This window comes from Gossypium arboreum, chromosome 13 (assembly GCF_025698485.1).
Source record: "Gossypium arboreum isolate Shixiya-1 chromosome 13, ASM2569848v2, whole genome shotgun sequence".
Lineage (NCBI taxonomy): Eukaryota > Viridiplantae > Streptophyta > Magnoliopsida > Malvales > Malvaceae > Gossypium > Gossypium arboreum.
In genome coordinates, this window is record NC_069082.1 from 112,579,045 (window position 1) to 112,651,133 (window position 72,089).

Here is a 72,089-nt window from a genome sequence, read left to right on the forward strand (position 1 = left end):
GTATAACCGTTTCGTTGAAGAGAGGTTCTCTTTTGGATGCAAGTTTTAAAAAGTTAAGGCACTATGTTCGTGAAAATTAGACTTGGATTAGTTTTGATTTGGTAGTGTACAAGTCGAAGGCTAGAAGTCTTCCAGTTTCTAAGCACAAATTCAACTCAGTTAACTCCCTGCATAGTTCAAGATAGGCTATGGCGGGCTTTGGAAAAGATGGCATTGTGGAAATATTAGTCAAGGTAGAGATTTGTTAAATATGACTCCTATTTTTAGTCAAATTTGAGAAATAATCTTTCAGTTAAACTCTGTTTATTTGTTTCAATCAAACACTGATTAGTTTAGATTATTTTTTTATTATTTGACCTATGAATTTAGCCTATAAATAGGCTCTTTTACAACCTTAGAAAATACACCCATTAGATATTAGAACTCATAACACATTTAGTCAAATTTGTGTTTACATTTTGAGGGTTCTTTGTTTTCGAGTTTTCGAGGTTTAGTTTTTATCTCCATCTTTTGTAATCTTCTTTCTTTTACGATTATAGTAAAATTACCTTTGCCCGTGGTTTTTTATCCTCCTTGGAGGGGTTTTTCCACGTTAAATTTGTGTGTTCAATTTCTCAATTTATTCCACTATTTTTTTTACTTGTTGCTTAATCGGGTCGATCCTAACAATAACAAAATAATAATGCACATTCATTCATATACACATCCTTAAAGATGCTAATAGTGACAAGAATGCTTCATCTTATCAAAAATTAATCACACATGAAAAAGAGAGAAGATTCTGGTATCAGTTTATGCTATAAACATAGCACAACCTAAACCTGGCTTTGATATCAATTGTTGGAAAAAATTCAGTTTGAAAATGGTTTTCTTGCATAATAGAAAAATAAAATTATAAAAATCGAGCCAATTTATGATATTTATATACTTTTTCCTGAAATCACATTTGTGTTTTGGGCTAGATGGATCCTTGTCGTTCCTGACTTTCAATTAAATGACATTCCTCGCTATTCTCATACCACGAACTGCTTTGAGTGTAGGCTCGAACACATTTGAATCAAACACAAAACCTAAAAATATTTTCTTTACTTTTAGTGGGAAAATAAAACTTTCTCTCTTATAGAAACCAGTAGAATTGGTATTATCAGAAAATAAAATTTATACTTTGAAATAAATTCTTACTATTTTCAAGCAAAATAGAAACATTTCAAAGTTGTAGATAACTTGTTGTATTTTTAACCCTGCCGATGCCATCTATTTAGAGGGAGAGGGAGTGAAACCCTAGTTGAATTAGTAGAATGCATTTAATGCCTAGTTGTGTAACAACCTGAAGTTTATGGGTATCAAAAAAGTTTATTTTCGGGTATCCATTTTCATAAAACAGCTTCGTAAATATTTATTAAAAATATTTACAAAGTTAGTAGAGTGGTTAATTAGATTTGGTTAAGTGAATTAGTTAGAACTGAGTTTAATTTGGTGCAAGGACTAGATTGAATATAGGGTAGAATTTGAATTATATAATCAAGAAAAGTTGAAGGACTAAATTAGCAAATAAACCATAAAGGATTTAAGTGACAAATGTATGAAAAATATTGTTCCATGTGTTGTATAATATACATATATTTATACTTAATACTTAAGTATATAGTATAATAATATATTAATATAATAATATAATAATATAATATAATAATACATAAAGTAAATAAAAGAAATAAAAGAAACAAAAGATAGAAAAGAAACAGAATTTGAAACGAAAAACAGAGGAAAGAAAGAAGAAAAGAAAGGGAGAAATTAGGTTTTTGAGATTTTAAGTTCAATTGGTAAGTTAATTTAGTCCCTTTTTTTTTATAATTTTGATGTTTTTGGAATTCTAGAACAAAATACTACTTGATTTATGTTGAAATTTTGAAAATTAGTAGATTTTTAGATGTTGTTTATGTTGAGCAGTTTGAAAAATTAGGGGTTAAATTGATAGATTTCAAGTTAGAATTGAGAAAAGATTGAATTGTAAAATACATCATAAGTTTTATGTAATAGGGACTAAATTGAAATAAATTTGAAATTAAGATTTTATGATGAAATTAGAGAATTGAAATTAGTTTTAAGTGATAGTTGAATGAAAAATAAAGAATAAAATTATGAAGAAAATAAAGTTAGATTTGAATAAGGATTGAACTGGAATTTAGGAAAAAGTTGTGTATAAATTGAAATGTTTAATATGAAATTGTAGTGTATTGATAAATTTTAATTGTTTTAATTCCGTAGCTAACGTTGAGCCAGAGGCCTCGATTAGGAAAGGAAAAGAGAAAGTCAACGAGGAGTAATTTGAGAAATTACGGTTTGTATTTCTATAATCCGAACTTAATAATTATTTATTGTATTTATTAATGATATGTATGGCAAGTGAAAATTGAGGTAAGTGTTGATATTGTGATATTTGAATTGGAATTGTGAATATGTATGGATTATTGAATTGAAATGTATATTGATTGAAATTTTAAAGTAAATTGAAGACCCTATTAACAATGTCGGGCTAAGCCGGATATAGTTGGTATGCCATAGGATTGGAAGAGTTCAGGGATACTTTGACTTCGAATTGATGAGGTACTATGTGTCGTATTATTATTGCTGAGTACCGTATTGTTTTACTTCGGCATGGCCGATGAGGCACTGGGTGCCGTACTGGTGTGTTTTAGTTGGATCCACGTATCTGTTTGAGATTGAGTCGTGTTAATAGGGATATATGAATGAATTGACTGGATGATTGATATTGAATGATATTGAAAAAGAAATGAATATTAAAATTTAAATTGAAATTGAGAAATTTATTGTGAACTGCTATTGAATGGCAATTGTGAGATTGAAATAGAAGATAAGATTATTGAAAATGATATGGATGATGAGTTTATGAAATTGATTATTTATTGAATGATTTTTGTTATGTATGATTATGTATATAAACATTATAATTTTTTGCTTAATAAATATTTGGATTATAGAAATACCACTGAATTTATACTTAGCATACGATTTGTTTCCGTGCGCAGGTTAGGAAAGTCAGATCGTTGAATCAGCATCCAAAGCCGATCCCGAACTTAAACACGTGGTGAAGTATTTTCTCTTTTGAAAATGGCATGTACCTAGGTTGTCTTTTGATGTCATTTTGATATGTGAATATTGATAATGTATAAGATGATATTGGTTGATCTATATATACAAATATATGACTTATAATATGGTCATTTACATGGTTTTAATTTAAATTGGTTGAATAGTATTTAAATGAATTGTATAGATAATTTATGTTAGATACCTATGAATATATATGAGTTAGATCATTATATTGATAATTTTGACCTGTTTTAAATGTATTTAATTTATGTTAGATAATTTATGTTAGATACCTATGAATATATATGAGTTAGATCATTATATTGATAATTTTGACTGTTTTAAATGTATTTAATTGTGTTTTGGACTGGTTGAAAGATTGGATATTGAGTTGTTTATTGTACAAAGTTTGCAAGGTTGGTAAACTTGTTGTATAAGGTTCATTTTGAATCCACACGACCTAGCACACGGGCGTGTGACCAGACCGTGTGAGATACATGACTTACACATGGGTGTGTGGTTAGGCTGTGTGTCCCTTGCAACTTAAAATTTTAGAAACGAATGCTCAGGTATTGCCACACGGGCATGTGTCTCAATAGTGTGAGGTACACGGCCTAGCATACGGGCGTGTGGCTTGGTCGTGTGAGGTAAGTCAGAGAGTTACACGGGGTAGGACACTGCCTGAAGCACGGGATTATTTTAGGGTCACACGGGCGTGTCCTTAAACCACACAGGCGTGTGAGCCCTGTACATAGGAAAAATTTTGAAATTTCGCAAAAAAAAATCTCTGAGTTTCCGATTAAGTCCCAATTCATTTTAAATACTCATATTGGGCCTTGAGAGCCCATAAAAGGGATAATATGATTATTTTATGATGTGTTTGCTATTTAACTTGTTTATTGTTCATAATAGATCTGAATAGTCTGGTAATGCCCTATAACCTTGTTCCGGTAATGGATAAGGGTTAAGGGGTGTTACAAGTTGATAGAAAAATAATCCCCTAGTTGAATTAAGAGAGAGAAATGCGACAACCCTAGTTTAAAATACTAGGGTTTGTTGTACCATTATATTCAATATGAGGGACTTTGGGCCTCTCTTATATCGGGTCCAATTATAAGTGCTTCCTAAACTTTTAATTCAGCACTTTATAATTAAATCCAACCCAGTACATGTTTTTCTATTTTTTAAAATAAACATTATAAATTAATTTAAATTAATTAATTTTTCAATTAAATAATTTTCTCAACTCAATTCTGATTTCGTTAGAATCATGATAACTTTAACGTTAAAAAATCTATGAGAAAATATATTTAAGTTTTCTACATTCAACGGATTCACAATGACCAATTCATTTAATTCCATTTTCAAACTTCATTTCCAAATGTTATTCATTTCTTTAACTTTATCGTTTTTACCATCTTTCTTCATTTAATTCAACATGCAATTCATTTCTAGTTTCAACGAGCTAGCAGAGGGATCAATTGAACATATGTGATTAGGGCTCAAATGATTTATAATTAAGTTACAACTTTCCACCTATTAATTATAAACTCATTTATTCACAAAGTCATTCTACTATAGTATCGTAGCAAAGCTCTCCCAAATGACATACCATTACGAAAGCTACTTGATCAGTGTTCTCCTAATGAACTTGTCATAAGTGTGTTATCCTTATAGGATATCTTTAATCTCTTTGGGATAAATTTTTTCTCCCAATATGATCTCATTTTATCTCATGGTAACCGTTACATCTTCCTTCATGAAAAGTCAACTGCTATCAAATAGTAATTAAGTCATTCATCACAAAGACAAACAACCCGTGGTCATGTTTTCTTTTCATCTATCATGTAATGCCAATGAGAGGATATCATTTACCCATGTCTTAGACTATAAATTTCATTGTTGTGAATGATGCTACATACTGCAGAAATCGTATACCCAACGTACCAACTTTCGGTTACTTATCTATTCAAACTCAGACTTTTACTTACATCAAAGTATACGAGTCACACATACATAACTCATCATCCACTTAGGATTAAGTTATGTCACACTATGAACATTACAGATGAATAAATTTAAAAACGGGTTCAAAATTTATTCTGCTTGAGTCCAATCCGATGTACTGTTAATCTAGTTAGTCATGTCTATATCTCTATCTTTTGGGAGTCATTCGATGAACTTAATAGATGATATATTAGTCTTTTAATTAGTTTGCTCATTTTCAATTAGACTAAGGACATGTTTAGGTTCGTCTACTATTATAAATTGTCTTTCTGTATTACAATCCAACCATGTAATATTGTTTAGTATTAGTTAAATATTATACAACCAATGAGCTAATATTTGCTTCTATTTTGCTTTACATGCTAAAACTACATTAGACATTATACAAATAATATTAATGTAATTCATGAATAATTTTATTAACCAATTTGCTTGAAAAAACTACAAGTGTACAAACGAATATACTACACTTAGGGCACCATACCCAATAGACTTTTCTCTTGTGTTTGAAGCTTAGATATCTCTCTCTCGAGTCTTAAAGTATTCTTGAATAGTATTTATACCAAGGAACAAGTTTGTGGATGTTTATGGTCATTGGGGATGAAAACTAGCCATTGGAAGCATTAATTTTGGGCTAAAAAAGTGTCACTGCAGTCTAGGTTTCAAGACTTGACAAAATGTCTCGAGACATGGTTGAAAAATAGTCATTATATAACTGTTGACAAGTTATGTCTCGAGACATATATTCAAATATCTTTAAAACTACTAGCCAATGTCTCTAGACATGCAACCCCTAAATTAGAATTTTGCTTCGAAGTTTCACGTATTGAGACATATAGTCGTATGTCTTGAGACTTGCATGCCAAAGTCCCTTAAAAACATTTTAAACACTTATATTAACCCAAAAACATTTAGATAAATTAAAATACATCTAAAAGATGATTTTGTGCATATTGCAAGTCTTTGAAGATGCTTTGAAAATGTTTGATAAAATTTTTAATCATATTTTTACCAAATGACTTAGGAAATATAATACATATAAAATTTATCTTAAATTCTGTTATATCAAAAGCTTGGGACATTAAAGGTAGCACTTTACTTGTAGTAAAATTAACTTCTAGGGTAAAGTACAAAAGTAGTCACTAAATTATGTCTTTAGTTCTATTTTGGTCACCCAACAATTAATTTTTCAATTTAGTCACTCAACTTTTCAAAATCAAATATTTTAATCACTCTCTCATTAGTTGTCGTTAGATGAGTGACAAAAAGCTGATATGGGCCTTTTTTGCTTAATAACCAATTTAGCCATTTAATGTTTATAAAATTTTATTAATTTACTTCTAATTCTAAAAATTTAAAAATCATTTTATGATAAAAAATATAAAATGGTTTAAAAATCTAAAATTATAAAAATAAAAAACATATGTATTGAATTTTTTTTTAAATGTATCAAATGGTTCAAAAAAAAAAGAGTACGAAATAGATTGATGAGTATTAGAGAGAGACGACATAAAACATCCCTATGGGACATGGAATTGACAAATTTGTCTCCTTTGGTTGGTGACCACATTGAAAGTTTTAAAAGTTGGTTGACTCTTGCAGGAGAATTTACCCTTCTTAATATTTTGTCAAAAAAAAATCCAATTAAATTCAGTCAATCGTGCTGGTGAATGCCCATCAATCCAATTAAGCCGTTAACATCAATCAGTTTAACTTACAACTCCACAAAACCGTTTAAAACACGAAACATCATCTTAAATATCTCCTTCTCTCTGTTTGGTTCCCGAGAAAATAAAACCCTCAGCAATTTCAAAATCACCCCCCAAAGTTCTCTCCGCCGCCAAACACAGTCTGTTCTGTTTAAGATGACTTTAGTTCTAAACCATAGCGTCACCTCTTCCTTCTCTAATTTCTTCAAAATCTCAAGCCTTAAAAATCACCCACGAACCTACTATGGTAAGTTACAGATTAATTACTAGTTTAATTTGTTGAAATTATCGAATTTTAAGCTCTATAACTTATTTAGTTTTGTTTTTCAGGTAAATATACTATGGCAATTAATAAACCAACAGGAAGTAAGGATCTTTGCAATGAAATTGAGTCTTTGAAATTTACTTCTCTTGTAAATACTATAGCAGGTAAATCACTGTCTTCTTCCATTAGAAGAAATGCTAATCCTATATTATGATTTTTTTCTAATATTTTATTAAGCTATAAGTTACTTTGAGTTCTGGGTTTTTTTTTTTTCATCTTTTTAGTTTTCATTTCTTTGTTCTTTAGTGGCAAATTTGGTTGCAATTGACTCTGCAAAGGCTTTAAGTGAAGATAATATTTTGGTGAGTTCAATGATTACGTCTATTTGTTATCTTGTCAAGTTCAATTTTCTTCAATCTAGTGTCTTGAAACTTTGTTTATTTTGGATTCTGGTATGTGCCATCATAAATATGTTCAATTTTTTAAATGTATTTTCCAAAGAGACCTTAGAGAGTCATATCCTCGTATTTATCCGTAGGATATTATTTTAAAAAAAATGAGGAATTGAATTAATATGTATCCTTTGATTTTGAGCATGTATCTCAAAGTTATATGTTCGGATAATGTAAGGAACTTGAGTTATTTGCCTTGGAAGTAGGAAGGAGCTGCTTCACTTTACACTTTGGCTGATGGAAGTTCTGGAGATTGGTTTGGAGGTCTACTATATTCAGCTGGCCAACAAGCTAATGAAGCCGTTCAGGGCCAATTATCAGCTCTCAGTTTTACTAGGTTCTTCTCCGTGTTTTTCCCTTTGAATCTGTAGCTCTTTTGTGGTTGATGTTCGGTAACGTGTCATTTTCTTTTTCCCTGGCTTTTGCAGTTTGGCTGTTATTTTTGGGGCTGGTCTTGTAACAAGCCTTTCACCATGTACACTAAGTGTTCTGCCATTAACACTTGGATACATTGGTAAGTAATATGCATACTTTGCCTTAATCTCAATGCATGGTTTAAAATGAATTGATGCGGTTACTTTCTTGTATGTCCCTCTCGATTTTATGCTCTTCTGAGTCTGCTTCAAACCTTCCAGGTGCATTTGGTTCAGGCAAGGGCAGAACTGAGGTGATACTTGCTATGTGATTCATCTTCTTTGCTGCATGCATCTGCTAGATTTCTAGATAGAACCTTTTGTTTTTCATTGAAGCATTGGCAGTTGCAATGAATATTTTTGTAAGTCAATTGTAATTGCAAGCTCCTATCATTAGAAAACAGGGTAAAGCTGTCAATAAAATTTTAGCTTGCAGATGACCTAAAATTTAAAACCAAAAGTTACACATCTTGATCAAAGTTGAGTTTTCAGCAGTACTGATGCAGCCTGTTCCATATTTTCTTTACATTTATTTTCTATGTTGCTCCAACTCTTAATTTTTTTTTTGAAGTGTTCAAATCAGACATTCATGTTTGGAATATATTGAGACATGGTATGGTGATATAACCCTCCAAAAGAGCTAAGAAAAATTTTAAAAATACCCGTGTCGGGGACATACCATGTCTATGCAGCTAAGTCCTATGTTGCTTCGACCCTTCATTTCTCTTGAAACTCCCATGTCCAATACATTATCCAAACACATGGAAAATTTTAAAGAAATGGAAAACAGATACCCGTATCCAACACTCACCTTTAAGTTTTACCAATATAGGCTAAATCTGATTGAAGCATACACGGGTCCTCCCTTTCTTGTACATGAGATACAGAATCACAAACACAATCATGGAAGTAATAAGTGTTTATTCTCAAATGACTCTGGGTTCTATTTCTGTCAGGTAATTGTAAATTCAATGGCTTTCTCACTAGGATTAGCGACTACATTAGCACTCCTGGGTATAGGAGCCTCCTTTGCTGGGAAGGCATATGGACAGATAGGGCAAGGGTTGCCACTGGCTGCTTCTGGTTTGGCTGTTATCATGGGTCTTAATCTACTTGAGGTATTGAATCAAACTACTAATGTTGTTATTTGGTTTATGCAGTTTTTCCCGGGTTAAATGTTTTGTTGATGGTAATTTGTCATCAATCATATAGTTTCTCTTGTTCATATGATTAGAATTATTACACTTTGCCTTTGAAGTTCATATTTTGTATCAGTGTGTATGAAACTCCTATATTCCTGTTCCTCATATTGTCATTTGTGCTCGTGTCTGTGTCTTTTAGATGTTTTTCCATTCCATCTAGTTCTTCGGAAGATCGGAATCAGCTCTTACAAGTTACTTGATGCCTTAAAATTTCTGTCTGGATTAGAAATCTACAACTTTAGATAGCTTCTAATACTATGCAGAACGGCTAACCAGATTAGCAATGTCTTATTCAACCTTGTACGGTTGTACCTGAGTTTCTTCCACTCAGACGTTCCCAATCTAATTCCTGTTCTTCTGCTCCAAACAAAACTTACAGGTCATCGAGTTACAACTTCCCTCTTTCTTTAGCAATTTTGACCCTCGCACTGCAGCTGCCAACTTGCCATCAGGTAAACGACTCAATTATTTTACCCTACTAAAAGAAAATTAATTATATGCATGAACCTGTAAAAGGTTTCAAAGTGTTAATTTTGAACTTGTTTTATATTTTAGGTGTGCAAGCGTATTTAGCTGGGCTTACATTCGCATTAGCTGCCTCACCTTGCAGCACACCAGTGCTGGCCACTTTGCTGGGATACGTAGCCACATCCAAGGTAAACTCGACAATAAAGAGACTACGTAGCTGTTGTTGAGTCTATAGAAGAATGAAATCTCTTTTTATTTGGCATAAATCCAATATGTAATGTGTTACACCTGTACAATAGGATCCAGTAATAGGAGGCAGCTTACTCTTGACATATACAACCGGCTATGTTGCTCCTCTACTTCTTGCCGCTTCTTTTGCTGGAGCATTGCAGGTAGGCATGATGCCATTCATTTTGAAATCAGAGCTGAATCTTGTTGGCTGTTTGTTAAAGGCTAGCATACATCTGTTGCTTGTACTACGGAAAAATCAGTCATAAGTCAAAAATAATTGCAGGCACCTTATCTTACTCCGACTTTTGCTTCTAAAATACTTCCTTCAATTGTTTTTAACTCGAAAATTCAACTTACTATATATGTACTGGCAGAATCTGTTGTCGTTCAGGAAATTCTCAGCATGGATCAACCCGGTGAGGTATGCTCAAAAATGTTCTTGACCACTATTTTTTGTCAAGTAATATTACTCTGCCGTGGTGAAGCATCTACGTCTTATTTCTACTTCATAATTGCTCTTAGATTTGCTGTATATTCGGTGTGACAGACTGTTAATACTTGGTTTCTTTTGCAGTGGTGCGCTTCTACTCGGTGGGGGTGTATATACTTTCTTGGATAGGCTTTTCCCAGCTACTACGATGGCCATGTAAAGGAATGTCATTCTCTGTGATCAAAATAAACACGAGGTAAAATTGAACTACAAACAATTATACATAAATGTTGGATCAACGTTATCAGTATTTCATGTTCTTTCTCTTTTACAGATCATTTGATTTTATAATGAATCTCTCTTTTACAAATATAGGTAATTAGGCATCATTTGATATTTTATATATTGCGGTTTTGATTATGCTAAGAAGCTGTAAGGCTTGATATTGCCATTGAATTGCTTATAAAGCCATAGCATGTTCTAAATAAGTACGAAAAAGGATGGTAATTAGAGGGGTTGGTCTCTTGCAGTAGGAGTCTCAAGTATCAAAAGATCTGTTATATATTTATTTAAAATTTTATCCATATACAAAATAATTATATATATTGTTAGAGCATATCGTGTTGATATCGTGCTGGTAACTTTTTTTTTTTTTAAATAAAAAGATGATTAATGTGAATATCGAAATGCAAAATAATGTTGTCCAAAGAAACTTGTTTGAATGAGAACAATTAAAACAATTCAATCTATACTCGTATATTTATTAAATGCTTGGCAAGCATCTATTCATACAAATAAAGCCATCACTCAGATATGGAGAAATAAAAAGAAAATATAAAAAAATGGGAAAAAAAACTGAAATTGCTACATCTACAAATAGTTTACAATTGTGCCCTGGTAGAGGTAAATTCCCTGTAAAATAACTTTTTGTTTTTTGGTTTAGTATGACAAAAACAGAAGCCAAAATCATCACCTGGCTGTCCCAACTCAGCGTTTCGTAAACATCCCCCGTGTCAATGATGAAAAATCATAATCCTTTCCTGCTTGTGAAGAATTCGTTGATGAAACTGGGGAAGCCGATTGAGGCTTGCTTGCTCCATTAGTTGCAACACCGCTTGCTGGGGTACCTTGCCCCAATGCATAAAAGCTGCAATAAAAAGACATGGCAAAAGTTACGATCATGGAATATGGAGCAAAATCTAAGTGTAAAACTAATGATTCATCAAATAGTTATTTATTAGAACATGTTCATGGCATGGGATTCTCCGAATACAATTATAAACCTACGTGTAATGCATAACCCAGAATTCGTGGCAATGTAGACCAGTATTGCAGGAGAAACTCATCAATAAAACAAAGAATAAAGAGATTAAATATGTACCTGGATGAAGCAACATTGTTTCCTGTTTGTTGAGTCTGGCCTATTTGCATTGTCTAAAGCAGCGTATAAAAAAAAGGGAAAAAAAAATGAGAAACTAGCAAGATATATTTCTTTAAAGAAACTATTGCAACTATAGTAGGAAATCTACCTGCATGAGTTTCTGCAGATCAGCCTGTGCACCAACTGGCATCATCATTCCAGGTATTTGATAACCAATGTTAGGCCAAGCTTGAGTGGGTACACTAGTGCTGGTGGATGGAGGTTGTTGCATATTTCCAGCAGCAGCCGCCATGAGGAGGGACTGTTGATGCGCTAGCAAAGCTAGTTGTTGTTGAGTGGGTAAGCTTGTGGTGGTTGATGGAGGCTGTTGACCGTTTCCAGGAGCAGCTTTAGCTGCAGCAGCCATAAGAAGGGACTGTTGCTGTGCTAACATAGCTAGTTGTTGTTGAGTGGGTATCATGGTGCCATTGGATGGAGACTGTTGAGCATTTCCAGAAGCAGATTTAGCTGCAGCAGCCATGAGAAGGGACTGTTGCTGAGCTAGCGCAGCTAGTTGTTGTTGATGCATTGCAAAAGGCGACGGCATGTTGGACTGAAATTGATTGAACCATAAGATAACAACATAAGACCCCACTAAAGAAAAAGAGAAAAAAATCATGTTCAAAGTTCAAACGCATGACAAGGGGGAAATGTTAAGGAATAATCTGATTAGCTCCAACCAGCAAATGGCGAAGCAGTATAGGCTTCTGTTTTGCACTAACTGTTCCTAAGATGCGAGAAAACAATGTTGAAAACATACATTTTCGAAAAGGCTCATAATATCATCTTTTATGTCTTTTTGTGGCTTCTCTGTGACTTGGTTGGTTGTTATTGGAGGCGAATCATTAAATAACTTCTCAATTCCAGTAGCAGACCGAGTATTCTTCTCACCAGCTTTTGGTGGATCATTTTGGCCAGTTGCAGAAGTGTCTCCAGCAGCTACAAAAATTATCATTTGTCAAAACCAGCAGCAATAATAAAATGATACCACCATAACTTTCAATACCAAGGTGGTTGGCACTTGGTAGAAAGATGTTAACATAATAAAGATAAAAGGTAAGGCAATTCCAATAACCAAAAACTATGGGGAAATTCAGGACATACACTGGAAACCTGCCCAATCATTATCATCAGTGGAAGCTGCCCCAGAACCAGAAGCATTTTCACTTGAAGCATCATCCATGGACATCATGTTGAAGAGGTCCATAGCATACTCAAATTTAGGAGGCGTGACAGGGGGAGGAGTTGTTGCCTCAACTGGTGCCGCAACAACCGTTTCAGGCTCCTGGACAGGTGTAACCTTTTAGATCAGCACAACAGTACAAAAGTAATATACTTGTTAGAACATTAAAGAGAGTAAATTACCAGAAGAAATATGATATAACGAGAAGAAAGAAAGCGAGTTGAACAATATGCAAAACGATATCAAGACCGTAGTTCTAATTCATACTATTTGTTTGCATTCTTTACGCATGGCAATTTTTTTATACTTTCACTCTTAACATTACTAGCTCTTAGCTATTCACATAAAATGCATCAAGAAAAACATGAATGATTGTGGTTTTCTAGACGAGTTAGAAATGAGAGTACATAACCAGCAAAAGAACTTAATACCTGATTAGGTCCCTTAGGAGGAACAGGAAGACTAATTCTTGTTGCAGGAAGGTTTTCTTTTCTGCTAGATGCTTGAATGGTTCTCCTTTCCTCGAATGAATTATCAGAATTACTAACATGCCCATGACCACTTTTTTCTGTGGGTCTCTGCCAATGCGAAGTAGCTCTTTCATCTAACCCTCTAGGTGGTGATTTGGATCTTCTATTTCTAGGAATCCATCTCTTTTCCTCATACCTATAAAAATATACAACAATATTGGAATAGTACAAAAATGCTCTTCACTAAAACTAAATACTACCCAAAAAAAGAGAAGAAGAACCAATGGCTACTTTGCACGGATGAAGTTCTCGATTCCAACTCTATCATAATGAGAGGGCAGCTCAGCTTCCCAGTAACTGTTTGCCTTCTCATTTCCCATCGCTGTATAATAAGACAAGCCATAGTCATATGAGTATGCTCTACTCCATCAATATCAATCAGAATCATACAGTTTCATGACCTAACAAGAAAGCTTACATTGAATAAAAGCAACCTGCTCAGGGAGCCATGTGTCCAGGGTAGCAGATCGAACCTGCAGCAGGAGACAATAAGATGCAAACATGCTCTGGGGAAACATAAAGCTTAGTCTGTTCACTGATTCTACAGAAACAGCCAGTCAGTTCAAAAAGTTAATTCCTAACCTCTCTAATCCTTTATAGTCTAAGATATTATCATAAAAATTATGCCAAGAATATATGTCAAGTGCATTTCTGAGGTACCAAGTTTTGTTTCTAAGAATGTAAGTACACCAATCCAATCACTGGTGACAAACCAAAATGTACATGTGAATTAAGTATAGAAACTGAGACAGTGTCAGCAATTCAATGAGCTTTTCTGAGTCAGGAAGAACTGAAGTATGCATTCCAGACTCCAGAGATAAGAAAATCACCTTTGATATGTGCACCCCGAGACTTCTGTGGATCCCAGAACATTGCATGCATATAAAGACACCTAAATTCACACTAGCCCATCTCGGACCTCTGCAGAGAAATAAGAGACAATTATTAGAACCTGTGATAAAAATGAATGGTATCACGGCCGACTGATGCCCAATACAAAGTATCCCTTTTGTTAAGACAGTGTCTATTTTGGGTACTCCCTTATTTGATATTATGATATCCCAATAATCTTTCTTGATTTTCTTGTTACATACTTGGATTTGCAGTCAGCACATTCCTTATTCTCCGGAATTTTTAGAAGACCTTCCAAAATCTACATATGAGATCAAAAGATAAGAACTTTAATCCAGATAAGATAACAGGCTGACTGATCATCAAATATGCAATAACCAAAACCATCCATTAAATGAGTCTATCATACCATATAGGTTAACATATATGCAAAAGAATTGAAAATACAGGACAATATGTATATATAATATATAATATATACATATACATACACGTACACATATGCATATGCATATACATGCAAAGAATACGGAGGAATTTAGCGCCCTCCAAGATCTAATTTATAGGCCTCTTTGCCACATAGGAAGATTGCATAAAATTGTTCCCGATGTCCAAAGATCAACCTTTGGAAAGTTTTAAAAATACGAACAAATCAATCATATTCAGCAAATTTGACGAAGATATTAGAAAGGAAATGCATAATTAGGCAAAATTGATTTAAGAAAACCCAAGTTCAGATCTGCGAAAACAGCAAAGCATAATATATGATACTATTTAAAATGCAATTTTTTAGTGAAGAAATTCCATTGATCACAATGAATTTACCACCCAACTTGATCTACCTAAACCGATCTTATTCTTATAATAATTTGAATATGATCACCATTTCATTGATAAAAAACAATTTTTTAAATCAGCTCGTACTCGCCATTCGACATTCGATTCGATCAAATCCATTAAACAAATAAATTCAAATCAAATAACCAACAAATTCAGAAGAAATAAAAGAAAAATCAGGTAAAAAGCAACAACGGAAAATGATACAACAAACACAGATCGAACCAATACAAGAAGGTCAAAAATGGTAAAATTAGGATCACCTTTCGGTGTTTCTCATTGAGTTCCTTTGAAACGTGGGCCTTCTCGTTCATGTTTCAAGAAAATTAAAAGGAAAAAGAAAATCTATGGCGCGCGCGCGTGCGTGAGAGAGAGAGAGAGAGAGAGAGAGAGAGGATGGCAATTACGAAGAGTCGAACATAAAGCAGAAAGGGTAATTTCGAAAGAAAGATAAGGTCAATTCGGTCTTTTTCCAGGCCTCTCTTTCTCTCTTTCTTTCCCTCTCTCTCCCCTTCCGGTTTTCTTCCTCCTCGGACTTTTTATGCGATTCAAAAGAAAATGAAAGCAGAATGATAATAAAAAAATTAAATGAAAAAAAAATGGTCTCCGCTCCTTTGACCTTTATTTTAATATTTTATAATATTATCTTATTTATTAATTTCCGGGGAATTTTCGGTTTCGAATTTTCGGGCCCCTATATTTTCTCTTTGGTTTTTCACGCGCGTGCGAGGAGTTGTTGCTTTGGTTGGCGCCGCGGAGTTTTACATTTACGGTTACCTCGTACGTGTGAATACGTTGCCTGCCTTTCCGTTCTTTAATTTCGATTTTTGTTTTTAGTGAGTATTTTTATCTTAGAGATATTTTCGCATATTTAATACGCTTTTATTCAATAATTTTACTATTTTAAGCATGCTTCACGTCTAAAGATAGTTATCCTAGTTTTGTTTTTCTTAAATAAAATATTTGATATATTAATAATAATATTATTTTAATTTCACTAATAATGTATTAAATAATTTTTCTAAATTTATTATTCATAATCTAAATTATTACTTGGATTAGCTAATTCAAAAAATTTAAAAAATTTCTCAAATAGTATCGCATCTCATGATATAATGAAAAAATTTATCTATATAATTAGCATAGACCTTATAATATCTGAATTTATGGTCTAAATAATTTGTAGTTTTAAATATAAAAAATTATATATTTAATTTAAAGAAAAACTTAGGATAAGCTATATCCTTTTTACAATACATAAACTAAGTAAAAGTTAATATATAATATATAAATTTTATAAAAATTGATAAATTATCCAAAAATTTCATAACATAACTTATAAATAATATAATTTTTACCATAAATTTAGGAAACCCTTTTTTCTTATAAATAAGATATGATAAAAAATTATAATATTTTTATGAATAAATATATTATTTTTATAATATATAACATGAATGAATATATAAGTTATATTCATATTTAGCCATAACTTTTATAAATAAATTTATTATAATACTTTTATAACATGTCAAATATTTTAGGTCATAACTTTAAAAAGTTTTTAAGATTTAAATAATAATATTATTTTTGTTATAACTTTATAAAATATACAAATTATTTATATTATGTAATTTTTAGGATTTATAATATAAAATTTGTTTTGTCATAATCATCCAAAACATTAATACATGTTTATGTTTATAATATAATTTGTATAACTTGTATAGGAATAATTTTTAAAATTAAATTTGAGTATAATTACTCATCCTCTTTTTAGAATTGAAAAGGGGTTTTAATTATACTGAATTCGATAGAATCTATCAATTACAATGGTCACTCAAATATATTACGATTGTGTAATTACATCCCACCCAATTAATAAATGATTTTCCAAGCATTACCTTAATAAATTATTAAATTTTAAACAATTTTAAGATATTTAATAAATATTTATTTATTTATCTTTACCACAAAATTAACACTTACAAAAAAAAAATCGGGAATCTGATCGATTTGTTCCCTAAATTCTTTTTGAAAAGATTCCCTAAATTTAAATGATAATTTTTTTTAACCTTGTTATAATTCCACGAAACGCTGCGTTTAATTCAGTATGCGTACGTTATTTCACGGAATAACTCTCCCCACCTCCCCAACGTTGCCTCCTTTCCTTCGTGTGAGAACCTCTGTAAGTTCCCCTTTTTTCTTCCCCTTGTTTTGTAATTTCAACTATGTTTGTATTATAAAATGAAAAGTAATTAAATCCTGCATCCAATTTAGGTCTAATTATTAAGTATTTGGAGACACTTACGTAATAGGGTACTTTTAAAAAAAAAAATTATTGGTTCCGTTTTTCCTCTTTTCTTTCGGAAATATTTTCAATTATCATCGTTATAAGAATGACCCAGAAGAATATTGAGAAATCTAGTTCACATTAAGTAATTATTTTCCATAATTTTCTTGAATTTTGAAGCAAAATGGAATTTTTTTAGTTGCAAAGACTGCAGTCTAGGGATAGGGTTAGAAATTGTAGATTTTGGTTTTGGGACCTTCTTCATTAATCAACTGGTTAAATCCAAGTTCAGAATTGGAAGTATTTGTTATAACCCGAATTTGATTTTTTATACTTGTTGGTGGGTTGGTTTGTTTAGTTCTTGTTCATCATGGAAAGTTTCGAACAAGTAAACGGAAATGGTGGTGTTATTGATCAAACTATGGAGGACGCAGGGGCCACTAATCCCAGAGTTCTGTGGAAGCAAATGGGGTACGAAGAGAAGACCGTGGCTGTTCACGAAGAAATGAAAAGGATGAACCGACTTCCTGCGACTAGTTCTTATGTTACTCACCGCATGCGTGTTCTTAATAAAATTCTTCAACTGTTGTCTATTCAGGTAATCAAATATGTTGGCTTGATTGGTTTTGTGCCGATGCTTGAAAATTATAAAGTTGAGTTTGGAAGTTGCTTGATAGTTTTGTGAAAGAGAGGGATTTGATGATTTATTGCCTTTTTGTTTATACCAGAGAACTGCTTCACAAGAAGAAGAGTTGGAGTTGCTCTTTGCTGGGTTGTCCTTATGAACTGGCACAATGGTAAGCTTTTGAACTCGATATCTACTTCGTCCATAAAGATGGTTTTTGTATTTTCTGTTCTTAGATGATTAGTGTTAGCTTATGTGGAATTGGAGGTGGGACTCGAATAAGCCACTGATTAATCTGCATATGGTAATGCTCATTAAGTGGTAGCTTACGACTAGTTATGATGCATTATAAGATGTAATGACCATTACCCAATGTGGACTGATCAGTAGCTTTTAAAAAGATACGATGCATGATAAGATGTAATGCTAATTACATCTTGTACTGCATCATAACTTGTAAGTTACCAATTAATCTGCATAGGGTAATGCTCATTATTTCTTACAATGATCATAACTTGTTTGTAAGTTACTGCTTAATCCACATAGGATAATGCTCATTACATCTTATAATGCACCATAACTTTTCTAAGCTACCATTAATCCCGCCTGCCACTAGATTAATGAGTTATAGCTAACTAATGCCAATTGTTGTTATATGCATTTTGTTGCTGGAGTAATTGTCTGAAACTGTTAAATGTTTCCTTTGTAGATTGATTAACATCATGGCAAAGCGTTAAATCAAGGATCTTTTTGTGCAGACAACTTTTCCCAAATGTTTTATACCGTGTAAAGTATATCTCTTAGTCTAATGTCTAATCACTGGTGCTTTGCAGATATGTCTTGTAAACCTTCCAATCACATGCTTTTTGGTATGTTTGTTAAGAGAAAAGGCTTTGTCGCCTTGTTTTTGTCAAATAACCTTTTGCATGTGTTACATTCTAAAGATATAAAAAATCTTAGTTACTTCAGAATCAATGTTGAGTCAGGTAGATTTTTAGGTTCTTTATAACTGGATTTTCTTTTCGAGGCTGGGCATGGGCTCAGGTTAAGAAAAGGGTTTCTCCTTGCATTGACTTTGGCTTTTTTCTATGTCATATTAACGCTTTACTTAGGCGGTGAATTCCGCAAAGATCACCTACCATTATTTTCTTTCTGATACAAAAATAAGCAGTTGCAGTTCTTCCAACTTCAATTTGAACCATTTGATGCTTTATAAAGTTACAACTTCTGCAGTCAATGGTAGAGCATTGTTTGGTGATTTGAACTGATGTACTTAAAGAAAGCAGGGAAATGAGATTTTCGAAGCACTGATGAATGCAAAGGGTTCCTTTGGGCAAAGGTTTGGATCTATATTGAGCTGACTTCTTTTTCTTGAAGTACTCAAGTCTGATACTTTTTCGGATATGAATACAAGGATATGATTGTCCAAGGATCATAAAACTGTTACAAGAATTGAACATGCTTGGACGCTCACATGTGAGTCCTAGAAACATAAGTTTGGATGAGTAAATACTGAATATGGTACTTCTAATAGGTGCTTCAAATATGGGGTTGAATGTGAATTAATGGGAGAATTGTTAACACCACTGCATGCAATTGTGTAACAATTGTTCATTGAGGGTTTTAATATCACAAATATTACAATCATGATTCTTAACATCCTTAGCGTGTAAGGTTGGGTTTGAGTGCAAGTAACTCCACTCATCTCCCATTCCCATATTAAAGGGTGGGGCTATTTTTTTTCCTCCGACTTCGATCAATTATTTATATGTGCATGCACGAGTCAAATTTTATTTTATTTATTTCTTTAATGCATAAAAAATTACTAAATATATAATTATTTTAAAATTTTAATTAAAACATATACAAATAGTTGTAAAATTAAAAGAAGACATTTTAAATTATTTAAGATGATGGGTCCAAAAATTTCAGTATGTTATAATTGAATTTGTTAGTCATTTAGTGAAAGAGTATATATAAAACACCTAAATCAAATAACGAAAGCCTTTGGTGTTAAAATAGCCACCGGGGGTGTCTCTTGCAACTGAGTGTTGGTGGTGACAGCTCGATAAGTTATTGGTGGGATCACGCCAATAACCTTTGGCTCGCAGTTTTCTCTCCCTTTTGAGGGAGATTTTTTTTTTTCCTTTTCTTTTTATGTTTTCTGATTCTGGGCTTTTAGCCATCCGACTAATGTTGAATCCAAACTTTGATTTGGGGACGGTTGGTATTATCGTTGTGTGCCTTTGGGCTCTCTTTTCGCCCTTAGGCATTTTTAAAGACCGTACTGTATTGTAATATGTTTGATATTTGGTCACCTCATTATGGGAAAATATGATTGACCCATTTCTTTTAAAAGGACCTGTTAAAAAATAATATCGAGGACCATTTGATAGGTGTAAATATGTTATTCATCATATTCAAGCTTACATTGTTAATAAAAAGAAACTCAAATAAAATTTTTTGAAATTTGCGGACATTTGATGCAGTTAACTGTTACACGTACACTGCTAGAGCTAGTAGTCAAGTCAAGCAAACGAATAAAAAATAAGGGTAAATTACACCAACAGTCACCAAACTTTGGGGTAAATGACAAAACAGTCACCTAGGTTTCATTTCAGTCACTTAACTTTCAAAAAGTAACAAAAAATCCTTTTGCCGTTTTACATCACAGACGTCACAAGAAAGTGACGTGGCGGTGACGAGTCCTAGTGTCAACCTTAAGTCTAGTGGGGTTACATTAACACTTTAATAATAGTACCAAGCACCATTTTAGGGTTTGGAAAAAAAAAAAAGAAGAAGAAGAAGAAGAAGAAGGAAGAGAAGAAGAAGAAGGAGAAGAGGAAAAATGGATATGCCTGAAGTGATTCCGGTGTGCTTTTGTGGAGACCCAGCCAAATTAAGCATGTCTTGGTCTAATGACAACCCAGGTAGGAGGTTTTTTGGGTGTAACAAATTCGGCAATGATTTGAAAACCATGTCGATTTTTCAGTTGGTTTGATCCAAAGATTGACGCCTGCTCAAGAATGGTGTTGTTGGGTCTTCTGAAAAAAATTGAGGACATTAGAGGATGCAAGGAAGAGGGAGAGAAGAACCTGGTTTTTGGTGCTTGTAATTGTTACTATTTTGCTATTTTCAAAACTTTAAAAATCATTTTATGTTAATTGAAAACCAGCTTATGTTTTGTAATTTTGTTGCTGGTAAATTGTTGCTTATGGTGGTATAGATGGCTGTTGTTATACATGGCTAACCATCTCATATTGTTTACAAACACTTGAATGAAATGGAAATTTTTTGTTGATTACAAATTGTGTTGGAATATTTTGTTGCTTAACATGTGTTAAAATGGTCATTGGTATACATAGCTAACCAACTCATGTTGTTGTTTACAAATTGCTTAGCATTTGGTATACATGGTCTTGGTTAGAAAAGATAACAATTGATATACAAATTTAACAGTTGGTATACATGGTCGCTAGTTAAAAAGATAACAGTTGGATAACAAATAGCATGATAAATTGCTCATATATTAAGGCCAATATGCCAAATCGTAAACTGCTTTACAAAAGGAATGAGGGCAAAATATTGCCAAATTTTCCTACAATTCATTACAATTGAGCAGATGTGAATTATAGGAAAATTTACAAAAGATTCAGATGACTATGCCTAAGTTTATCAACAGTAGCAATCATAGGCAAATTTCTCAAAAATTATCCGCCTAAGTTAATAATCGAGAGTGAGCAAATTTACACGCTTTTAAAAGGTTAACAAAATGCGATCTGCTCACATCATCATCAATGGTCCATCATGGATGACTCTTGAGTAGAAGGCATCCATCTAACAGTGGTTGTGGTTGATTTTCTCTTTAATGGGAGCTTTTGTCTTGAGGCAGCTTCTTGATGAGTTGGGGCAGTAGGTAACTGAGTTGGGGCACCTTGTTGAGTTGGGGTACCCTCTTGCTGACTTAGGGTAGCCTCTTGCTGGGTTCAGACACCAACTTGATGTCTTTTAACCTACAAGAATAAAAGAAATGTGAAAAATAAACAAATTCATAGATAAAAGTATATTATAAGTTAAGGCAAATTACTTACTGGAATGTTTTGGCTAACTTCCCCTTTGCAACTCCTCTTATTGTGGCCTATTATTTTGCATTTACTGCACCTCATCTCCACCCCTCTCTTGCTCAACCTTTCTGTTGTTTGTGGTTCATTAGGTTCTTTCCTTCTCACTTTAGTAGGTCTGTTAGGTGGCCTTCTTAGTAGAGGAGGTAGTATTGGTAGCATGTTTGACAAAGAGGCCCATTGTTTAGGACCCCTTATTGGACTTACAAAGTTGGAGTAAATTTGAATCTGAGTTTGCTTGGTGTGCCAGGTTTGTACATAGGTTACTGGGAACTCATTTTTTACATGAATGACAGCTAATGCATGCATGCAAGGGATGCTAGTGAGATCCCAATTCCTGCAGGAGCAGGAATTCTGAACTAAGTCCACCACATGCTGGCTGCTTGGACCACATTCAACCTGATACTTGTCCCCACCAGCATGTGATGGAACACACCTAAAAAACAGTGAGCATGCTTGGTTAAAATATACAATGACACCCCCCTAAAAAAGCAGTCACTACATGCATATTATAAAAAAAACTCATTGCATGCATATTAAAAAATATGCAACACACCAACAATCATTGCATGCATATTAAAAAATAGTCAACAGCTTTCCAACAATCATTGCATGCATATTAAAAAATAGTCAACAACTTTCCAATAATCATTGCATACATATTAAAAAAAGTCAATAGCTTTCCAACAATCACTGCATGTGATCAGCAACATTAAGTCAGAATATAGGCATTAGAAAGAATCTTTACCTTAATGAATCTTTTATATTTACATCCAGCTTTTTCTTGATCTTTGGACACAAAGTTCCTTTCCATTTGTCAGCTTCTTCTTTCTTTTTGACAATAAGTTTCCATCATGGTCAGAATAGGTTTACCTCTTGCTTCCAGTATCATCTGTCCATAAACCACATAAATGATTAGTGAATTGCTAATGATAAGTAAGAAACATAAAACATAGGGATTTACCTTGTTAAATGATTCAGATAGATTATTCACCAACATGTCAAAATGGCTCCTAATTGAGAAGTGAAACCTTGACCAGTGAGCAGGGTTTTTCTTCTTCAACCAGTCATAAGCATGGTGATTGGTTTTTCTCAGTTCATCCATGGCATTATCGAACTCTCTTGTAGTGCTTGCTCTTGCAGCTTTCCAAAGAAAATCTTTCAGCTCCTTTGTTTGGAAACCAGCATTCTTGATATTAGAATGTAGGTGTCTAACACAGTGCCTTGTTTCTGCATTAGGAAACAACATACATATTGCTTCCAAAAGTCCCTACAATTTGGAAAAAAATAATTTAATTCTTTGACAAACCTTAAATAGAAACAACATAAAAATATATATATAAATAGAGTTTTACCTTTTGTTTGTCAGACATGAAAGATATGTGGTACGAGCTCACAATTTCCAAGTCCATTGCAAGCAACTCCAAGAACCAAAGCCATGATGCTTGGTTTTCACTTTCGACAGCAGCATATGCAAGTGGATAGATGCCATTATTTGTATCTATCCCAACAGCTGCAAGCAAGTAGCCACCATAGTAGCCCTTTAAGAAACATCCATCTAAACCTACTATCCTCCTACAACCAGCCCTATAGCCATCTTTGCATACCTGCAAACAGACATACATCCTTTGAAACAATCTGTTATCCAAATAACAGATTGTTGTTGTTCCCTCATTTTGGGTCCTAACCTCCAATAAGTACTCATAAATCTTCTCATATTGAGCCTTATGAGCTCCTTCAATTAATTCCAATGCCCTAAGTTTAGCCCTCCTATATTTGGTTAGTGAGACCAAGCAACAAAAATCTCTTTTGACATCTTGCTGTAATGATTTCAAAGAATAATCAAAATCGGCAATGAATTTTTCTTTATACTGTTCACCTATCCAAGCTGAGGTTACATTCCTATTTTTATAGACTTTAGAACAAGTATGGTTAGGGTTTGAACTCCTAATTTTCCAAGTTTGGTCAGTAGGGTCATTAGGGTTTAGCCTAGAAGCCCATATGAACCAAGAACATTTTTCATTGCAGACTGCCTTTAACCTTCTTAAATCATTTTTGGGAAACTTAATAAAATAACTATTCAACCTACCATACTGCTTGGTAGCTTCTTTTAGACTGTGTTTAGACTTAAATAACATTCCAACCTCAAGTCTAGGATTACTCATGTCATTCTCTAGGTTGAACTCAGGCCAATTTTGGCCATCTGAGTCAGATCCATGTGCACTATCTAACCTCCCAGAATCATCACTATCACACAGTTCATCTACTCCTATACCATCCATGTTTAAACCATCTAAAGTAACTCTTTCAGATGCATCACTATCACTACCAGACACTTCACTACCAGACATATCACTACCAGACACGTTTTCTTCATTCTCATTAAAATTGTCATCAGTTAAACCTGCCAAACAAAGTACTCATCAATAAAGGCAGACAACATAGGCAAACAGTTTAACCATTTTTGTCAAACAATAACCAATACAAAATACCGAATAATTTAATACAAACACTTCTGTCATGCCCATGGCAGACAACAACCAATATAAAAAATAATTTAATCAAACACAACCATTTTTCTCATGCACATGGCAGACAAAAATAGGCAATAACCAGTACAATAAAGAAGGTAAATAACAATAGGAGCCTGGATACAAACAATGACAGATATACACAATAAACATCAGTTTAATAATGTATAATTTAATGGCAGATACAAACAATGGCAGATATACACAATAAACATCAATTTGATAATGACATTCATACAATGACAGATACAAACAATGGCAGATATACACAATAAAGATCAGTTTGATAATGGTATTCATACAATGACAGATACAAACAATGGCAGATACACACAATAAAGATCAGTTTGATAATGACATTCATACAATGGCAGATACAAACACATCAAAATCAAAATCGAAATAACCTTAAACAATGGCAGACACAATACAGTACACATTATATGTCATAAACTTTAAAAACCAAACCCTAATCTGTCATGCAAATTAATAACAAATAAAATCAAAATCGAAATAACCCTAAATCGAAATCAAAATCAAATTCTAATCCTAGATTGAGATCGAAATCGAAATCGAAATCAAAATCAAAATCAGAATCAGTGAGTGTTTCAAAATTGTAATCAAAATCGAAATAGAAATCGAAAGCAAAATCAAAATCGAAATTAAATTTGAAATCGAAATATCCCTAATTAACCCTAAATCGAAATAACAGCATTGAAATCCAAAAAATTTAAAACTAAATGCAAGAACTTACCCGTTAAAGTGGATGTAACAGCACTGGTAGCTTCCCTTCTACTGCCCATTGTCTCTGACAATCAAAAACTTCCGGTTCATCTTATTTTCTCCCTAAACAAAATAAACCACCATAAACCCTAAAACTTATACCCTGTTAATCGATTATTGAACCGATTTCTAACCCCAAATCAATTCCCAATTCAGTTTAAAACCTAAAAAACCCTAAATCCCGATCAAAATTTCCCAAATAGATTTTCGTCCCCCCCCAACCCCCCTAAAGCTAATCTGTTTCTAACCCTAAAACATAACCCATTAACCCTTCAATTTTTTTTCCCTAAACCCGTCCCAAACCTGTCAGCCGTCGCCAACATGGCAAGTTAACTTGCCACATCAGCGGTTAACTTGCCACGTCAACAATCCCGTTAATATGTGATGTATGGAATATATGACAAAGGTGGAATGTTGGAGTATTTCTATTGATCGGTCATGTCATATAGGCCCGAGTCGGACATCCAATTGCTTCGATTTGAAGTATCCGGAATATGTCTATATTAATATTATATTAAATATATATAGATTATATTAAAAAGATGGACAATCAAACCTATTTATTTCTCGATTCAATAGAAGAAAAAAAGAAAAGAGGTGAATAGGGTCCCAAATAACGAGAGATATGTAAAAAGAAGGCCCGATTACGCCCATTCCTAATCCTACCCTAACGGTAACTGTTAGTTAGTGACTGATTTGTCGCTTTTTTATAACGTTAGTGACCGTTTTGTTATTTTTTGAAAGTTAAGTGACTGAAATGAAACCTAGGTGACTGTTTTGTCATTTACCCCAAAGTTTAGTGACTGTTGGTGTAATTTGCCCAAAAAATAATGGAAGACAAGTCACCTAATCGTCCGTTTTCGTGTTCCTCTCGAATCTATTACTGCAGCACAAGAGAAAGGAAAGCGAAAGTACCAAAAAAAAAAAAAAAAAAAAGAAAGAAAAAGAAAATGGGGATATGGGACTTGATTTCATGGTCAACCGACTCAGTGAAGGGCTTTTGGCAGAGCTCTTGCGATCATGGTTCCACAGTGATCACAAAGGGAAAGGAAGTATCAGTTGATGCACTGCAAAAGGTGAACCATCATGGTTCCGCAGCCATCAGCAAGGGCAAGGAGGTGTTGTGTACTGCACGGGAAAAGGTGAACCATCACCTGTCTGACCCTGAAACTCGGTCAAAGATCTCCAAGGTAGCTACCGATATTGCCAAGAATGCTACCGTTGAGGGCCTTAAAACCATCCCTGGTATTCATTATTGGGTTGTTTATTTCTAATGTTTGCAGCTAATAGATTGTTGATCAATTTGCATTTGCTAGAGCTTAGCCCATGGTTTAAGGGTATTTTAGCATTTAACTATGTTTGCAGGTGCATATCCAACATACAAAATTGTATCAAAGTCGATAAGTGATGATGATCAGAAGTTCAAAAGTGAGAACAAGTCCAAGAAACAGGAAGAAGCTTTGAAGGCATTGCAAGCTACAGTAAGCAAACTGGAGAAAGAAGTCGATGTTCTGCGCGAGCAAGCAGCGAGACAAGCTGTAAAGACAAAGCCTCGAAACAGAGTTCAAGCTTCTGAGAAACCAGAAGATGAGATGCAATTCCATTGGTTCATCCTTGACCATTTCTAGAGGATGAAGGAAGAATGTCAAGTATAATCTGTACTTCATTGATCATTTTGTGTGAAAATGTTCTTGTTTCCAACCTTTTTGTTCAAATTACAAGATATGTTTTATGCTGTATGAACTATGTCAAGGATGACAATGATTGTGAATGTATCGTTCAAGTTTAGGCACAAAAAGAAAAAGTGTTTCAAGTTCAGAGTTTAATCTTACAGGATACATTAAAGTAACTTTCACAGATTCCTGTTCTTTTTTACCAAATACTATCACGTTCTTCAATGTTTGAGTTGAGCTTTCTTTTCTAGATCGCGTTAGCAAAGTCCAAACAATCGTCACAAGTCAACTAATTTCCCAAACTTGAAAATTGACAGTTTCGATCAATGAAATTTAATAAAATTCACCCCATTGTGCATATATCAAAAGGCATTTCACTTCTAAGAACTGTTGGACTGCATTTATCTGCTAGCAATTTTAGCAATTTGCAGCATAATATGTTTGTTTTTACTGTGATATTTTCATGACTAGTTTCCCTCTTCGAGGTAGCGCAAAATTTGCTGAATGCTAGCTCTTGTGGGTGCTTGCTTGAACAGATAGAGTATAATTGCATGAACCAGTATGTTACAACCTATGCTTGGGCTCTTCCTTTTTAATGACCCATATGTTTAAGTAATAGATCTTCCAAGGACCTTTAAATACATGGAAATCTTTGAAAAAGTAAACGCATCTGTATCCAACACTCACCCGAATGGCATAAGTTCCAAATGCTTTTGACTGCTGAACGTATGGTTTCATTTTTGTTAAGAAGCATGATGATTATCCACCAACAGTTTCCAAACCTAATTGATCCTTTTGGTTTCTCTAGTTGCAATTCATGTATATTGCATCTGATACTTTGCCTCAATGAATTCTGATATGCTACATTCTTAGCTTTTCTTGCAAAAGAAGAAAAGCTTATAGCAGGAATCTTCATATAAGCTTTTAGCAGGAATCTTCATATATCTTTGCACTTCTCTCATTTCGACTTGTTTTTGTTTCCTGGTGTTTTCCTCTACAAACAATTTGGAGCATTAGCCAAAGGTAACAGGTACTTACAATTCTTCTAGATTTTTTCTTATAGGTCTACGCTAGGAAATGAAATGAACATAATTATCAGTATCTTTACAACTGCTTTTAGTAGCATATGTGAAGATGTCTATTTCATGAGAAGCTGGACTCGAAGGCGATTATGTTTTAACTTCTTTTTCCAAGTGTTTTTTTTCTTTCTTTTTATGTATTTGAAGAATCATGTCTATGTCAAATATTTGTTGAACGTAATTCCCATACAGGTACTTTAAAGAAAACGAAATGTTTGGGTAATATAACTTGGTTATCCTCTTTCTCCAATCAAATGAAAATGAAATTGCAATATTTTTATTCAATGATATGCTAGACTTGGAATGAATTCGATTAGAATGCCACAGCATTTAACTACTACTACTACTACTACAGCAATTAGTAAGGATTTTTTTTCTATTCTTTTCTTTTCAGCAAAATTTATGTTATACGTGTATGTATATATGCATGTTTGTATATACTATGTTGCTTCAGTTTTTCACTTATCTTGAAGTACCAATCTCCGACATTCATCTTCGATGCATGTCAAGATATGAGTATAAACCTCCAAGTACCATCCAAATACATGAAAAGATAATTTAGAAATAAATGAACATAGACCTATTCGCGTATCTGACACTCACACCTGTATAGAGGAATGTATGCATTGGTGCAGACAGATATGAATGTAACACTCGTCTGTTCGTTATCAAAATCTTTTAAATATAATTATCTATGTATGTTCAACTTAGAGCCATATTCATAAACTTTGAATATTAAGGAAAAACCTAGCATAGATTTGGTTAATTTTAGTACATTTTCGATCTTTTTAGTTTTGAGCTACTTTCTGAGCTACGATTTACTTTCTGTTGGATTCAGGTATTTACCAGATACTTGCCAATGGCTTCTTCGTTCAATTTGGTTATTGGAAGTGCAAAGTTTATATTTGCCCCCATTGAAAGATGTTTGAACTGTAAAAGAAATTTCGATGAAAATATGAAGATTCTGCAAAAACTGTTGAAAGAGCTGAACACCGTTAAGGAAGTTATTGAACTAAGACTAAGTGCAGAGAGTCATGGTGGGACAATGCAAACAGAAGAAGTGAAGAACTGGTTGGATGATGTTCAGAGGATCAAAACTGAAATCGAAATCATTGAACATAAGACCAAAGAAAAGAAGTTCCTTTCACGGGCGTTTCTTGGAAAAACTGTTGAGGAAAAGGTCTTCGAACTCAAGGCATTTCTAAGGAAAGGCAAAGCATTTCTTGGCATGGTTAAGTCCTTCAAGTACATAATTGTTGGTGGGGGAGTTGCAGCTGGGTATGCAGCTAGGGAGTTCGATAGGCAAGGCCTTAAACCAGGGCAGTTGGCAATTATTTCAAAAGAGTCAGTGGCTCCTTATGAACGTCCTACTTTGAGCAAGGGATATCTGAATCCGAATCCAAAGGCAGCTGCTAGACTGCCTGAATTCCATGTCTGTGTGGGAAGTGGAGGTGACAGATTACTTCCTGATTGGTACAAAGAAAAAGGAATCCAATTGATCCTTGGAACCGAAATAGTTAAAGTAAATCTTGCTTTGAAGACTCTAGTAAGTGCTGCTGGAGAAATTTTTAAGTTTCAGACATTGATAATTGCAACAGGTTCCACTGTAATAAGGTTGACAGATTTCAAGGTCGAAGGAGCTGATGCCAAGAACATCTTCTATCTGAGAGAACTCGAAGATGCTGATAAGCTTGTTGAATCTATTAAAATGAAGAAACATGGAAAAGCTGTTATTATCGGAGGAGGATACATCGGTCTTGAAGTTGCAGCAGCCATGAGAATCAATGATTTCGATGTCACCATGGTTTACCCCGACCCTTGGTGCATGCCTAGGCTTTTCACCCCAACCATCGCTGCATTCTATGAAAGTTACTATGAAAATAAAGGGATCAAAATCATCAAAGGAACAGTGTCAATTGGCTTCAATGCTAATGCAAATGGGGAAGTTAAGGGAGTAAAACTCAAGGATGGCAGGGTGCTTGAAGCCGACATTGTTGTCGTCGGTGTTGGGGCGAGACCGCTGACAGCATTATTCAAAGGACAGCTTGAAGAAGACAGAGGTGGAATTAAAACTGATGGATTCTTCAAAACAAGCATGCCTGGCGTATATGCAGTAGGAGACGTGGCCTCTTTCCCTATTAAATTATACAATGAAACGAGGAGAGTCGAACATGTTGACCATGCCCGGAAATCGGCCGAGCACGCTGTGAAGGCTATCAAAGCAAATGAAACAGGTAAAGAACTTGAAGAATATGATTATCTTCCATACTTCTACTCTCGAATCTTCGAACTTTCATGGCAGTTCTATGGAGACAATGTTGGCGAAAGTTTGTTTTTCAGAGACATCAATCCATTATCACCGAAGCCGAAATTTGGGTCTTATTGGATCAAAGACGGAAAGGTTGTTGGAGCTTTCCTTGAAGGTGGGACACCTGAAGAAAACAAGGCTATTGCAAAGGTTTCAAGACTCAATCCTCCAGTTGAGAACTTAGATCAACTTAAAAAGGAGGGGCTTTCATTTGCCAGCAAGTTTTAAAATGTTTATGAATCACTTTAATGGGACAAAATTCAAAGATTGTCATTGTAAATTGACCTATATACAGTTCATGGCTTGTATTTACATTTGCTTGTTTAATATTTGTGTTATTGATTGATTGCTTCAATGTTTCCATAAGTCGGTTTCAATTCAACTTTATTTGTGTTATATATTCCACTCTTTTCTATGCCCGTACTTAACAGAAGAATAGACCTCGCACTCGGTGCATATTTTTTGGTCTTCATGCTCTTCAATACATTCAATATATAAAAGGAAAACTTGATGTATTTTTCGTTCATATGACATATACATGCACACATATGGCTCCTGGAATATATACGATGCATCAATAAGCCATTTCAATGGAGCTTGACACGGAAAAAGTGCATAAAATCAATATCTTCAGTGATTTGAATCATGTGGATACACCAACGATTGAAGATTTTACTATATGCAATATACAGGATACAACAGTACTAAGTTTTTAATATGGAGTCTGGTTATGGAAATACAATGACATTCAATCACAACTTAAAACTACTACACCTACATAATGGACCAATGGATCCTTCAATTAGCAACCAATTTGGCCAACTGATCTACGTTCTTTGGCTAAGAAAGAATTTACTACATTTAGTAACTCTGACAAAGCCATTACTCTAGACGTCAATGGAAGAACAACCTACCTAATTAGTTCTATGTACATGCACCAGAGAAGACATTCTATTTTTTCCACTCATGGAGCAGTACTACGCATCAATAGGTTTCATTTTAACAAAGAGTACACAAAACTTTAATGCAATGACACTGATAGCTCATCTAAACTGTATTTAGCAGTGGTGCAGATATACGGTACCTGCTCCTACCTTTTCTTGCACTAGATATGCTAGTAACCAAGGAGTTATATGTGATTCCAAGAGCATTAGCTCCCATAAGCTTTAATCCAATATTATTTATCAAATAAACCAACTTACTTTCATCTTCTCCAGTTACCATCTGTAGCTCATGTGCCTGTTCACGGGACAATGCTGTGTACAGCTGCAATGATTGATTCGATTGGGGGTCACAGCTTTTTTCCAGCACCTTCCTCGTATCTTCTGTGCAATTATCAAAAGTAATTCTCAAAAGCCCCAATGATTTAGGGTCCTCTGTTAATGGATTGAACACAAAAGAGAACTTCCCAAATACTAGATCAGGCCTCTTGAACAGATCACCCAATTGATCACTGCTTGGTCCAACATTCCGCTGCACAGACCTCCTAAAGTAGTTTTGGCGACCTCTTGTGGCACGGAGAATACGCGAAGCTTCCCTTAACCCACTCAAATAGGCACCATGCATGGTGGCTGGATATTGCCGAGTTGTGGCTTCACCAGCAAAAAACAACCTATTGCCTATACTTTCTGCAAGTATATCATAATCCCTGCCGGATGACTGTACCCTAACATGAGAGTATGAACCATATGAAAAGGGATCATTTCCCCATCTTGTACAAATTGTCTGTATAGGGTCGGGTACATCTACACCTTTTGGACCATATATACCTGCAAGGAAAATCAATAGATCACAAGGCTGCTTTCCCAATATAGAGACAGAAAATACCAGAGCATAATCATTAAAAACGAGGCTAAATAATATATAGCACCTCTAAGTTTGCTTAGAACACGATGGAGCAAGAGTGAAGGATCTGTGCGCTCAAATGTTTGTGCAGCTTTACCAGCCACCAGCGCAATCAACACTGGACCCCCGGAAACAGTGTGGTAGCTGTAGAATAAAAAGAACTCCCCACGGTTATCACTGGTATCATTGAGACATCCAAATGTGTCCAACTCTTCTCCCCAAAAAACATGAGAGAAAATCATGGCAACTTTATTCAGGAGCCCAAAACCTAGTCTGTCAATTGCAGCTAGCTTTCTTTGAGGTAACTCTGGCTCAAATCTAATGGTCCTTCTCTTCAAGACTCCAAGAGGCACAGTACAAAGAACCATATCTGCTTGGAATGCTTGCTTACCGGTAACAACCTCAACTCCTTCAACACCATATCTAATAGCATCAACTGTTTTCCCATAGATTATGGGAACTCCATCACATAATGCTTTTATCAATCTCCAGTTCCCTCCAGCAAGAAAACAATGGTCTCCACCCATCTCATAAGGATCATCCTGGTCCCAGTAGGCAGCCGACAAGTCAGAAAGACATCCTGCATTTGCATATTCCAAATTAGCAAGATGCCATTCCAAAAGTTGTCTCTCCTCTGGGCTTCTAGCCACACCATACAACTGTCTTAGCTTTTCCAGAACTGATCCAAGAGAAATATAATTAGCAAATCCACCCATTATTTTTCTCAGTTCATTGACTTTGTCAAGCAACTTGTTAAAGATCATTTCAGTCTTGGAATCGATTACCTTATTGACAGGCACCCCATCAGGTTTATATAAAGGGCAATTATCTCGGACCTTATGAAGTGGAATAGAAAGTTGCCGGGCCAGAACTCCAAGAGGATTGGCATGGATGCCGGTGATTACACTACCACCAAGATCCACAGCACCACGCTTATCCTTCTTACCCATCAGTTGAGTATAAACTCTTCCCCCAGGTCGATTCCTCCCTTCTATAACAACAACCTTGAAACCAAAAGATATAAGTTGCCTTGCTGCTGCCAAGCCAGCAAGTCCAGCTCCAACTATTATCACAGAACCCTCAGTTGCCTCCGCTGGGATGTAAGAGGAAAAGGATGGTGAAACTCCAAAATTAATATACCCATTATACAGAAGAAAATCATAAGCAGCAGACAACAGATGTTCATATTCATTACTCACGGTTTCTCTTATATGTCCTTTAGATAACCATATCCGTACATTACTCCTCCATCGAGAGAGGATATGATTCCTGAGAACAATATAATCATTCTGCTCTTTTCCACCTATATCTCTTACCACTCCTGCTTTAATTTCATCCTCAATCAGTGCATCAATAGGGAAACCCAAAGATAATGCTATCATTGCTTCAGTTTCAGTCTCTTTCTCCAACTCCTCCTTTGTTCTAATCTTCCTAAACGAACCACCTATATGCTTCTCTATGAACTCATCCATTAAATTCTCATCATAATTCTTCACTGCGGATTTCTTCCTCAACGACCTCTTTGAAACCAACCCTTCTGAAACTGGCGTCTCCATGTCACTTTTTCTTAACAAAACCAACTCCTCAAAATCCTTCAAAATGTATGAAAGCTACCAGTCCAATCAAAACCAACATTCATTTCATACAAAATCTGACATGAAGGCATTTCTTTGTCCCTACAATTCCAAAGAACTCAATGAATTTCTCAACTCAAAAACTAATGGGCATTTGGTCTTTCCACGATTTTATGAAAAAAAAAAAAAACACATCAAGAACTGAATCTACCAGTATTTTAACCAAAACTTCTCTATTTTCTGACAAACTTGAAATTACAAAAAAGAAAACCAAAAAATATTGAAGCCCTAACAACAAAAACCCATTTCTTTTCTTATAGTCTACTACTACTACAACAACAAAAAAAGAAGAAAAAGAAGAAGAAAACAACCACTTCGAAATTAGAGCTTTGAACACTCAATTTGGTTCATAAAAACCAATAAAAAATAAACAACGAAATGGATGCAAGAAAATCTTGAGCAGGAAGAGTGGGTGACTCACCTTTACAGGAGGCCGAGTTGAGTGGCGAATTCGGGGAAATTTAGACAGCTAGTGGGAGTTTAATTAGGGTTTTTTTTTTTTTTTCCATTTGGTGAAAACCTCGAGAAATGTGAAAAATAATTTAGAAATTTGGATTGGAGGGAATTGGGAACGAGGAGGTTGGTTTGGGTCTTAATGGGCCGAAATCGGTCAGAAATGGCTCACCAATACATGGCTTAGAAAACTCATTCCATTCATATTAGCCTGGTAAAGCTGGGTGAGACAGATGCTATTTCATTATTGTTTCACAATTCACACTAGGGATGATAAAATCCAAAATCTTCCATGAATTTTGAATTTATCTGCTCTAATTAAAGTGGAATTGTTTTGGTTGGTGAATTTTTTTTAGAATGATTACGGTAATTGTTTATATTTATATTGTCTTAATCTGTTTCACTATATAAAATTAGAATTGTATTCTTTGTTATAAAATAAATAGAGTTGAAAAGAATAAAGAACAAAGAAAATATAAAAGTAATAGGGAATGTACTTTATTGATCAAAAGAGATGATTACAATACTTCATTAGACTCTCTATTTATAGGCATAAGAAGTATAAAAGAACTAGAGATCTAATCCTAATAACTATTAGAATGTAAAGTACATTAAAACTTTATATTGATCATGATGGCATCCACTTAATAAGATATTCATAACACTCCTCCTTGAATGTCCATTGGTACATAATGTGCCTCATTAAAACCTTATTAGGAAAAACCCTATGGAATAAAAACCTAATGAAGGAAAAAGAGTACACAATCTATAATTCGCATAATATGCTGTCTCATTAAAAATCTTACAAGAAAAACCCAATGGGACAAAACCTCGATTAAGGGAAAAAGAGTGCAACGCGTATTTACTCACCCTTATGAAAACATCATATATTTTCTCATATTCTACGTATTCAATCTTGAATACTAGTTTTTCAAATGACTATTTGAATATATTTGTTAAGCATTTATATTACCATTCTTTTAAAAGTTATGAGTGAGGGAAATTTGGGGAAATATATTTTGATCTCTTCAAGAGATTCAACAATAGTCATTACAAATTTTAATTATGATTCTTTTATAAAAACACAAATAGTTATTCTGGATAATTTTATAATCCTCCTTCTACTACTATTCACTAAGTCAAATTTACCACATATGTTCAAATTATTTCAATTCATATAAATGAACAATTTCTAAAGAATTTCAATATGCTTCTAGCATCTTAAATCCTTCAAGGATTTTAATATAAACTTTATTATATAGTGATTCATAAAAGGTTGTAACAATAACCATTAGGCGTAAGTTAAATCTTTTATGAATTGTCAATTTAATAATATATCTAAAAGTTATTGCATTCACCACAAAAGAATATTATATCTTTTCATAATCAATGCCAGTACTTAGTGAAAAACTTCCTATTTTTATTTTACTTTTGTAAAACTATTTCATTTGCACCCTTACTAGCTTTATACCTTTAGATATTTTCCGGTCCAAAAACTCCACGAATTTAATTGAACTTGAGTTGTGTCTTTCTATTTTGATCAATTAATTCCATATCTATATTTCTCAATAGATTTATTTAATATCTTCCTTTTCTTTCATTATTTCAATAATAATATTGCATGCAAAATCATTGTCGACCACTTTTATTATTCGGTTCCACGTTTTCTTGAATTGATATAACTTATCGAAATATCTTATTTTCATTAAAATTTAGTTTCAGGTACCTGAATCTCTTCTGAAGTTTTCATTATTAGTTATGTCTTGAGTTTCTTTTAAAGCATCCGCTTCCAGTATATGATCATCTAGAGGGTTTTTTACTAAAGAAGTACAAAAAAATAAAAAAAAATTCCAAAATAATACAACATAAAAAGTAATTATGGAAATGGTATATTCAGGGTGGTCACGCCACTGTGAGAGGGGGCACCACCCTAATTCTGACATGAAACAGTAAAAAAAAAAAAGAAACAGTAGAAAGAAAAAAAGAAACAGTAGAAGGATGCTGAAAAAAAAAGCTGAAGTAGACTAGTCATGGGCCTGCCACAGGCGGCACCGATGGTGCCACTACCATCGGCGGCACCGTGACATGATCGGTCATGCACAAGGGTTTTGTCTTCTTCTCTGTTTGGGACCATATATTATGGTCCCCTAACTCATTTCGGGAAGAAAGGAGAGAAAAGAAAGAAGAGAAGAAGAAAAGAAGAGAAGAAGAAAAAAGAGCAAGCAGACGGTGAGGGAAGGGAAGAAAAAAGAAAGAGAAAAAGAGAAGGTGAAGAAGAGGGAGGGAAGGAAAAAGAAGGAAAAAAAAGAGGTAATTTTTTTAAGTAAATAATTTATTTCTTTTAGACACTTTTATTATTGTCGATTTGATTTTGATTTAATTTAGATTTAATTTATAAATTTATTTGTTTGCAAGGTTTTTTGATTAAAAGAGATATTAAGGTATGTTTGTATTTATTTTATATTTTCATTCATTCTTAATTTATTTTTAATTTTATTTAAGTAAAAAAGCTTATGTATTTTATGTGTAAAGAACGTTTTATTCTTATTATTTTATGCAATTTATTTGTTAAGGGTCTTTCAAGTTGATTAGATATATTATTTTTATAAAATTTCTTTGGCATGTTATATTCGATTATTTTATTTTTTTATTTTTTATGTGATGTGAAGAAAATATGAAAAAATAAAATATGAAAAAATAAAATCTGAAAAGAAATAAACTATGAAAAAGTAAAATAAAATACAAAAATAGTATAAAATAATATAAAATAAATTACAAAAATAATATATTTTAAAAAATAAAATCCGAGAATTTTAGAAATACAAACAAAGTGACAAAATCAAGGTTATTTAAAAACACTAAAATAATATATTTGAAACATTATGTACTAAAATAAGATAAAAAATAAAATACGAAAATAGTATATTTTAAAAATAAAATTGAATATTTTAGAAATACAAACAAAGTGACAAAATCAGGTTTATTTAAAAACACTAAAATATTACATTTGAAACATTATGTACTAAAATAAGATAAAAAATAAAATACAAAAATATTATATTCTAAAAATAAAATCCGAATATTTTAGAAATAGAAACAAAAGGACAAAATCAGGGTTATTTAAAAAAATTAAAATAATACATTTGAAACATTATGTACTAAAATAAGATAAAAAATAAAATACGAAAATAGTATATTTTAAAAAATAGAATCTGAATATTTTAGAAATACAAACAAAGTGACAAAATCGAGTTATTTAAAAACACTAAAATAGTACATTTGAAACATTATGTACTAAAATAAGATAAAAATAAAATACGAAAATAGTATATTTTAAAAATAAAATCCGAATATTTTAGAAATACAAACAAAGGGACAAAATCTGAATTATTTAAAAACACTAAAATAATACATTTGAAACATTATGTACTAAAATAAGATAAAAATAAAATACAAAAATAGTATATTTTAAAAATAAAATCCGAATATTTTAGAAATATAAACAAAGGACAAAATCAGGGTTATTTAAAAATACTAAAATAATATATTTGAAACATTATGTACTAAAATAAGATAAAAAAATAAAATACGAAAATAGTATATTTTAAAAATAGAATCCGAATATTTTAAAAATTTTAGAAATACGAAATTTTTTATTTCCCAATGAATTTAATTAAAATATTTTACTTATTAAATAAAAATATTATCTGAAATTATTTTATTTCCCAATAAATTAAATTAAAATATATTGAACTACATGCCGGTGTATTAAATATATTATATTTTAAACCAAAATATCTTACTTATTATATATTTTAAGTTATAATAAAATATTTGTATTTGAGTTGGATATATTTATTTTTTAATGTAGTATAGCAAAAAAATATCTTTGTTGAAAAAAGCTGTTTCCTATTTTTTGTAATTAAAAGTAATATATAAAATTTAGTTATTCTAATAAATATTTAAAATCCATCAAACATTAAAATTAATAATCTAAATTTATTTTGAAATTGCGAGCATCATAATAGCTTCATTGATCAAGAAAGATGTTCCTCACATATGTGACATAGTTAATAATATGGTAAAATATTGTTTTTTGTTAATCACAGGTTCCATTTAAAAAAGATCTACGTAATTTAAGGAAATAAATTATGTTATTATAACTATTTTCTGTATTTAACACATCGGGACTCGTCTTTGCGTATTAAGAAATTTGGGTGAATGGTTTAGGATATTCCCCAGATGCACGACTGATGCCCTACTTGAAGCTAGCTAGATTCGGGTCAGCAGCATTGACCCAAACGTTTGATTTGCGGTATGATTTAATATCCGCATTAGTCGAGCGTTGGCGACCGGAGACCCACACTTTTCATTTGCCGTGGGGAGTGCACTGTCATTCTGGAGGATGTTGCTGTCGAAGCCATCCCTTTTTCAATCTTTAATATTTTAAAGTTTAATGAAAATACGGGGGATCGACTTTTGGAAAACATAACATGGAGTTGCCGCTGATCCTTTTGTTTTGGTGCGATCGGATCACCTAAGAATTTGGTTATTTTAAGAAAACATTTTTGGTTTACTAAAACAACGATTCTGGTCTACGAAAATATGAGAAAACGGGTTCGGGAGTCGGTTGCGCATGAGGAAGGATTAGCACCCTCACTACGCCCAAAATTGGTACCAAATCGATTAAATACTGTCCTTATGTCTAAAATTAAAAATGTTTTTGAAATGGGGTTTTTTTTTAATAACATTTGAATAACCCGAGTCAGTTACTAAAAATCTTCTTGTTTCGACGTCCGAAAATTTTTAATTTGAAAATCACAAAAGGATGCTCACTATTTAGTCCAACGGAAAACCGAAACCCAGTACAGTAGGGCACGATTCCTCGAATTTCCAAACATTGATCATTGCCTCATCTTAGAAAATACGAGTGAAATTTCAAAGAGACATTCGATTATTTTGAACAAACGGGGGATTGCAACCCAGCACGATATGGCACTATTTCCCGAATTGCCAAACATCGAACATTTCTTCCGTTTTCAAGAGTTTTTAGAAAACGTGAGTGAAATTCCAAAGGGATCTTCGATCGTTTTGAACAAATGAAAAAGCGCAACCCAGTACGATAGGGCACGATTCTCGAAATTGCCAAACATCGAACATCGCATTTGTTTTAAAGGGTTTTCTTAAAAAAAACATGAATGAAAACTTAAAGGAACGTTCGATTATTTTGAACAAACGAGAAATCACAACCCAGCACGATAGGGCATGATTCCCAAATTGTCAAACACCGAGTATTGCCTTCGTTTTAAAGGATTTTTAGAAGACACGAGTGAAATTTCAAAGGGATATTTGATTATTTTGAGCAAGCGAAATTGCAACCCAACACGTTAGGGCGCGATTCGCGAATTGCCAAATATCAAACTTTGCCTTCGTTTTAAAGAATTTTTAAAAGGCACGAGTGAAATTTTGAAGGGATATTCGATTATTTTGAACAAACGCGAAATTGCAACCCAACACGTTAGGGCACTATTCCGCGAATTGCCAAATATCGAATCTCGTCTTCGTTTTAAAGAATTTTTAAATGAATACTTATAAAACTAGCTTAAAACGTATTAATCCATTTTTTGAAATGAGACGAAATTAATCATAAAGATTTGAACTTTATAAAAAAACCACATTTCGAAAACAAGGTTGAAAATGATGATATGAGGTAATAGGCGCATATTAGATACCATACTTGATGAATGAGAATATTAATTGACTAAGAAAATAAGCGATTAAATATCATTAATCTAAAAATCATAACCAAATCTCAATCACGTACGAAGAACAATTAACAAATCACTAAGACGAATACCATGCAATGATTATATATATTCATGCCATAAGATATTAAAAAAAAAAACAACAAGATACGCGCGAAGCAAATGAAATGTAGAAATCAAAATGGTATAAGATTAATAAGCTAGAGATATATATAGGTTGACAAGCTTGAATAAAAAATAGGGATATATATATAATTTTGAAATGGATATTAAAGAATGAAAATTTGAATCAAGTTGCATGTAAAATTTTTTAAACACAAATATATTTCAAAGTTGACAAACTACATGACGATTTAAATAATATGTCTAATATAAAAAAATAATGAAGACATATGGCAAAACATAATACACAAAATACGTTCATAAAACATATGTACATATAGATAGCTTTGAAAATAATCATTAGATTAATAAAAAGCTTTAAGTTAGTCTAAAAGTATATACATGCCTTTATATCAAAAGCGTTTAAATAAGGGACTATATAAAACACTAAGTAATTTAATACAAAGGAGCATCCAAAATAACAATTTTGTAATTACAAAAAAGAGGTTTCTAAAATTATTCCATAACATGCATAAAGAAAATATTTGATAACTCATGTAGCAAAAAAAGAGTGTCGTAAGTAGGAAAACCTATTCAAGTAATAGTATATTAATATACACATATATATACACATAATTTTTCTTAAAAATACATGTAAAATTACATAGAAATGATAATATGCATAGGGCTAGATTAATTTTATTATAAATTACACAATAGTTTTAAAAAAAACATGCTTAATTGTAAGGAGGACTACATGTATAAAATACATGGATTTAGTAATATATATAAAAATTAAAATGAGTATCAATAAATATGTACATATGTATGATAATAATTTAAGAGATATATTACGTTGAACTACATAATAAAATATAAGAATAAACTTAAAAAAGAAGCCATATGTATAAATAATATAAGGTTAATATATATATATGAAATAAAGAAAAATAACTTTAATATAAAGTATATATGTATATACAGTAGTGTATGTAAAAAAACGAAATCAAATCATTAAAATATATAAAGAAAAATAAGTAAACAAGGATAAAAAATATTGAATGCATCTTAAAAAATGATAATAAGCCATAAAATGAATAAATAAAGAGGAGGATTCAATTAAAAGAGAATTATAACAAGAGGGACAAAGTATAAATGGAAACAAGCGCCAAAATGACAAAGGGGTTAGCATGTAACAAGTGCGAATCTTGAGGACTAAATGAAAATAATCCAGACCCCAAACGCAACACCTTGGAGCGAACTAAAATGAAATAGTGTACAAATTTTGGGGAAAAATTAAAATAAAACACATGGATGCCAATGGGGTCTGCTGAAATTTGGTGCAAAAAGCGAGGGATTAATCGTGGAAATTTCCCATTTGACATACAAATGCACAAATTGAGTCATGGCATAGGTCAACACGTGGTCCCCACCCTTAAACACCACCGTTTCTATTTATTTCAAAATGGCAGGAAATTGAATGGCAATTGGCCATTTCTTCAAGCCACAATTAAGGCAGAAAACCTAATACCCCATACTTTCCCCTCATTTGGCCGATTCTCTCCCCCCCTCAAACACTAAGCTACACATTCAAGCATGGGGAATGATCTTTCAGCCTTCAAATCTCTTCTTGGCTTCGATTCAAACAAAGCAAAAAGGAGATTTATGGCATATTTTCCAGGTAAGAACTTCTTTCTTCTCTTTTTATTTACTTTCAAACATTAAAACTATGAACCCAAAAGAATGAAAAACAAAAAAAAAAGTACACGGAGATTTAAATCGAAAATCACCTTCCAAAAAAATTACTTTTGAACTCTCTATTCAATATGAGTATGTAGTATCGCCCTCCCTCTTACAATGAAAATAAGGCTTTTATATAGCCGAAAATAAAAAGAAAAATACAAAGAATTTCATTTTTCGTTCTTTTTCTTTGCTGCTGTTTTTTTTTTTGCTTTGTTTTTGCTTGTCCTTGCTTTTGTGTTTGTCTGCTTTCTTTCTTGGTCTTGAGGTCTGCAGGGCGGTGTGGCGTCTGGCTCGTTGTCGTGGAGGCGTGGACATGGTCGTCTTTGGAGGTTCTTGCTACTAGGAAACCCTAGGTTTCGTTTAGTTGAAGTTGTTTTAGCTTTGGTTTTGTTTGGGCCACAGGTATTTTGGGCTAGGGTTTTAGCTAATGGATTTTAATTGGGTCTTGAGTTATGTATTTAATTTTAGGTTTTGGATTGTAAAATGGGTGATGGATTGTTAAATAATATTTATTGGGTTTTATTATTTATTTTTTTTGTTTTTGTGTTGTGTGGTAGGGCAAATTTTGGGCCTTACAGTTGCATTGCACTTTGAGCTCCCAATCGATGGGGATGCCGTCACGGGCGTAAGTCACGATAATGAAATTGGTTGCACTTTGTTATAACTTTGCTAGGAGCCTCGCCGGCGATCTTGATTCTACTTTTTTGGAGTTGAAATTTACATGGCTAAAAACCAATTTTCAGCATTTATCAGTTAATGCCACTGAAGAAGAGTTGATGTGCGCAGCTCGAGCGTACATTATGCATATCATAGAGGGTGTACTGATGCCCAATTCGAACAACAATAAGGTTTATCTTCAGTATTTACCTTTGTTAGCTGATTTGTGTAATGTTCGCTTGTATAGTTGGGATTCCGCAGTTCTGGCTATATTGTATCGTGAGTTTTGTTAGACGATAAAGCCTGATGCCGTAGACATGGGCGGATGCTTTATACTGTTGCAATCATGGGCTCTTTATCGGATGTCATTCTTGGCATCGGTTAGTCACCAACCATACGTATTTCCGCTAGTTAATAGGTGATAAAACTTAAATTGTTAGTAATTGACAATTTCTTTATAATGATACTATTCTAACGATAATACATTTACTTAAAATTTTTTTTCGTAGATGGAGTATTTATCCGGGTATCGGGAGGTCGTATACTGTCCCGATATATCGTCTGATGATTGAACAACATACCGGGGAAGGGGTAAGCTATTCAAATATTCGTGACATGTAATTGCTTTTTATATCTTACTCAAACCGTATTAAATTTTAACCATGGTATTAATCATACAGTTTATATGGATGCCATTTTGCAGACCAGAAATTGCGGCTATTATACCCTCGTCTGCCTACGTTGATTCTCAATTGTGGTGCACTAACGCACCAATTATCAGTTTCAATGTAGTCGAGTGGTACCACGGGGATCGAGTACTACGACAGTTTGGTTGCATCCAGTATATCCCGGATCTGCCAATATAGGTGGGGGAGGTTCACGGCATCAACAAGAGAGGGAAATATGGACAGCATTGGGGGGTCACGCACCGGAGATTTTTTGTGGTGTGGGAGAATGGATATGTCTTCTGATTTGCAACCATCGTTAGAGTACATACAGTGGTACTCTAGTATGGGGAAGCCATATTTACTTGGTGGGCAGTCGACTATAGTTCTCCAACATGTGCAGCGATCTGGGGCATACAAGTCAGTGGCCAATATAGAGCCCGATCCACAGTCAGATCCTAAGCCTGACCCAGAGGGGGAGCTCGAGGCACAGCCGGAGCCGAGTCCGAACAATCACATTCACATTCGGCTGATAGTTCTTGTCATCCGGATTTGTCGGGCAATGACTATTTCCCTGGCTCATCAAGGGGCGGATACCATTATGGGTTTGATATCTTTAGGTCACATCCACCGCAGCACAACACTTCTCCGGGCCCATATCCACTGCATTATAGCACTACCCCTGTCCCGTATCCACTGCAGTACTCCACTCCTATTGGGTTGTATCCACCGCAGCATGGCACTCCTCCCGGCTCAAGTTCATCGATGCCATTCGAGCCATATGATTTTTCTTCCATGTATCAGACACCCTCACCTGCGACTGAAGAGGATGTTGGTCGTCGCGATCACCCACAACGTGAACGTTGACCTCCGCAGAAATATACCCCTAGGACCACACCATCGAACCATCAATTTTAGGGGTTTCTTGGGTTTTGATATTAAAAAGTTTGTATTTTTTTTATATATTTAATTAGATTAATTGGAACTTTGAAAAGTGGAACAAAATTAGACCATAACGTAAATTAGATTAATTTGGCCATTTTTGAACATTAAAACACTAAAACTTGTAACAAACTTAGTCTTGTAATATAAATTGGAACAAACTTTAAATACATTACAACATTAATCTAATTGGAACTTTAATTAAATTGGAACATACTATTACCGGTATATATAGAGATTTTATGGACATATGAAATAGATGATACATATGTAGTTATATATGTAAGTTGAGCAAATGTAAACTCAACCATGACCTTGTTTGTATATGTGACTAATTCATTGATTGAGTGTAGGTAATTGGTAAAAATTACCTTGATCGATGGAATGTTTGGTTATGTGTGCTCATGAGAATTGAATTATGATTATATTAAGTTTTATTGTGTAATTGAGCATGGGGTCCATGAAATGGTGAGTTCATGATTAGTTGAAAATGATATTATGATAAATATCATTATTTGTACAAAAATAGTTTGGACAGTAGTAGTAGTCCGAATTTGAAAATTCAATAAAAAATGTAGAAATTGAATTAAAGGCTGGATAAAATATGGAATTAAAGTATTGAGTCTAGTTTCACATATAAGAAACGGTGTAAGTAAAAGAATTTCATATTATGAGATATTTGAATTCTTGTGAGATAGAGCCACAATGATTCTAGAATGCCCTATTCTGATTTCAGAAAATCATTAAAATTTTTACAAAAATAGTTATGAGTTATAATTTATCTGCTTAGAATCCTTAATGAGTCTATTTTCAAGAGAAATAGATGAGAACATTATCCAAATCCCGTACTGTAATATAATTTATTTTTAGTGAATAATGGTCGGAGCTGTAGAACAGCAAAACAGGAGTAAATTTAAAGAATAAACTGTACTAATTGGCTAAATCAAAAGTTCTGAAAATTTTATGGTAAGAAGATATGTGAGCTTAGTTTCTGGAGAAATTAGCGGATCTTAATTTGGAGCTCTGTAGCTCTAGATATAAATAAATTCGCAACCATGACTTGAGAAAACAACTTGACTGGAATTTGAACAAATAGAGGAATATTTGCAATATAATTTTTTTTATATAAAATAAATACATTACAACATAAGCTCAATTCCTACCTAATCTTGACAATTGTCTGACATGATAGTTTCGCTGCGGGCATTTACTCCGATTATGACCAGCTAACCTGCATAATCCACAACGCGTACTGTCAGATTTCTCCCTAATGTCCATTTCATTACGGATTCTGGTTGATTGCAGACGACCTCTCGGATTCCTACGTAGCCCTTTGTCTGGGACAAGTTTGAAAGTCGTTGGAGGCACTTCCCATGTAGACAGGTCGGCCAGGACAGGGAACTCATTTTCCCATACACGTAACATGCGATTGAGTGTGTACACATCATTGACAAATTGTTCAACATTAAGGTTCACTTTAGCACATGCTGCCACGACATGCGCACACGGATAATGAAGTGTTTGGAATCTCCTGCAATCGCATTATCTATTCCAGAGATCAACTTCATAGGACCTAGGTGGTATACTGGGTTGACAACCAATGGTCTCCGTAACTCGAAACGTTTCAAGGCGTCGTGAATATATTTCTATATTCATCGACCTCACCATCTGACGGTTTGCAACCATTGCATCCCTGACATCTTTGAAAAACACGTGTCCCGCCTCAATCTGGTTAACTTGTTGCTGACCCATTCTTGGCATCAAGGTAGCCAACCTGTAGAATGTAGCTGTAACACTCCTAACCCGTATCCGTTGCCGGAATAAGGTTATGAGGTATTACTTGACTGAACAAAACTTCTATAAGGTCAAAGATACTTACTAGACATAAATTATCAACAACGCAAACCTATCTCATTAATTTTCCATAAGAGCGCTTATAAATTTCCAAAATGACTCACTATCAAAACATAACCGAATATCTAATAACAAATTAACTACTATCAAGTTATAACTAAAACATTTCAACATATTAGTTCAATTATAAGGCTTCTCTAAACAAAATGAGTAAGCCATCTTCGCATGGCTATAAAGTATACAAAGTCAAAATATCATTCTACCTATAGTCTATCCTATACATGCCTTAAACCATGATGATATACAATCTTCTCAACTCACATAATGACTCGATAGTGTGATGATATCTCCGGCTCTTCCAACTCGAGCTAAAGTATAAACCTATAAGAAATGAAAAAGAGAACACGGAGTAAGCTTCAATGCTTAGTAAGTTTTAAGCAATGCAAACAATTAATTTACTTATAGATCGATTATTTCAAATTTTCAAGAAATCATTCCTAGATAATTGCCATTTTGGCCAAGTATCCATGAACATAATGCATTTTTTAGCAAATTCACCTCACTTGAATCTGAACTCAATTAAAACCAAATATTGAAATCACAAATAAGATCATAAGAACTCAAAAAGCATCTCATTAACTAGTTTTAACCATGTTTGCAACAAAATCACAAATTCACTACAAGCTGTCTTCCTAAGCAACAGTCACTAAAGTATTTATAACTGGAGGAAAGAAACTCCAAATCAAGTGCCGTTAATTTTCCCTGAAAATAGGCTCATATATCTTCCATCCATCAAATTTTTATAATTTTTAGTTTGACCAATCAATACCAGATTTTTATTGAAGTTTCCCCTATTTCACTGTTTGACTAATCTGACCACTCTTCACTACGAATCAATTTTCTCATTATAAAGAATTTGAAATATGTTATCGTTTATTTCATTTGAAACTAGACTCATTAAGAAGTATAAGAATATAAATTTTATCTTATAATCATCATTGTACAATTTACAATGATTTCCTAAATACAAAACAGGGGATTTCAAAGTCATTTTGACTCTATCTCACGCCACTTCGAATATCTCATTATCTAAAATTCTTTTGTTTACATGGTTTCTTTTATAAGAAACTAGACTAATTAAGCTTTAATTACATAATTTATTTAAATTCTAATTCAATTTCCATAATTTATGGTGATTTTCCAAAATCACGCTACTGTTGCTGTCCCAAGCAGATTTATTACAAATTTGCTCTTTCACACATTCCTTGCATTCAAATTATCTAAACATGTATATCATGTCATTCAAGATCGAACTCATATAACATAGGCATTAAAATGCTTCACTATTAGCTTTAGTTCAATTGAAACGAATAAAATACAATATCATATTCACATTTAATTTTCCATGATCGTAATCACCTAAAAATAAAATCATATACTTCCACAAACCTTTCCACAAGGACCAAGTGTTTATATTTGAATATAAACATAGAATCACTTCACATAACTTCACACATTTACAAAATATATCACGATCACATTTATAGTCATAACACTTATTCACAGATGCATCACTTTATATATTTATAATTTAATTCAAATCAAAATCGCATACGAGTACATGATACATACCTGGCCAACTTAATATGTAATGCACTTTCAATTTGTCAACATAGTGTAGGATCTTGTAATTGTATACTTTTATCAAATTCATCGGCACTTGGCCTGCTAGGTATAAAACCCAAAATTATATTACCATCACAAAGCCTGCGGGACTTTAGCTCGAATACATTTCCAGCACGAAGCCTGCGGGACTTTAGCCCGGATACATTTCCAGCATGAAGCCTGCGATACATTTCCAACATGAAGCCTGCGGGACTTTAGCCCTGATACATTTCCAACACGAAGCCTGCGGGACTTTAGCCCGGATACATTTCCAGCATGAAGCCTGCGGGACTTTAGCCCGGATACATTTCTAGTGTCTTGCATATTTATTCACATGTAAACACATTTCACATAACATATCACATTAGCAATTCAATTGCTTCATTCGAATATAAGCGCAAAATGTACACTTACCCTTTAACTTTCGGTTCAATAATCATACACAAGGAACACATAATCTTTTCACTATCCCAGTTTCACTTTTAATAACCATTCGGCTATAGGCCATATTCACAAATTATTTCACACACAACCTCGATCAAGTAGGAACAATAGTCACAATTCATCTATTATACAAATATCCCATTCTTTGACTTTGTTTCATAATAGCTATTCGGTAACCACATATATACCATTCAATTCATATTCGACTTTACACAAACAAGTACAATAAAATTGTATACACATATTACACACTTTCACATCATCACTTAATAGTCATTCGGCCACATTATATACATAAATCATCCATTTCATATTCGGCTTTATAGCCTAAATACAATATACTTATTGCAAATCGAACTTGTAAAGGTCAAATAATTACTTATCATTTTATATAATCTTAAGCGCGCAGCAAATCAAATTTAATTACTTAAGGACTTACCTCGGACAACGATAATCGGAACGAGACGACTAATCGACCACTTTGATTTTTCCCCCGATCCAAATCCGAATTCCACTTTTTCCAATCTAATTAATATCAAAATTAACTCACTTATTCAACATTTCATTAAATTTTATCTAAAGACACATAATTTGGGCATTCTGCATTTTATCCCCTAACATTTCACATTTTTACAATTTAATCCCTATTTCAAAATAACACAAATTACTCAAAATTTCATCAAACCCCTGTTAGGCCGAATTTACCTTAGGTCTCTAGCAACCCATATCTTTTATTTATTTCACGTTTGACCCTCAATTTACAAATTTCTAAATTTAGTCCTTAATACACATTTTATCAAAAAATCACTTAATTAAACATGAAAATCAAACATCAAAGATTTATTAATCATCATCAAACAACAATTTCATCACATAATAAACAATGGAAAATCTCAAATTCTTCATTAAATCCAAAAATTAAGGCATGGGTTTACTAGTACTCAAGCAACGATTTCAAAAACGTAAAATTATAAAAACCAAGTAAAACACATACCGAAATAAGCTTTCAAAGTGACGAATATTCAAAGCTTCCAAACTCATCTTTTTCTTTTCACATTCGGCTATGGAGAAAGATGATAGCATAAAAAGACCAAAACACATGGCTTTTGATTTATTTAATTAATTTTTTTTAACATTTTACCATTTTACCATTAAAATAAATTCATATATACACAAATGCCAAACCAAATATCATCCACTATCTTATAATGGGCTATTTACCATTTAAGGCCATCATATTAAAAAGCCAAGGCCAATTGACACCTTTAACTAATAGCATGCAACTTTTACGTTTTACACGATTTAGTCCTTTTTATTAAATCAAGCACACAACGATAAAATTTTCGTACGAAAATTTCACACATATCAATTCACATACTTTAAACACAGAAAATAATATTAAAATATTTTTTTACTCGGATTCGTGGTCCCGAAACCACTGTTCTTACTATGGTCTAAACTAGACTGTTACAACTCTCCCCCCTTAGGGATTTTCGTTCCCTAAAATCTTACCGAAAAGTAGATAAAAGATTTGTTTCCAAATAGTATATTTCAAATTCACGCAGGGCTACCCATTTCATATCTATTAAATCTCACGACTAAGATTTTAATCTGTCTTCCGCTATACATCATATTAAACCAAAATTGTTTATAACTGTACTGAATTACTTTCATTTTCTACTTTATTTCGCTGATGATATTAATCTCATGAATCAATTATTTACAAAGCTCGATCCTGAACAACAGAGTTAGATAACTACCACATACAATACCTCATACAATATCACTTTTATACTCACCTGATAATTTGTCAAATAGCAACAATTTTTCTTAGTTACTTTCAAACTTTCAAACATAAGAATAAACAAATATTTCAAGAATTTTCAAAACAACCCTGTACTCATAGCTTACTGTAGTTTCTCCCAGATTTACCATATAAATTTTAGATTTCAATCTAAAACAATGATAACTAGCATCATGTGCAAACTGACAGTCTCTGAAACAAATAACTCACCTGATTTATCAAAAGAGAAATCTATGTGTACGGAAAGACTTATTCAGACAGTTAACAATGATTCAAATAACATCTATCTTTTTCAATGATAAGAGATAATCCTGATACACAATTCATCAAAATTCTATTTCACCATTATTCAGATGTTAAAGCATGTTAAGTAGTCTTGAAGACGCTTAATAGTTAACTTTAACCTGTTGAAATTTCAGACATTTAAATGCGAGGTCAGAAATATTACGTTTTATACCTATTATCAATACCACTTTCTCATATTATCGTGCCTCTTATTACTCCTGTATAAACAGTCTAATTGACACTATGAGCCTTTTGGAACAATGGTTATACAATCTCAGACTTCTTGGTTTATACATTCTATTTCAAAGCAACAAGCAATCATCACTTTCACATTTGAAATTCTAAATCAAAAATCAATTTAAGTTGAACCTCTTTCTAACTTATAACTTGATAACACCTTTCTAAGCTTCACGAATTCACTTAGTGCATTAATTTAATTTCTAATCCAGCTAACATATAATCATCCATTGGTAAGATCAATCACGTATTCATCGCTCGTAGAGCACACCAAAGTTTCTTATTCAGATCATTTGAAACTAAAATCATTTCTCTCAGATAATATCATTATCTCACTATTTAACTCTTTAATCTTTCTTTGCAAACTCGTTCTATTTCATTTCATTGAAACCTTATAATGATATCACTTGGTAAGGGGTGAGGTTGTTAAGCCTCGAAAAGGAGTTTCATATTGAATACAGATAAATTCATCACTCAACATCATAGTATTACACACCTTGATTCAAACACTTCATTCAAACATTTCAACTTTTCATCTTGTTACAAACACATTTTCACATATCTCAGTTTCACATGCAACTTTATTTCATGCGAGTATTAACAAAACATAAGTGAATTTATCACGATTCAAACTTTCATTTCTATTACTCAAATTACCAAATAATTTCTTATGAAATTTCCACATTTAGTCTTGATCATTTGTCAGTATTTATCCCATTGAAAAACATCTTACGGTTTTGAGTACGTCGCTTACTTGATGCCATAGTCCACCTATGGTCTTATACTAACTTTGCTCTGCCCATGTTGATGCCTATTTCCGATAGGTCTTACACTAGCTCATCTGTCTCATGTATTGCCATGGTCCAACCATGGTCTTTTCCATCAATTCATTATTGAACGATCGTACTCATTCCCTACGTTCTATCCAATTTGATCTTTCATTACCATTTACTTTATACAATCTCATACATCTCTTTACACTGATGCAAACATATCATAAAATTCTTTTCATACCTTTTCAATTCCATCATATCACATATATATTACAATCAGTTCAATATCAATTTCAGATCAATTAATAATAACTCAGTTGGAACACATTATTACCTGAGCAAAACAATTTATAAGAGCCGGGAGACCTCACACTATCACACTTTACTTACGGCATGTATAGCTAGACTCTTACACTTGCTATGTTATTCCGAGAACCGACTAAACCATAGCTCGATACCACTAAATGTAACACTCTAACCCGTATCCGTTCTTAGGAATAAGGTTATGAGGTATTACTTGACTGAACAAAACTTCTATAAGGTCAAAGATACTTACCAGACATAAATTATCAACAATGCAAACCTATCTCATTGATTTTCCATAAGAGCTCTTATAAATTTCCAAAATGACTCACTATCAAAATATAACCGAATATCTAATAACAAATTAACTACTATCAAGTTATAACTAAAACATTTCAACATATTAGTTCAATTATAAGGCTTCTTCTAAACAAAATGAGCAAGCCATCTTCGCATGGCTATAAAGTATACAAAGTCGAAATATCATTCTACCTATAGTCTATCCTATACATGCCTTAAACCATGATGATATACAATCTTCTCAACTCACATAATGACTCGATAGTGTGATGATATCTCCGGCTCTTCCAACTCGAGCTAAAGTATAAACCTATAAGAAATGGAAAAGAGAACACGGAGTAAGCTTCAATGCTTAGTAAGTTTTAAGCAATGCAAACAATTAATTTACTTATAGATCGATTATTTCAAATTTTCAAGAAATCATTCCTAGATAATTGCCATTTTGGCCAAGTATCCATGAACATAATGCATTTTTTAACAAATTCACCTCACTTGAATCTGAACTCAATTAAAACCAAATATTGAAATCACAAATAAGATTATAAGAACTCAAAAAGCATCTCATTAACTAGTTTTAACCATGTTTGCAACAAAATCACAAATTCACTACAAGCTGTCTTCCTAAGCAACAGTCACTAAAGTATTTATAACTGGAGCTAAGAAACTACAAATCAAGTGCCGTTAATTTTCCCTGAAAATAGGCTCATATATCTTCCATCCATAAAATTTTTAGAATTTTTGGTTTGACCAATCAATACCAGATTTTTATTGAAGTTTCCCTGTTTCCTTTGTTTGACTAATCGACCACTCTTCACTACTGAATCAATTTTCTCATTATACAGAATTGAAATATGTTATCGTTTATTTCATTTGAAACTATACTCATTAAAGAGTCTAAGAATATAAATTTTATCTTATAATCATCATTGTAAAATTTACAATGATTTTCTAAAAACAAAATAGGGGATTTCAAAGTCATTTTGACTCTATCTCACGCCACTTCAAATATATCATTATCTACAATTCTTTTGTTTACATGGTTTCTTTTATAAGAAACTAGACTAATTAAGCTTTAATTACATAATTTATTCAGCTTCTAATTCAATTTCCACAATTTATGGTGATTTTCCAAAATTACGCTACTGTTGCTGTCCCAAGCAGATTTATTACAAATTTGCTCTTTCACACATTTCTTGCATTCAAATTATTTAAACATGTATATCATGTCATTCAAGATCGAACTCATATAACATAGGTATTAAAATGCTTCACTATCAGCTTTAGTTCAATTGAAACGAATAAAATACAATATCATATTCACATTTAATTTTCCATGATCGTAATCATCTAAAAATAAAATCATATACTTCCACAAACCTTTCAACAAGGACCAAGTGTTTATATTTGAAGATAAACATGGAATCACTTCACATAACTTCACACATTTACCGAATATATCACGATCACATTTATAGTCATAACACTTATTCACAGATGCATCACTTTATATATTTATAATTTAATTCAAATCAAAATCGCATACGAGTACATGATACATACCTAGCCAACTTAATATGTAATGCACTTTCAATTTGTCAACCTAGTGTAGGATCTTGTAATTGTATAATTTTATCAAATTCATCGGCACTTGGCCTGCTAGGTATAAATCCCGAAATTATATTACCAGCACAAAGCCTGCGGGACTTTAGCTCGGATACATTTCCAGCACGAAGCCTGCGGGACTTTATCCCGGATACATTTCCAGCACGAAGCCTGCGGGACTTTAGCCCGGATACATTTCCAACATGAAGCCTACGATGCATTTCCAACATGAAGCCTACGGGACTTTAGCCCGGATACATTTCCAGCACGAAGCCTGCGGGACTTTAGCCCGGATACATTTCCAACATGAAGCCTGCGGGACTTTAGCCCGGATACATTTCCAACACGAAGCCTGCGGGACTTTAGCCCGGATACATTTTCAACACGAAGCCTGCGGGACTTTAGCAGGATACATTTCAAAGACGAAGCTGCGGGACTTTAGCAGGATACATTTCAAAGAAGTGCGGGACTTTAGCCGGATACATTTCTAGTGTCTTGCATATTTATTCACATGTAAACACATTTCACATAACATATCACATTAGCAATTCAATTGCTTCATTCGAATATAAGCGCAAAATGTAAACCTACCCTTTAACTTTCGGTTCAATAATCATACACAAGGAACACATAATCTTTTCACTATCCCAGTTTCACTTTTAATAACCATTCGGCTATAGGCCATATTCACAAATTATTTCACACACAACCTCGATCAAGTAGGAACAATAGTCACAATTCATCTATTATACAAATATCCCATTCTTTGACTTTGTTTCATAATAGCTATTCGGTCACCACATATATACCATTCAATTCACATTCGACTTTATACAAACAAGTACAATAAAATTGTCTACACATATTACACACTTTCACATCATCACTTAATAATCATTCGGCCACATTATATACATAAATCATCCATTTCATATTCGGCTTTATAGCCTAAATACAATATACTTATTGCAAATCGAACTTGTAAAGGTCAAATAATTACTTAACATTTTATATAATCTTAAGTGCGCAGCAAATCAAATTTAATTACTTAAGGACTTACCTCGGACAACGATAATCGGAATGAGACGACTAGTCAACCACTTTGATTTTTCCCCCGATCCAAATCTGAATTCCACTTTTGCCAATCTAATTAATATCAAAATTAACTCAGTTATTCAACATTTCATTAAATTTTATCTAAAGACACATAATTTGGGCATTTTGCATTTTATCCCCTAACATTTCACATTTTTACAATTTAATCCCTATTTCAAAATAACACAAATTACTCAAAATTTCATCAAACCCCTGTTAGGCCGAATTTACCTTAGGTCTCTAGCAACCCATATCTTTTATTTATTTCACGTTTTGACCCCTCAATTTACAAATTTCTAAATTTAGTCCTTAATACACATTTTTATCAAAAAAAAAATCACTTAATTAAACATGAAAATCAAACATCAAAGATTTATTAATCATCATCAAACAACAATTTCATCACATAATAAACAATGGAAAATCTCAAATTCTTCATTAAATCCAAAAATTAAGGCATGGGTTTACTAGTACTCGAAGCAACAATCTAAAAAACGTAAAAATTATAAAAAATCAAGTAAAACACATACCCGGAATAAGCTTTCAAAGTGCCGAATATTCAAAGCTTCCAAACTCATCTTTTTCTTTTCACATTCGGCTATGGAGAAAGATGATAGCATAAAAAGACCAAAACACATGGCTTTTGATTTATTTAATTAAACTTTTTTTTAACATTTTACCATTTTACCATTAAAATAAATTCATATATACACAAATGCCAAACCAAATATCATCCACTATCTTATAAATGGGATATTTACCATTTAAGGCCATCATATTAAAAAGCCAAGGCCAATTGACACCTTTAACTAATAGCATGCAACTTTTACGTTTTACGTGATTTAGTCCTTTTTATTAAATCAAGCACACAACGCTAAAATTTTCGTACGAAAATTTCACACATATCAATTCACATACTTTAAACATAGAAAATAATATTAAAATATTTTTTTTACTCGGATTCGTGGTCCCGAAACCACTGTTCTTACTAGGGTCTAAACTAGACTGTTACAGTAGCCGAGAAGACTGTTGAAATCGAAAGATGTCGTGTTTTCAACAACACAACATTGACCCCCTCCACTAAGTTTGTGGTCATTTGACCATAACGAAAGCCCTCGTCAAAACTTTAAGCCTATTGCCACGGCTCCATAGTACCCAACCACTGTGAGAAAGATGTATTCATTTGACCTTCCATGTCACTCTCAAGTCGAGTCATTCTTTGGCGAAAAATGTGTGGCTTTAGCTCGTACGCTGTATATGTATTAAGAAAAGATAAGTTACATTATTGCCCTAAAACATTAAAACTTATATTGAAAAGATAAGGCAATCATTTACCCATTTTCAAAATTGTCTCTTCCAGTCTATATTCTTATAATCTCAATGGAAGTTAGCCGCGATGTGACGGATGCAGTAAATGGATCTCCATGGTACACCAAAACGTCTAATGGCAGTAATTAATCCTTTCCATCTATCAAAGATAATGAAAATATTATCATTGCTAATAACATACCTCCGCAGGTTGGTAAGGAAGAATTCCCACGATTCCATATTCTCTTTATCTACAATGGAAAATGCTATCGGGAGCACATTCCTGTTGCCGTCTTGAGCAACTGCAAGAAGTAAGATCTGTGTATATTTTCCATATAGCCAGGTCCCATCCACTTGCACAAATGGCTTGCAGTGGGGAAATGCGCGCACACATGGATCAAATGTCCAGAACATCCGATGGAAAATTCTTTTTCACGGCTGTAGTTGGTTATCCGGGCCGTAATAAGGTCGTGTCTGTAACTCAATGACAGTCCCCGGTACATACTCTTGCATAGCGGCTATCCATCCTTGTAGCTCGTTATATGACGCATTGAAATCCCCATACAATTGCTCCATTGCCATCTGTTTTGTTATCCATGCCTTTCGATATGATACTCGATACTAAAATTGTGCCTGCATTTCGGCAATCAGTACCGAAACTTTAATGGTCGACATGTCCTTCACCATTGGCATGATACATGTACAGATAGTTTTAGAATCAAGTTTTCGGTAATCTTCTGTCATACGTGTTGATGTGCATGTGTGAGGCCCAAAAAATTTGCGTATCTCCCATATCTGCGAATTTTGAATAAATGCAGCTCATACCCGCCAATTGCAGCCTTCCGCCGACTTCCAACACTCCCCAATATATAATGTCGGTTTAGACACTGCAACTTTGTAATCTACTGATATATTCATGCTATGCCGCTTAATAGCAAATACGCACTCTTCTTTACTTTGGAATCTCTGGCTGACGAATAACTCCTCAGGATCAGAATTTACGGCCAGTAAGTGAGCAGGAAGTATTTCTGTAACACCCCTTACCCGTACCTGAGGCCGGGATAGGGTACGAGGCGTTACCGGACAAATATACAAACATTAAACTAAAATACGGGCCATAAAATTTCATTCATATTTCAAAACATTCATTCACTTACACATAGTCCCTTATTTGAGTCTACGAAGCCCAAAATATTCTTTAGAAAGGGTTCGGGACTAAATCGAGAACTTATGAAAATCTTGAAAATTTCATGCTTTAAGGCTCTACACGCCCGTGTCCCAAAGTCGTGTTCCATACACGGATGAGACACATGGTCGTGTTTCTGCCTGTGTGGAATATACCTAGGCTATTTTCCAAGCTTTGGTCAACCTTAATCTCTTACACACTTATACAAAATCAAAAGCATATAACATGGTATTCATTTAATGATTAAATATTCTCAATTAAACCACAAACATAGCATTTGTATGTCATCATACATGTGTCTCTCATACTCATTTTACCTTGTTTATTATTGTAATGTCCTCCTACCCGAGACCGTCGCCGGAGTCGAGCAGGAGACATTACAAAACTTATTTTAGCACTTAAACAGTTTTCGTAGTAAATTATCCATCTACGTCACGGTCGCTAAAAAAATCATATCTTGAGTTACGAAACTCGAAATCTAATTCCGTAAATTTTCCCTGAAACGAGACTCATATATCTACTTACTAATTTTTTTATAGAATTTTTGGTCAAACTAATTAGTACAGTTTATTAGAAAAAGTCTCCCCTGTTTTAGGGTTTGGCTACTCTGACCCTTGTGCACTTTGAATCAAATTTCTTCCTGTACAGAAATCCAATGACTATGAAATTTGTTTCAATTAAAAATAGACTCAATAAAGAATCCATACAAATAAAATTTGAGTCCTAATTCTTAATACACAATTTATGGTAAATTTCTAAATTCAAAATAGGGAATCCAGAAATTGTTCTAACCCTATTTCACCAAAACGTAAATATCTCATAAAATACAACTCTTTTACCTATTTTATTTCTTCCATATAAAAATAGATTCATTAAGCTTCAATTAAAATTTTATTCATTATCTAATTCACTTTATACTATTTTTGGTATATTTTCAAAGTTGGACTACCGCTCTTGTCCAAATCTGTTTTAGTATAAAATGTTGATAACTAAGTTTATAACATCTTCATTTCTTCTCTCTACAATATTTACCAACACTTCCTCTTATTACTCTTCACTAACATATCAAAACATACCATACTTAAGGTTTTGGTAACATTTACAAAACATACCAAAATATCACTTAACAACTTAGATACTTTGAAAATGACCAAAAGACATCCTAGGTACAATGCCATTTTCCAAAAAGATAGAAACTTCACCAATTTGAGTTTGGGGATTGGCTTGTATGCTGAGTCCTTATACTTTCGTACCTAGCCTGTGCACGGAAACAAACCGTACGCTGAGAATACTCTCAGTGGTATTTCTATAAACAATAGCTTAATCAACTTTAAAACATGGTAATTCAAACACATTATTGCTATTATTCAATATCAATCAGTACTTTAATAACATTTACTTTATTTACCCTTATTAACATAACTCGAACACTGACGGATACACGGATCCAACCCACACTCTAGGATAAGCACATAGTGCTTCATCGGAATAAATCCGGAACTTTAACATTATTGTACACAAAGTACTTCATCGAAACAAATCCAGAACTTTAACAGTAGTCGACGCATAGTGTCTCATTGACTCAATGTCGGAATATCCCAATACTTCCAATTCCTATGACATGTCAGTTATATCCGACTAGCCCGACACTGTTAATAGGGTATTCAAAATCACATTCATTTCAATATGGTAAAAATACTTACCTCATTCACATTTTCATACAATATAAATATCAAATATAGCAATAACGATTAAGCTCGGTTTATAGAAATACAAACCACTATTTATCGAATTTAATCGATATCTTCGTTCACTTTCTCTTTTCCCTTCTTTGATGCCGTATCCGGTGCTACCTTTTCTACTAACAATCATACAATTAAAAACCATCAATATATTAATTCATAAAACACATTTTCACTTTCTACCAAACTTTTACAAAAATTCCAATTTCATCCTTTTTCCATTACTAATATTTTTTTTCTTTAACTTAAGCTTCATATTCTCTTTTAATCAACTCATTAACAATTTCTAACTCATAAAATTCATTATAAAACATAAATTTTGAGCTCTATTCAACTTAGCCCCTATTTAAACCTAACTTAGAAATTCCTTTAACTAATCACTTCTAACTTCAATTTCTATCAATTTAACCCATAAAACCTCAATTTATTCAACTAAATCAATATCTAAAAATTCTCTATTTTTCTTCATTTTAACCTCATACATGTAGAACTTTGAATTAGGCATCCATAAACATAAAAATCATAGGAAAATGAGCTAAAACAACTTACCAATCAAACTTTAGGGCCTTAATCCTGAAATTTCCCTTTTTTTATTTCTTTCTTTCTTTTCTTCTTTCTTTCTCACGTTTGCTCTTTGTTAGTCTTTCTATCTTTCTTTCTTTCTTTCTTTCTTTCTCACGTTTGCTCTCTGTAACTTTTCTATTCTTTACTCATTATTCTTTATTCATTATACTATATTATATTATTATTAACCTATAATAAATATAAAACTAACATGTGTAATAGCTATAACATAAAATATCTTATAGCTATTACACATATATACCAACTATTACACACGTTATTCAATATTAACACACACATGGCACTTAGGGTCTAATTACTAGATTAGTCCCTTTTACTTCTTTAATCTATAATTAAACTTTTATTCCTTATGCAATTTAATCCTTTAAACTAAATTCAAGCTACTTCACTTAATTAAACACTAAATAACCATTCAACTATAATTCATAAATATTTCTAATAAATATTCATGAATAAATTTCACGGAAACAGTACTCAAGACTCAATTTTCGATACTGTAACTTTCGGTTCATTACAATTATAGTACCACTTATACATTTATACCAAGATTATCATCTTACCAAATATCTTCAGCTTAATCATCAAGCATTCATATTTAAAACTAGATCATATCTTTATAAAATACCACAATTCAGATCATAAAATAACATGTTTGCTGAAACATTTCAATTCAACTCCATACCCAACAAGCATTACATTGAGACTAGTCATATATATATATATACATGTCATGATACATATCATTCTCTTTCTGTTTTCTTATAAACACATATCATTTATTTCATTATATCAATATTTCATATACCATAGTTTCCATGTATTCCACATATATTTATTTTCCTCCTCCTCATTTCCATTCCACATCCTTAATGTATATAGCATTCTTGTAAGTACGATTTCACAATTTACTAATATATGATCACATCAAACTGTCCACACGAGTCATAGTCACTTACTTATTTATAATTCGAGCTACAGAGCTTCAAATTAAGATCTGTAAATTTCCCCTGAAACTAGACTAACATATATTTCCACCATAAAATTTTCATAATTTTTGGTTCAACCAATTAGTACAGTTTATTCATTAAAATTTCACCTGTTTCACTTTCTGACAGTTCTGACCTCTCTTCACTAAAAATTAATTATCTCACAGTACAGAACTCGGATAATGTTCTTGTTGATTTATCTTGAAAATAGACTCATTAGAGATTTTAAAAATATAAGTTTAACCCTCTAATTATTTTTATCCAAATTATTTTAATTTTCCAAAGTCAGAACAGGGGATCACGTAATCATTCTGAACCAGTCTCACAAAAACATAAATATCTCAAAATATAGGACTCCTTTTCTTACTTTGTTTCTTTTATATGTAAATAGAGGCATTAAGATTTAATTTTATATCTCATTCAGTCTCTGATTCAATTTCTACTATTTTTGGTGATTTTTCAAAATCACATCACTGCTACTATCCAAAACAGTTTTATTGCTAATTCACTCTTTCACACTTTCTTTGTATTAACCTCATTTTAACATACATATCACAAATCATTTTCACCACATTTCATACATCACAAGTAGAGGCCCATGATCACAAGGTCACCATGAAATCATCCTCATGTATAACTTACTTGTTTATAACCTTACCACATCCTGGTCACTTAATGAACACATCATTCACATAACCAAGTTCCTGCACTTATTCATCACAAAACTCACAAAACAATACATAGAGAGTCTCCCGTTGAACACTTCGGATCTATCCTCGATACTTGGTGGTTTTAGCACATAGCTCCACCCATCATATAGTTCGGCTCTCTTGTACACATGGTGAACACTCAGTACCACCCATGTGACCTAGCCAATTTATCTCGTAGCTCTCTTGTCTACATGGTGTCCTTCACCTGGAACCACGCATGCGACCTAGCTACATATATTCCGTAGCTCTCTTGTCTACATGGTGTACACATAGTATCACCCATGTGACCTAGCTACATAATAATATCTTGTAGCTCTCTTGTACACATAATGTGCACCCAACACCATACATGTGACCTAGCTACATACTATCTGTATCATCCAATCTTTCCAAAGGTTCAACCGGGATTTCTCTCTCTTTTCCAACAATTTCACTAATCAAGTAATTATCCACAAACATATTTCCAATATTATTATAAAATATCATAATACAAGTAATATTTATGTATTACTTACATATAAACTTACATCTCATTTAATATCAAGGAAATAACATTAAATTACACATTGCCTTATTAAAAATCATATGAACTTACAATTTCCCATAATATCCATAATCATAGAAATCACATTTATGTATGATAATTCAATGCACTTCATGTACCATAGACATATTTTAAATCAATTCATAAACTTGGCACCATAATCATTTAATTTAACATAATTCAATTAATTCACTAAATTTAACTTTCAAATATAAATTATAGCATTATTGCTGTATTATTATCATACCAACTTACATACTTTCAACACCTCGGAAATTATAATAAATATATCAATTTTACATTGAAACATGCATAAATTAATGCTTATTATACATATGAACTTACCTTGATACTAAAACGACCATTTTACCAACTTTCCTAATTTTCGATTTTTCTCTCATTCTAGGTTCAAATCTCATTTTCTGGGATCTAAAACATCATATTTTACTTATTTAATTAATGTAATATTCAAAACAGTCCTTAACTCAAACTTTGGAAAAATTACAATTTTGCCCCTAAACTTTTGCATATTTACACTTTTTCCCCTAGGCTCGGAAATTAAACTTCATCCCTTATTCTTATGTTTTATGACATGATGATCACTTTTCCCTTATATGGCAACATCAAATTCTCACTCTAACATATACTTATGACTATGAGGTATTTTTACTGATTAAGCCCTTTTACTCGTTTTCACTCAAAACCGAGTAGCACAAGTTGTCTAACATAATTTAAAACCTCATATTCTATCATAAAACAGAAAAATAAACACATTTCACCTATGGGTATTTTTCCAAATATGAACCCTAGCTTAAATTATTGCTAGAATAAGCTTAATCAAATTACCGGGATTCCAAAAACGTAAAGAACTTGAAAAACGGGGTTAGAACGGACTTACTATTGAGCTTGGAAAGCTTGAAAACCCTAGCAATTGCTTCCCCCATGCTAATTTCAGCCTCCATGAAAAAGATGAGTCAATTTTGGCTTTATTTTCCCTTTTTTATTCCTTTTAATTACCAAATAACCAAAATGCCCTTCCTTACTAAACTTTCAAAAATTCCATCCATGTCCAATTTTTGTCCATCACTTAGAAATTGGTAAAATTTCTATTTAAGACCTCCTAATTAATATTTCAAAGCAATTTCATACTAGAAACTTCTAGAATGCAGGTTTTGCAACTTATTCAATTTAGTCCCTAGCTTCAGATTGAGCACTTTATGCATAGAATTTCTTCACGAAATTTTCACACAATCATGCAATCATATCATAGACCTCAAAATAATCATAAAATAATTATTTCTATCTAGGATTTTGTGGTCCCGAAACCGCTGTTCCAACTAGACCCAATTTTGGGCTATTACATTTTCAGTGTACTCTAGGAACTCGGTTACATACGCCGCGTCGGGGTCTATGAGCGACATGTGTGGCCTAGGATTATTGTGAATCACAACACGTCGCATCTGGTTCCCGACCGAAGACGCATTAATGTTTCCATCGTCATTCACGTCTTCATCATCAATATCATCGGATACATCGTCCACATTGGGATCACTATCACTATCGACCTCTTGATAACAATGATCACTACTATCGTAACCATTATCACCAACCACATCCATATCGGGTGTAACATTAAGATCGATATCGAACCCACGTATAGTCGATTCACTATCAACGTACGATATTGGAGCCACCATGCACGGTTCTTAAGCTGTATGTTCTTCACCATATGCAGTGAGATCTTCATTTTCCTCCATACCGGCTAACTCAGCAAATAAGTGAATCGGTGAATTTTTGTCACTCTCATTCCCACAGTAAAGAGTGATCATTGTCTCCACGTCTTTGTCATATACAAGTTCTATTTCAGTGAATTTGATGGGATCTGTCGAAACTGGAAACTTGTAGAAAAGTTTCGAGATCCTTCTCCCACAACGTCTAACAATTTTTGCGTTAATTCTTCCCTTCATATCATCCAACGATACATTTCTATTAAATCTCATTGTTATTTGTTTCCGACATTCAAATATGCATCCAACGGTTGTTGTCAAGATGATTCCATCGAAATAAAAGCATACGAAAAACTGATTATCCATCTTCAATACTCAATCTGTTAAAAAATAAACAAACTTTCTCAAAATAATTTCGAACACAAAATAAACTACTTAAATAAAAAAAATTAATTAATCAATATGCAATTTTTTTCATTCATAAGCTCATAGTTTTTCAGTTCTCATTTTATACATAACCAACATTTATCTTTACATTTAACTATTTAAATTCAGTTCTATGTTTTCTTCCATCTCCGACCCTATATCTTCCTCTGGGAAATACTGTACAATCCAATTTAGATATTCTTGATTCTCTTCATATTCATCTTCTACAATCCAATTTGGTAATTCCTCGGGATCTTCTTCCTTTTCAATCTTTATAACGGGTATTGAAATTAGAAATTCTCTTGGTAATTTCCTAACATCTAATTTATCCATCCATGGTATGTCAATCACATTTTGCTTCCCAGTCAACTTTCGTGAACCTATACTTTGTCTCGCTATTTTCCTTGCTCTATAAGAGATTATAAACTTTACGAAGCATATAACTAGATTCCAATATGTTCGTGGTACCAATGTCTTCCAAAGTTGGTCTAAAATGATTTGATGTTCCCGTTCTATTAATGTCCCTCTAAGGGTTAAGTATTGTACTTTATTCTTCTAATCATTTCATAACCTTTCCACAACACTTCTTGCATCTTTTTATTTACTGTGATAACGTGTTGAACAATGTCTTCTTCTAGTTTCATTCTGTAATCTTGCACTTCTCTCATCATCTTATCAAATTTCTCCCTTTGTGCTGAAGTTATTATTTCATCAAGCAATACCAAATATGTTGCCATTTCTAACAATATCTATAACATGCCAAATAAATTTCATAAATATTATCTAATCAACCTAAAAGCGGGTTTTTACCTAATAATATAAAAATAAAATAAAATACCAAAATAGGTTGTTTGAAAGTTAATCTTTCAAACAACCTATTTTGGTATTTTATTTTATTTTTATATTATTAGGTAAAAACCCACCTAAAACTACATATAACAAATAAATTACATAAAAATAATACATTCTTTCATAACATAAATAGGCTTTTTAGGGTTTTTACAAAATTAATATAAATTAACAAAAATAATAACTAACAATAATTAGGGTTTTTACTAACAATAATAACCAACAATCCTAATAATAGTTTTTACTAACAATAATAATAAGGTTTTTACTAACAATAATAATAACTAACAAAAAAATAAATAAAATCAACAATAATAATAACAGCAAAAACACAATAACAATATAAAAATCTATTATTTAAAAAAAATTATACCTTTTCTTTTCTTTTCTTTTTTTTCTTCTCCTCATTTCTTTCCCTTTATTTTCTTCCCTTTGCTACTGCTTCTTGCTCTCGGAGTTGCTGCTTCTACTTGCCTTTATACTGCTTAGGTGTCGCCTCTGGGACCTACACCACTGGTGCCGCCTCTGCCAGGGGCACAACCGGTGCCGCCTCTGGCACCCACACCACCTTTTTTTTTCAATTTTTTTTTATTTTCAGCTTTTTTTTACTGTTTCATGTCAGAATCAGGGTGGTGCCGCCTCTCACAATGGCGTGACCACCCTGAACATACCATTTATGTAATTACTTTTTATGTTGTATTATTTTGGAATTTTTTTTTTGTACTTCTTTAGTAAAAAACCCTCATCTAGAAGAATTTTCATCTTTGAAATCGATCAATCTATTATTTATTCTAACTGGTTGTCCTACTGGGACTTTGATTCAAATTAAAATATTGGATCGTATATAACACTTGGTTATTTTCATTAAGTTTGTAAATACATCTAACAGTTAACTTGTAATGAGTTATCCCTATTGAACTTCTAGTTCAAATTATTCTCCCCCTAACTCATTACAAGTTATTATTTCTCTACCCCTAATGTCGGGAAAACTATTGAATCAAAATAGTAATCACAAATCATGTCATAATTGAATCTTGAAAACATTTAAAACATCTAATAATATAAAGAAACTTGTAATTAATATATATTCCCAATTTTCTTTGAGGATTCACTCATCTTTGTGCGTTGTGGTGGAGCAATTAGAACATATACACATACAAAAATTCAAAGATGAGAAGTATTTAGCTCTTGATCAAAAATCAATTATAATGGGGAGTATTTATAACTTATTGGTTTGATGCGTACAACGTATAAATCAACATAATCTCATGTTGAAATAGGAAGTTTAGTACTCATAAATAATGATTTAGACATTAATCAAAGGTGTTCAATTAATAATTTCTCTAAACCATTACACGCAAACTTTTAAAAAAGTTTTTCAAACTCAATCAATAAAAGACTGAGATATAAACTCATCAGTATTAGTAAAGATGAAAGATCTTAATTGCATGATCTGAAATTAATTATTTAAACAAGCAATCTTGCAAGCGACAAGTTGCAAATTGATAACATATATGTGATTATTTTGTAGATTCATCTATCAAATTCACATAATATTAAACCCATCCACATGGTGGATGAATGAGCCCATATTCGTTTCAGAAATGCAAGACAATCAATCTCAACTTTAGCTAGTGAGTTTCTAATAATCAATTTTCATTGAGAACATGCAATACATGAGAATTCTTTTAAATTAAAGAATCTTCTGGTTCTGTAATGAATGTCCCTATGAATTCATAATTAATTTTCGCATCATATATGATTCAAGATGGTCTAGCTAGTTACACCAAGTAGTAAATGCATTTGTATCAGTAAACATCTGGTTTACTTTAACATGTGTTTCAATTGTACTAAATTGTAACAAATTAATAATTTTACTATCATTCTTTTTACTTTGTATCCACATATAAGTGCTATAGTGACATTTACTACTGGAAATGTCTAAATCAATGTGAATATTATAATGTCACTAAGTTAACAAAATACATATAATTTCCAAACAGTTATATGCAATATTCGCTTCAAAGAATATGCCAAAATCTTCAAATATCTAAAAAAAAAAATTTGCAACTTTAGGTGCATCCAACCATAACGAGCTTTAGATATAATTATCATATTTTATTGCTCATAAATAAATCTTTCACGGTCAAATTTTTTGCTTCCAACCCTTAATGGGGATGATGACAAAAGAAACTCACAAAGATTATAAAATAAATATAAATTAATAACACAATCCTCTCTTTTTCATCCTTTCAAAATAGATATTTATAACAATAGTGATTCATATGAAATATAATATTTTCCTCATTCACAATCTCAATATAAGATCTATTATAAATATCATTTAAAATCGATTGGATTAACCATCACAAGTTATTAATATATTAGCTCTTCTAGAGCTTTCGACTAATTTTGTACTATCAAATATTGGAATAATATTTGTTTGTTTTAGTACCAAATAAGATAAATACTTTTTATCTATAATGATAGAATTTATTACTACATTCTCATATCATTCCTTAAAGAATATTAAAAGAAATAAAATATTTACACTTATGCTATATATGTGGCCAATAATCTTTCATATCACATTGATAACATAAGTTATCTTTACCCTTTGAAGAGCTATCTTGAGAACTCTCATTGTTCTATTATTTATTACTATGTTCCCACTTTTAGTGGTCCATAATTATATCTTTTATTTTCTTTATATTTGCATTCACTTCAGGGAATGCAATAAATCTAGTAGGATAGACTTCTAAACGCCTCCATTAATTCTTTATTTTATAATCCCCATCGCAAAACATGCGTGGATTTCAAATCAAAATCTATCTATTCATGTTGTCATGATTAGTCTCCAATCACATTGTAACACCCCTAACCCGTATCCATCGCCGGACTAGGGTTAAGAGATATTACAGGACATATCGGAACATTTCACAATAAAAAATCATGCATAGTCATATCATAGTCAAACATCAACATTAAGTCCCTTTCTTAGGTCAATGAGACCATAAAAATGCATTAGGAATAGGTCGGGACTAAACCGAACACATATAAAATTTTTCCAAAACTTAACAATTTTTCTAAGTTACAAAGTTCACACGTCCGTGTTAGCAGACCGTGTGCCTCATACGGCATTAGACACGCCCGTGTGTCTAAGCCGTGGCAAAACAGAGCATACATGCTGACTTATCCATACGGCCATAAGACACGCTCGTGTGTCTAGCCCGTGGTCGAAACTGACTTGGCCACACGGCCTAGCACACGCCCGTGTGTGTATGACCGTGTGGTTTGCCCAAGCTCACTTCAAAATGACCCTCGAGCAACACGGCAGAGACACATGCCCGTGTCCCTGCCCGTGTGGGAAAAAATAGCCATTTACAAGGCCAATATGCCACCTATTTGGGTCCTCCCTACAATTCCAAAATCAAGCATCATATATGCCATATTTTTAGCCAAATTCAAACATGAATCAATCAATCCATAATATCATCAACCAATTTCATGCTCATTCTCTATATCAAAGCATATTAATATCACAAGCTAAACATTACCAATTTCCCAACTATGAACATACCAAAATGACCATTTCACTTGGCCATATACATATATATCTCTAAACATATCACATTATTTGCCTTTTCAAACCGTATTCAAATAATTAATGCATCATCAATGTTATACTCATCATTTTACCTATAAGAATATGGACCATGAGTCAAAAATACATCCAATATTTCACCTCAATGCTCAAGCCAAATCATATTTGTAACACCCCTAACTCGTATCCGTTGCCAGACTAGGGTTAAAAGCGTTACCAAACAAATCTAAATATCTCACATTCAATTTTCAATCATTATAGCATCATCGTCACATAACATTACACAGTCCCTTACATAGGTCAATGAGACCTTAAACATGCTTTAGAAATGGGTCAAAACTAAACTGAGCACATACAAAATTTTTCGAAAACTTAACAAAATTTTTAGAGTTTCATAGGTCACACGCCTGTGTGAACAGGCCGTGTGCCTCACACGAATTTATACACGCCCGTGTGTCTAAACCGTGGCAAAACAGGGCATACATACTGACTTCACCACACGGCCACAAGACACACCCGTGTGCCTTAGCCTTGGTCGAAACTAACTTGGGTCACACAGCCGACCACATGTCCGTGTGTCTAGCCCGTGTACCCTTCGAAATGGCCACACACGTCTATGTACCAAGGCTGTGTGCCACACATGGCCACCAAACACGCCAGTGTGTCTAGGCCGTGCTCAAGACTGACTTGAATAACCAAATTACAGCAGACACAATTCTATGTGCTCAACCATATGGGGTGAAATTAGGCTTGGTTTAAGCCACATTTCCCACCTATTTCAAGCACACCAAACCCATAACATTTTTGCATCATTTGCATACATTTATAGGCAACCAAATCAACCAATTCAAACATATTCCATGCCATTCAAATACCATCCAATTCACTACTCAATTTCTCAACCAAAACATACCTAATCAATGTACCAAAATCATCACAACTTACATAAGTTTCAAATACATAAACTCATAAATTTATCACATATTTCATACCACAAAACTTGCCAATTCAACTTTCCATATTCAAACCATTATATGAACATTATATACATCATATGACTTACCTATCAAACACATCATTTAGGCCAACTTAAGAGGCCATACCTAGCAACAATTTCAAGCCAAAACTCATGGCTAATATTCACATCACAAAACATACCAAAATGACACAAGCCTATACATGCCATATACCATATATACAACTCTCGAAATGGTACCAAAATAGATGTCCAATAGTGTGATTGATGTCGCTGACGATTCCTAAATCCAAGCTATCCTTATAACACCGTAAAATAAAGAACATTTCACACAGTAAGTTTTAAAGCTTAGTAAGTTCGTACCATAAATAAACAATAGTTTATATTATACAAAACATCCACTAATAAACAATTAGTAGTTCACAATTCATTCATCAATTCTATTCTATCTCATATAACAAGTTCATATGAATTCATCAAGCTTCATACACATAGTATCATTTACGACATAGGTATCGAACATACCTAATCTTTCCCGTATAATTTCACGTGCTAATGGTTTTACGTGCTAATGTCAGGAGGACATGTGCTAATGGTTTTAAGTTAGCCAGGCTAATTCTGAGGTTCGGGTACTGCTGATCCAACATGGAAAGGGATCATATCAGTCAAGCTGCGAATACCAAACGAAAGAATACACGACTTTTATGCCTCCTCAATTTCTTCACAGATTTTCTATATGTGGGGCATGGATATTAAGGAGCTGATCTCGTCAAAAGCTTCTAACCGATACCAATTTGTTTTTGAGGTCGTCGATTACTTCACAGAAAGGGTGAAAGTCATTTTATATGCCAATGTTACTAAATCGACAGTCATCAAACTCAAAAAAAAAAAAGAAAAAGAAAGAAAAGAAAAGAAATTAGGTGCCGATTAAGAACGTCAGAAAGATTCAATGTCAGAAGTTGGCAATCTGTTCAAAGATCAGACGCCATATCATAACGCAGCAAAAATCGTGGAAGATAATCGAGGCTTGTAAAGATGGGCATAAAGAATTTACCATTTACCCTCTATGCTTATCGAACGTCGGCCAGAACCTTCGCCAAGGAAATACATTGCTCGTTTGCTTAATGGGATAGAAACGGTTTTGAAAATGAGATTTTTTTTGGCCAAGTCTTATCAAAGCTGAAAGTTGGATCAGGCAGAATAGATCCAATCCCGATAGGATCAGTTGAATTTGAAGGAAGGAGGTTGAAAGTCATCTGTCGTGGCCTTATCTACCAGAAATGAATGATGCAAGCTTACGTCAGAAAAGTTCATCCTAGAAAATTCCACGATGGGGACCTGGCGTCGAAAAAGTTCCTTTTTACATAAAAGGACTTCAGAGGAAAGTGAAAGGCTAAGGCGAAAACCCTCAAAAGATGCTTTGAGACCTTTAAAAAAAAAGAAAGAAATAAGAAAAGGAAAAAGAAGAAAAGAATAGAAAATGAGAGGCCAAGGCGAAAACCCGCAAAGGGCTCCTTGAGACCAAAGGGGATTTGAGTTGAAAACCCAAAAAGGGCAGCTCAAATTTGAATCAAAGTGGGGCATACAGTAGTCTTGCTACGCCTGAATTAACAATGAAGAAGTATGCTACGTCTTGGGGCATCGACAAAGTACTCCAGATCCCCTAAATACATATGGAGCTCAAAATGGACCTCAAGAAGTTTGTATAAAGAAGCTCAGGCTGCGATATCTGAGGCACCTAGTTTTCATCTTACCCACACTGAATTTACTATCTCTGATTACTATATTCGTTTCAAAATGTGCTCCAATAAACTTCCTTCTTATTGCATTGCTATCTTTGATTAACTTATTCATGTTGAATTAATTGCCTTCTTATTGCATTTGCAATCTTTGATTAACTTATTTGTTCCGAGCTGTGCTCTTATCCAATTTCCTTCTTGTCCATTGTTTTGATCTTTTTCGAGCATTTTGCATTGAAATAACGATTAATGGACCAATAATACTTTCAGAAAAGAAGTTCTGTATATTACTCGGGAGGCTTCTAAATAGTACAAGAACCTAAAACAAGACTGTTGTTGAGAACTCACCAAACCTAAGGGACGAAAATGCTTGAGAAAGGGGAGTCTAAATTGTGGCTATCTCTTCGAATTTTCTATTAAAGGTATCAATTAACGAAGAGGCAAGGTATTTCGTCTGTAATACAACATCAAAAAATGATGAGCAATATCAATCCAAGCGTAAGAGGGGACCATTCTTAGGAAAAGAAAAATGATATTCGGCATTCACGCAAATATCAAACATGCACACAGGGTCATTACACCCGAAGAATGATGTAAAAAATCAAATTGATCCTATACCCTGAGTTGCAGTGGGTTGGATAAGCAAAAACTCCATAAAGTTTCAGTAGGGCAAGCTTGTCGAGCAGATTAAGATTGTTTCTTTGCATTTTCTGTCAAGAATACCAGCTGAATAAGATGGCCGCATAATACGTCAGTGATAATGTCCTGATGAACGAGCAATGATACCTGGATCATTTTCATTTCCGCATTCATATATCATTCATAACACATCTAGTTAGGAGCGTTTGATTCATTTCAATTATAGCATTCTAATTATTTGACATAAACATCACATCTAGTTAGGAACAATTGATTCATATTGATCATAGCATCCTAATTATTTAGCATAAGCATAGGCCTATGAAATAGAATGTAGATCTTGTCTCCCTAAAGTTGCAGTGGGGCAAATTGAA

General features: G+C 33.1%; 6 protein-coding genes and 1 long non-coding RNA gene across 12 annotated transcripts; 4 read left to right on the forward strand and 3 right to left on the reverse strand.

The window, feature by feature from the left end:
• The first annotated feature begins 6,800 nt into the window (after positions 1–6,800).
• Positions 6,801–10,661, forward strand: LOC108464085 (cytochrome c-type biogenesis ccda-like chloroplastic protein 2). Its single transcript, XM_017764175.2, has 12 exons — positions 6,801–7,077; positions 7,161–7,259; positions 7,402–7,457; positions 7,754–7,884; positions 7,976–8,061; positions 8,183–8,214; positions 8,917–9,078; positions 9,542–9,614; positions 9,718–9,818; positions 9,930–10,022; positions 10,236–10,282; positions 10,436–10,661. The coding sequence occupies exons 1-12, from the start codon at positions 6,987–6,989 to the stop codon at positions 10,509–10,511; spliced, it is 1,047 nt and encodes a 348-aa protein (XP_017619664.1). The 5' UTR covers positions 6,801–6,986; the 3' UTR covers positions 10,512–10,661.
• A 361-nt stretch (positions 10,662–11,022) lies between these two features.
• On the reverse strand, positions 11,023–15,960 carry LOC108464083 (ADP-ribosylation factor GTPase-activating protein AGD5-like). 3 transcript variants are annotated; one of them, XM_017764174.2, is made up of 11 exons: positions 15,377–15,960; positions 14,519–14,577; positions 14,255–14,345; positions 13,843–13,897; positions 13,656–13,746; positions 13,326–13,560; positions 12,816–12,996; positions 12,472–12,650; positions 11,821–12,264; positions 11,673–11,725; positions 11,023–11,438 (listed from the first exon to the last, which is right to left on the reverse strand). In XM_017764174.2, exons 1-11 carry the CDS (start codon positions 15,425–15,427, stop codon positions 11,279–11,281), a joined length of 1,599 nt encoding a protein of 532 aa, XP_017619663.1. In that variant the 5' UTR covers positions 15,428–15,960; the 3' UTR covers positions 11,023–11,278. The 3 variants fall into 3 exon arrangements, with proteins under 3 accessions (XP_017619663.1, XP_017619662.1, XP_052879941.1); XM_017764173.2 differs by having other exon boundaries at positions 12,816–13,011; XM_053023981.1 differs by lacking the exon at positions 14,519–14,577 and having other exon boundaries at positions 12,816–13,011.
• A 1,206-nt stretch (positions 15,961–17,166) lies between these two features.
• Positions 17,167–19,006, forward strand: LOC108462952 (uncharacterized). Its single transcript, XM_017762870.2, has 4 exons — positions 17,167–17,301; positions 17,765–18,004; positions 18,135–18,203; positions 18,741–19,006. Exons 1-3 carry the CDS (start codon positions 17,227–17,229, stop codon positions 18,189–18,191), a joined length of 372 nt encoding a protein of 123 aa, XP_017618359.1. The 5' UTR covers positions 17,167–17,226; the 3' UTR covers positions 18,192–18,203; positions 18,741–19,006.
• Positions 19,007–26,301: 7,295 nt separating this feature from the next.
• Positions 26,302–27,315, forward strand: LOC108464013 (uncharacterized). Of its 2 annotated transcripts, none has more exons than XM_053023983.1 (2): positions 26,302–26,656; positions 26,813–27,315. In XM_053023983.1, exons 1-2 carry the CDS (start codon positions 26,417–26,419, stop codon positions 27,092–27,094), a joined length of 522 nt encoding a protein of 173 aa, XP_052879943.1. In that variant the 5' UTR covers positions 26,302–26,416; the 3' UTR covers positions 27,095–27,315. The 2 variants fall into 2 exon arrangements, with proteins under 2 accessions (XP_052879943.1, XP_017619558.1); XM_017764069.2 differs by having other exon boundaries at positions 26,306–26,711; positions 26,832–27,315.
• Positions 27,316–28,082: 767 nt separating this feature from the next.
• Positions 28,083–30,892, forward strand: LOC108464012 (monodehydroascorbate reductase-like). 3 transcript variants are annotated; one of them, XM_053023982.1, is made up of 3 exons: positions 28,083–28,169; positions 29,057–30,452; positions 30,559–30,892. In XM_053023982.1, the coding sequence occupies exons 2-3, from the start codon at positions 29,078–29,080 to the stop codon at positions 30,708–30,710; spliced, it is 1,527 nt and encodes a 508-aa protein (XP_052879942.1). In that variant the 5' UTR covers positions 28,083–28,169; positions 29,057–29,077; the 3' UTR covers positions 30,711–30,892. The 3 variants fall into 3 exon arrangements, with proteins under 3 accessions (XP_052879942.1, XP_017619556.1, XP_017619557.1); XM_017764067.2 differs by having other exon boundaries at positions 29,057–30,892; XM_017764068.2 differs by having other exon boundaries at positions 28,083–28,162; positions 29,057–30,892.
• A 286-nt stretch (positions 30,893–31,178) lies between these two features.
• LOC108464011 (lysine-specific histone demethylase 1 homolog 2) lies at positions 31,179–34,652 on the reverse strand. Its single transcript, XM_017764066.2, has 3 exons — positions 34,427–34,652; positions 32,397–34,047; positions 31,179–32,295 (listed from the first exon to the last, which is right to left on the reverse strand). Exons 2-3 carry the CDS (start codon positions 33,925–33,927, stop codon positions 31,574–31,576), a joined length of 2,253 nt encoding a protein of 750 aa, XP_017619555.1. The 5' UTR covers positions 33,928–34,047; positions 34,427–34,652; the 3' UTR covers positions 31,179–31,573.
• A 23,530-nt stretch (positions 34,653–58,182) lies between these two features.
• On the reverse strand, positions 58,183–59,018 carry LOC128286649 (uncharacterized). The gene is made up of 2 exons (XR_008277268.1): positions 58,967–59,018; positions 58,183–58,446 (listed from the first exon to the last, which is right to left on the reverse strand). It is a non-coding gene; the product is annotated as an uncharacterized LOC128286649 (long non-coding RNA).
• Between the last annotated feature and the right edge of the window lie 13,071 nt (positions 59,019–72,089).

Bases quoted from the DNA above. Each gene is read 5' to 3' on its own strand.
- LOC108464013 (XM_017764069.2), top strand. From the start codon at position 26,417: ATGGGGATATGGGACTTGATTTCATGGTCAACCGACTCAGTGAAGGGC. The intron at 26,712-26,831 runs GTATTCATTATT...CTATGTTTGCAG, and splicing joins GGGCCTTAAAACCATCCCTG to GTGCATATCCAACATACAAA.
- LOC108464012 (XM_017764067.2), top strand. From the start codon at position 29,078: ATGGCTTCTTCGTTCAATTTGGTTATTGGAAGTGCAAAGTTTATATTT.
- LOC108462952 (XM_017762870.2), top strand. From the start codon at position 17,227: ATGCGTACGTTATTTCACGGAATAACTCTCCCCACCTCCCCAACGTTG. The intron at 17,302-17,764 runs GTAAGTTCCCCT...TGGTTTGTTTAG, and splicing joins TCCTTCGTGTGAGAACCTCT to TTCTTGTTCATCATGGAAAG. The intron at 18,005-18,134 runs GTAATCAAATAT...TGTTTATACCAG, and splicing joins TTCAACTGTTGTCTATTCAG to AGAACTGCTTCACAAGAAGA.
- LOC108464083 (XM_017764173.2), bottom strand. From the start codon at position 15,427: ATGAACGAGAAGGCCCACGTTTCAAAGGAACTCAATGAGAAACACCGA. The intron at 14,346-14,518 runs GTATGTAACAAG...ATTTCTCTGCAG, and splicing joins TGTGCTGACTGCAAATCCAA to AGGTCCGAGATGGGCTAGTG. The intron at 12,651-12,815 runs GTATGTCCTGAA...TAATTTTTGTAG, and splicing joins TGATTGGGCAGGTTTCCAGT to CTGCTGGAGACACTTCTGCA.
- LOC108464011 (XM_017764066.2), bottom strand. From the start codon at position 33,927: ATGGAGACGCCAGTTTCAGAAGGGTTGGTTTCAAAGAGGTCGTTGAGG. The intron at 32,296-32,396 runs GTGCTATATATT...TTTTCCTTGCAG, and splicing joins TGTTCTAAGCAAACTTAGAG to GTATATATGGTCCAAAAGGT.
- LOC108464085 (XM_017764175.2), top strand. From the start codon at position 6,987: ATGACTTTAGTTCTAAACCATAGCGTCACCTCTTCCTTCTCTAATTTC. The intron at 9,615-9,717 runs GTAAACGACTCA...TTTATATTTTAG, and splicing joins AGCTGCCAACTTGCCATCAG to GTGTGCAAGCGTATTTAGCT. The intron at 10,023-10,235 runs GTAGGCATGATG...ATGTACTGGCAG, and splicing joins CTTTTGCTGGAGCATTGCAG to AATCTGTTGTCGTTCAGGAA.